Consider the following 72,089-nt stretch of genomic DNA (forward strand, 5'->3'; position numbering starts at 1 on the left):
TGCTACATCTGCACCATCAGCATTATGTTATAAGATTACAAGGCTACTTGCTTACGTAGCTTCAAGTCTACGATGCTCTAATGCATCATGACTACGAAGCTTCCAGAACGCATGGTTACGAGACTGTGAGGTTACAATTCAACGAGGTCCCAAGACATCTTGTTTATGCGACTACGAGCCATGATGTTACGAGACTACGTGACTACGATTATTTTAGTTTACGAGACTGCGATGCTACAGAGCTACGAAGTCTCTAGAAAACGAGTTTACATGACTGCGAGGATAGAGGTCTACAAGTCTGAATGAGTACTTGACTACGGAGCTACTCGTCTACAAGGCTCCAATTGGCGAATCTGTCTTCGTCGGAATTTACTCTTTTAATCCAACTGCACCACCAGCATTATGTTATAAGAATACAAGGTTGCTTGCTTACGTAGCTTCAAGTCTACGAGGCTCCAATGCATCATGACTACGAAGCTTCCAGAACGCATGGTTACGAGACTGCGAGATTACAATTCAACGAGGTCCCAAGACATATTGTCTATGCGACTACGAGCCATGAGGTTAAGAGACTACATGGCTAAAAGGCCGCATGGCTACGAAACTACATGACTCTAACTGACTACAATAGCACCATTCAGTGGTGAGAGTTATTTATCTCAAGCAAAATAACCTGTTTAAATTAGTGACGATTATTGTCATCAGATGACACCACGTGTTGCTTACAGGTAAATATTATTTATTTATTTTGTGCAGGATGAGGGATGCTCACTAACGATCTCAATAGAACGATATATTCGCTAGACTCCAAAGAAAAGTATGTTTGTTCTTCCAGTCAGTGTTTCACAGATTTCTCAAAGCATATTATTAATTTGACTGAGTAATGATATTTTTTTAAATTCCACCTGATAAAAATATTGCAAGTTTTGATTTAGTAGCAGAAAATATCAAATTAAATGTAACTTCAAATAAAATGTCATGTCTCATTAGACAAAAAAAAATCCATGCAGAGAGCGGTTACTCAGAATAGTCAGACGCATTTGAAGAAACCACAGGATTGATAGCAAGAACACGGGGAAAACAATCAAAATATTGACAAGAATAATCAGGAGCTCACGGAGAAAACCATCATAATATTGGCAAGAATAATCAGGAGCTCACGGAGAAAACCACCATATTATTGACCAGATTAATCAGAAGCACTCGGAGAAATCCGCCACACGTTTTCATTGATATCATAAAATGTAAAAAAAAATTTAAAAAAAAATTAATAAAAAATTTAATACCAAAAAAAATTTACAAAAAATACATAAAATTCTGGGTTGTGCTAAAACTCTATCTTTGCCTTACAATGATAAGTTTACAAGCTAGCAGAATCTATTTATTTATTTTTCTTAATTTTTTTTTAGTTTTAAATTTTTTATTATTTTTTTTAAATTTTTTTTTTTGTTTATGGTATCAAAGAAAACGTGTGGCGGATTTCTCCGAGTGCTTCTGATTAATCTGGTCAATATTATGGTGGTTTTCTCCGTGAGCTCCTGATTATTCTTGCCAATATTATGATGGTTTTCTCCGTGAGCTCCTGATTATTCTTGTCAATATTTTGATTGTTTTTCCCGTGTTCTTGCTATCAATCCTGTGGTTTCTTCAAGTGCGTCTGACTATTCTGAGTAACCGCTCTCTGCATGGATTTTTTTTGTCTAATGAGACATGACATTTTATTTGAAGTTACATTTAATTTGATATTTTCTGCTACTAAATCAAAACTTGCAATATTTTTATCAGGTGGAATTTAAAAAAATATCATTACTCAGTCAAATTAATAATATGCTTTGAGAAATCTGTGAAACACTGACTGGAAGAACAAACATACTTTTCTTTGGAGTCTAGCGAAGACATCGTTCTATTGAGATCGTTAGTGAGCATCCCTCATCCTGCACAAAATAAATAAATAATATTTACCTGTAAGCAACACGTGGTGTCATCTGATGACAATAATCGTCACTAATTTAAACAGGTTATTTTGCTTTAGATAAATTAACTCTCACCACTGAATGGTGCTATTGTAGTCAGTTAGAGTCATGTAGTTTCGTAGCCATGCGGCCTTTTAGCCATGTAGTCTCGTAACCTCATGGCTCGTAGTCGCATAGACAATATGTCTTGGGACCTCGTTGAATTGTAACCTCGCAGTCTCGTAACCATGCGTTCTGGAAGCTTTGTAGTCATAATGCTATGGAGCCTCTTAGACTTGAAGCTACGTAAGCAAGCAACCTTGTAATCTTATAATATAATGCTGGTGGTGCAGTTGGATTAAAAGAGAAAATTCCGATGAAGACAGATTCGCCATTTGGAGCCTTGTAGACGAGTAGCTCCGTAGTCAAGTACTCATTCAGACTTGTAGACCTCTATCCTCGTAGTCATGTAAACTCGTTTTCTAGAGACTTCGTAGCTCTGTAGCATCGAAGTCTCGTAAACTTGAAGAATCGTAGTCACGTAGTCTCGTAACCTCATGGCTCGTAGTCGCATAAACAAGATGTCTTGGGACCTCGTTGAATTGTATCCTCGCAGTCTCGTAACCATGCGTTCTGGAAACTTCGTAGTCATTATGCATTGGAGCCTCGTAGACTTGAAGCTACGTTAGCAAGTAGCCTTGTAATCTTATAACATAATGCTGATGGTGCAGATGTAGCAAAAGAGAAAATTCCGTTGAAGACAGATGTGACAATTAGCCTTGTTGCCGAGTAGCTTCGTTGTCAAGAACTCATGCATACTTGTATTCCTGTATCTACAAAGTCTCGTAAACTTGTGTACTAGAAACTTCAGAGCTCTGTAGCCTTGAAAGGCATGTATAACTCGTAACCAGCTAGATCATTTTAGACTCGTAGCCATGTGGTCTCGAAGTCTCTTCGACTCGAAGAATTCTAGCCAAATATATTTGGAGCCAAAAGACTTTTGGAACCAAAAGACTGTTGGTTTCAATGACTGATGGAGCCAATGAATATTGGAGCCAATGAATATTGGAGCCAATGAATATTGGAGCCAATGAATATTGGTTCCAATGAATATTGGAGCCAATGAATATTGGAGCCAATGAATATTGGAGCCAATGCATATTGTAGCCTTGACTAATGGAGCCAATGACTATAGGAGTCAAAAGTGTGTTGGAGCCAAAAGACTGATGGAGCCTTTTGGAGCATTTGGAGCCATTTTGAGCATATGGAGCATTTGGAGCCTTTTGGAGCCTTTTGGAACATTTGTATCAATTTGGAGCATTTGAAAAATTTTGGAGTAATTTGAGCCGTTGGAGCGTTTTGGAGCATTGGAGCCATTTAGAGCATTTGGAGCCTTTTGTAGCATTTGGAGCCTTTTGGAGCATTTGGAGCCTTTTGGAGTATTTGGAGCCTTTTAGATCATTTGGATCATTTTGTAGCAATTGGAGCCTTTGTGCCTTTTGGAGCATTGGAGCCATTTGGAGCATTTGGAGCCTTCTGGAGCAATGGAGCCATTTGGAGCATTTGTAGCCTTTTGTAGCCTTTGAAACCTTTTGGGACCTTTTGGAGCCAATGAGTATTGGCGCTAATGAATATTGGAGCCAATGAATATTGGAGCCAAAAGACTGATGGAGCCTTTTGGAGCAATTGGAACCAATTGATATTGGCGCCCATTAATATAGGAGCCGATGAATATTGGAGCCAATGAATATTGGAGCCAATGATTATTGGAGTCAATGACAAATGTGTTGCCTTTTCGTTGATGGTGCTGCCTTTTCGTTGTCGGTGCTTCCAAATGTGCCACTCTTTCGATGTCGGTGCTTCCTTTTTGTTGATTGCGCATAGTACAAAATGTAGTAACTGAATATTTACTAGTTTAAACATCTTGGTGTTACTAAAATATTTTTCAAGGTCACTTGGTCCTTTAGTATGTATAAAAAATGTCACGATGGATTAATTGAAAATAATTAGCTAACGACGAAGATCATGCGGTCCTGAAATGACTAGCCTATAGACGTCTGATAATGACATGACTCGGTCTCATGGACTGAAGACAATTGATCTATATGTGTAGCTTTGTACATGAACGGCTTATAGGTTATTCAGATTATTGAAAAATTAGACTTTCATAATATGCTAATCGGCACTGTATTAATTCGATGGTCAGGTACATTGACATGAGTTGTTTTTCGTAGAGTGAATGATTAATAAACTCCGCGATAGGTAATGGAAAACAGAATCTAAAATTTATTTAATTATTAGTTACAACTGTCACTGGTCAAGAATCGAACCGTGTCAGGGATCCATCGATTCAATTTGCAAATTAATAATTGATTTTTTTGGAGACCATTGGAATTTTTCCCGCATTTCTAGCTAAATAATTACATGATTTCAAGATTGCGGCCTAATTTCAAGATGGTAGGCACTTCAGTAATAATAAATGATTACTACACTGTAGCATGTTAGAATAGAACTAGCATGATGGTAAGACAAGTACACACAATATGGTGTCCTCCAGCAGACGAAAACATGATGGTGGCAATGACCACTAGCAGGCGGTAGCTCCTGGTAGCATGTACTGAACAAAAAATGACGGATCCATGATGGACATCAAGGTCGAAGTCAAAGATCAAGGTCAAGGTCAAAGTCAAATTTCAAGGTCAAGGTCAAATTTCAAGGTCAAGGTCATGGTTCAAGGTCAAGGTCATGGTTCAAGGCCAAGGTCAAAGTCCAAGGTCAAGGTCAAAATCCAAGGTCAAGGTCAAAATCCATGGTCAAGGTAAAAGTTCAAGGTCAAGGTAAAGTTTAATGCCTACAGTAGAGGTTAAAGGTATGGTGAACAGAAAATTATACTTACATGTCGCTAGCACACTCTAGCAGACGAAAACCAGATGACGATCTCCAGCGGACGAAGACAAGATGGCGGTCATGACGTCATACCAGCTTACGATATATACCTTGATATTGGTGGTAGGTCAGTCTGTAGGTGGCTTCTGTGGAGGAAGGATCTGATGTTTTTATTTTTTTATTTTTTGCCCTCACCGGTTTCGAACCAAGAACAGGAATCGATATAATCAATCAGAATTCTATTAAGTTTATTTTTTGATGAATTTTGGAATTTTTACCGATTTTGTAACATAAAAAATACGGATTTCCAAGATGGCGACTAAATTTAAAGATGGCGACCATAACGATAATTGCAACATTAATAGGAACCAATATGGTGGTCGTAACGTAAAGTGTAAGAATGACATGGTACTCAACCAAGATGGCGGGTGTAACGAAATATGCAACATTTATATAATCCAAGATGGCAACCGTAACGATAAATGCAACAGTGGTTTTTAAGATTTTTATTTAATTCGATCAAATAATTTTTTTAATGATTTTTAAAAATTTTCCCGATTTTCTAACTTAAAAATTGCGGATATTCAAGATGGCGGGCGTAACGAAAATTGCAACGGTGACGTCATAATCCTAAAAGAGGCTTATTTGAGGTTGTAGACATGGATGATTAAGCCTATATCAGGAGTTTCGTGGTTTTTATGGCAAAACGACTTTTGTGGTTTTTCGAAATCCTAATTTTCCCTCGAAACGGTAATTTTTTCCTCGAAAACGGGAAATTTTCCTTCGAAAACGGGAAATTATGAGTCATTTTGAGTCAATTTTGAGGAATTTTGAGTCAAAAATTGCCGCCGTGACGTCACAATCCAAGATGGCGGACCGACAATCTCAATCCACTGTATCCTGTTTCAGGACCGGCTATTATATACTATTGTATGACATGCACTTTTAGCGTTAATGAAAAACTGAAGGCACTAACCTGACCGAGCCAGTTTCCACATTACCTTAGAAATCTACCACGGGATTGTTAACGTCAGGAGGCACGGTACTCGATGTCTTACTTTTGTTTAGATAGATTTCAAAGAAATAATACCTATTGTAGCCGTTACCATGCTGCGACTTCCGGAAAATTGTTATATAGTTTTTCGTTTCATGGTCCATAGGCCCCAAAACCATCGTAAACTCAAAAGCTTGGATGTATAAATATACATAAATAAATATATTTATCACAATTTTGTGGACACAATAACTGTCGACATTTTTTACAAATCACTTCCAAACTAAGACATAAAATCTAGTAGTGAGAAATCTCGGTTGAGTTCATTAATGGGAAATATCCGACCAAAGGAGTAGAAAATATCACATCCGCATTAACGAATTATAACACGTAGGAGTAATGCGAAAATCTATTGTCTGAATAAGTTTTTGATACGACCAACGGTAACTGCAAGGAGTTAAAAAAACAAAGTTTGGAGGACAAAAATAAAACTCTTAACTCCCTTCGTAGGCAACAACATCGAATTCGTACTAATTGCGTGTTATCTTATAATTTTTATATAAATCTTTTGTGTGAAACCATTTTTGATTATATGAACCATAGCTATAACGGGTTAAAAAAATAAAGCGATAGAATTTTAAAAGAAAAATCATAACTTCTGTACCAAGTACACTATTTAATCCGTTCTTCTTTTACTGTTAAAAATATATTTTTTTTCTAAAATAGTTTCAAATATTTGGTTCTCTATAAAGTCGGTTTACTGACGATAATTTAACGTGACAACGCCATAACAAAACATTGCTGAAATGATTGCATACTCTATGAATAAAATTTTAATCATTTTTATTTTAATAATAAATGAATAAATACTTGAAATTAAACTGGTAATCATAATTTTAAAATGTAAGTATAATTAACCTTTATTGCCGAAATTGTTGTAATAAGCAATGGAAACCACATTAACTTTTCACTTCACTTTATAAACAGTCGAGTGGAAGAGAGATAGATGCGGCGCAAGCGTACAATGATCGTAACGGGACACAGCGTAACGGAACAATGTGCGTAACGGGACTCCTTTTCGTGCGTGCAGCCGGCGTTCATCATTTTATTAGACGTTTTCACGACAAAAAAAAAAGTTATTTTCGTAATCACGAGGCTTCTGCCTGCGGTAATCTCCTCACATTCGATGTTCACCTTGCCTTGCATCGCAAAATGTGAGTTCGTAATCAGCCCGCTGAGTTCGCAGAGACGTGAGCACGAGACGGCATCGTCTGTTCGTTGAGATACGGCCTAGGCAAGAAAGTGTTACAGAGGCGCGCGTCTGTGCGCCGAGGCACGGCCTAGGCAAGTGTTGCAGAGGCGCGGGTCTGTGCGCCGAGGCACGGCCTAGGTAAGTGTTGCAGAGGCGCGCGTCTGTGCACGGAGGTACGACCTGGGCAAGTGTTGCAGAGGCGCGCGTCTGTGCGCCGAGGCACGGCCTAGGCAAGTGTTGCAGAGGCGCGCGTCTGTGCGCCGAGGCACGACCTCGGCAAGTGTTGCAGAGGCGCGCGTCTGTGCGCCGAGGCACGGCCTGGGCAAGTGTTGCAGAGGCGCACGTCTGTGCGCCGAGGCACGGCCTAGGCAAGTGTTGCAGAGGCGCGCGTCTGTGCGCCGAGGCACGGCCTAGGCAAGTGTTGCAGAGGCGCGCGTCTGTGCGCCGAGGCACGGCCTAGGCAAGTGTTGCAGAGGCGCGCGTCTGTGCGCCGAGGCACGGCCTAGGCAAGTGTTGCAGAGGCGCGCGTATGTGCGCCGAGGCACGGCCTAGGCAAGTGTTGCAGAGGCGCGCGTCTGTGCGCCGAGGCACGGCATAGGCAAGTGTTGCAGAGGCGCGCGTCTGTGCGCCGAGGCACGACCTAGGCAAGTGTTGCAGAGGCGCGCGTCTGTGCGCCGAGGCACGACCTAGGCAAGTGTTGCAGAGGCGCGCGTCTGTGCGCCGAGGTACGACCTGGGCAAGTGTTGCAGAGGCGCGCGTCTGTGCGCCGAGGCACGGCCTAGGCAAGTGTTGCAGAGGCGCGCGCGGTTGCAGGCAGTAAGGCCACTCCGAGATGAGCTGCACACTTTTCCTGGAAGCGGGCGGCTGGGATCCGTGACCAAAGAAGCCGGCTGTAGTAATTGTGAAACGAGTGCAGGGAAGTGAAATCTCATTGCTGAGTTGCTAAAGGGAAGAGAGGCAGGAGGTTGCGCAAGCCATTGTCCGAGGAATGAAATTCACGTGCGAGGGATTTTGGTTTCCTCCTTCGTTAAATGGGCCGTTTAATTGCCGAGTGCTGTTCCGATTACCATAGTTTTGCATACAACTTCTCGCGGGATTTCGGAACCCGCTTATTACTAGCATTGCTTACAAAAAACGTGGTCTCGCAATCAGTGCGGAAAATAAAATAAACATTTTATAGACGCGTTCGTGGTTCCACGAACAAAATGGTTAACGTAACATAAACACAGAATTGGGTCAAGACCCGCTGTTTTATATTTACATTCTTTATTGCTCTACGTTCAGTTTCAAGTTTCCTAACACAACTTCAGGCATTACAGGAGAAAAAAATCTTTAAAAAATGTTATATTTTGCTAGCCTGCATTATTACTAAAAAAATTGTCTAGAACAGATGGGAGAAAATAACAGATATTTTACATGTTCATCTTCAACTATCATAAATTCAGCACCATTCCAAGAATGCGGTCATCAATATATGTCCAAAATCTATGCCAAGAAATAAAAGGTATTGCAAGCTATTACTTAATATTTGAACAACATAGATGATGGATAATAATTCTCATTTACCATGCAGTAGCCTATGAAACCTGTGTTTTTTTTTTTAAGATGAGCAATTTGAGTACCACCAACGTTTTCATTTTTTAAAGAATCATGGTGGGAGTTTTCAACGAGTAAGGCGAATCTAGCAAAAAGTGAGAGTAAGACATTCTAACGTGACATCATCCCGGACCAAGGAACAGTCTATTGCTAAACGTCAGAGTGGCCCGTTGACTCATTCGCAACAGCGTGACGATCAATTCACAGTTCCGCAGAGCTTTTACCTTAAACTTTCACTTGCGCGTCACGTTGTGCGGACAGAAAAACGGACATAGTCTATCCCACGAACTAGGGCACTTCTGTGACCTAACGTTTTCAACTTTTTTTTTTTTTAGCATCAGAGCTGAAACCTTTTTTCCTGAGGGGGGTGGGGGGGGGGGTGGGGGGTGGGAAGTAAATGGACAGCTACCGTAGTTGTTTTTCAAACCAATTGGAGAGTTCATTTAATTGAACAATGACAGCCTTATGCCTCTCGTGAATAGGTTAAAAAAACTTTAAGTAGCATGGTGATATAAAGATGTATCTCTTTTGGTATAAATAAATACTCTGCGCTTTTGTGACATAACATGAATGCCTCAGGATACTTGTGATACTGCAAAGGTTAATTATTAGTCTTGTAATTTATTTATTTTTAACACTTGAAACCTCAATTCAATGAGAGTTTTAAAAATATTCAAGTTTCGCCCTTAGGGTGATTCTAGAGCGTCTTTCACTCCTAATTAAACATTAATTTACCGTACATATAAGAAAAACACGTACTGAATGTTTGACAAGTACCTACTCTAATGACGAATATTTGTCACAGTGAATATGATTGAGAGTTTTTTTCTTGAAACAAGATTTCCAGGCAGATAAAAAGCATAGTTTCCAGTAGTTAAATTAATGTCCACTTTCAACTGTGTTAAGATTTAAATTTAGGATCATTGATAAAAAAAGGTTTCAATTAGTGTTATTAATATAACCTGTGTATAATTAAAAATCTAGAATAGAAGTGAAGATAATCAACGACATAGAAGATAATAAAGGAGTTGGCCATGCCCTATGATAAATGGCAGTCCAAACATGGGAAAATCGGCTTCCGAATAATCGGACCGGGATTTGATCTCGAGCTCTCTCGATTGTGTCTAAGGTGTCTAAACACTGCGCCACGTCTGTACATTATTCAAATAAAACTTCGGGTTGGTTTTACTGAAGTGGGAACAGTTCAATAGTGTCGTTCACATAATGATTTATGCTGGCAAATATTCAAGTCGATGACGGAGCACAGAGTCATGTGAAGAAGATGAAAATCTATTTCTATGATCATTGTTAACTTTACACTTATTAAAAGCACCACGAATGGTCTGCGTATCTTTAATTTTTTTTTCCTTCAGTGTTTTGTTTTCTGCCAAGAACGTTCGTAAACTAACATTCATGTGTTTCTTTGCAATGCAGGCTTTTACCTCCGGTAACAGTAGCTACCCCTTGGCTAGGGCGACCAAAGGGATGTAAGCCATGGTCTCAGTTGCTGCCCTGGCTGGCCAGAAACCTCTTGTAGGCACGCGATGCACGCGAGCTTTCACGCATGATTTCATCCCAGCACGATAAGCTACGTAGGCCTTTAAGGACACGCTTAGGTCCTCACGTAACCTGAACCCTTCCCGAATAACTTAGGACAGGAAAACAATTTTCCTAAACTTTAATGTTAAATTGCAAATAAATTGCGTTCTACAATGAAGCAAATTCGAACGCCACGCACTTAACCACTCAGCTAAACGAATACTACATTATTGTGCTTTAAATATTGAATTATCACCATTGTAATCCCGTGATTATAAAGTATTTTAAGACTTTGTATATTTTTTTTTTCGTGACTCTTAAAGTTACTAAAAAGTATTTCTATGTAGAATAATTTTCTGTCGGAAAGACACCGGTGCACTTGGTACTTTCCCCGGATGTACAGGTTAATGACGGCACACGCGCTCGGCTATCTGGACGACTTGGCCGGGTTAAAATTCCGTCCATGGTGTGCGCGTCATGTCCACTGCATGCTCGTTTCATGCTAAAATTTCACCCACAAAAGTATAACTTTCGAAAAAATGAATCGCGAGTGGCAGTTGGGTGATGGGGCTCTGCTGGTACAGCTCGCGAGGACTGTGGAAACTCGGGACGAGTCGCGCGACGCGGACTCTCTCTCCCCGTCAGCGCCGTCGCGTCGCAGCGAGAGGGTCGCGTTCCGAAAAAGCGGCGCACCTCGCGAGCCCCGACGCCCACGTGGCGGGTCCCGAAGGAGGCGGAGCGGGTCATTACCATACCCGCACGCACCGCGCGCCGCGTCGACATGGCGAGGGGGACAGCGATGCGTGCATCCGGGACGGCGGCAACCTCCCATCCCTTCTCTTATAACACCTGCCTCGTCCACAATGTCACGTGTACCTCCACGCATCTTCCGCGGAGACACCTACAGCCCCGCTGTGTGCCGCCTCTGTTGGTCTCCTGTCCCAACTTAGAAACACACGAGATAGAATTTGCCAAGTGACGACAGTTCCACATAAGTTATTACTAGAGACCGGAAAAAATTCACGAGTTCATTTCGCGATGGGCTAAAATACAAATAGTTATACCTCAGTGCTGCCTCTGCTATTGGCTCACAACTCACCTGGACGACTCTGCGCCAATGAGAAACAACTAAAACACAGCTTTATCGATGCACCGGCTGCTACGTTCGGACGTCTCACAAGACAGCAACCGATGAGCGGGTGACATTTGACCGAGTGTACGTAGAACTATTTAGTTCATCATACAGGTCATTGAACCCGCGAATTTTTCCGGTCCCTAGTTATTACTTTCTAAGTTGTGTGTATTCCTAGTTCATTAAGGTGCTAAAATGTCATCAAAATCAAAGTAGCATTTATTATATTTTAAATAATTGTAATTATGTGATTCAATAGTCAGAAGATTTAACCTGGAAAACATGAGCCGTGCCATGGGCTTGAATCGAACACACACGAGCCTCACATAGCGGCCACCATCGAAGTCATTCCGAACTAGTTTAGTTTTATATTTAATTTACATTCCCCCCTCACCGCAAGCACTTTGTGTAACACTCTAACTTATTTCAATTTGTTTTTGTAATAGATCAGAAGTGGTCTAAACATTACATAATACTCATGTATCCAAAAAAAAAAAAAAAACCCTAAGCCAACGTGCGAGTGGTTGAAAATTTAAACTGTAATGATAATAATACAATTTTTAGGATCCTTGTCTGTGTAAATTACATTCCATTCGTGAATCCGCCAGACATGATGACCCAGTGGTGGGAAAACGGTCCCGAATTCGATACCTGGACATTTCTGGGTACTTTCAACTTGTCGTAAATTCCAATTTTAGGGTTCAGGATTGGCTCTGTGTGTGTGTGTGTCGTTGTTGTTGTTGTCACACCTCCGTCCTGCGGAAGACAGCGGTGGACCACCGCGGAATCACCTCAGCCTTTTTGATCTTCGCCCGCGCGACGCCGGCTCGGGATCCAGGCCAGCTCCACTCCGCAAGTTCTCCTCGAAGTCGTCGTCGTAGTCGTCGTCGTCGTCGTGTGAAACCAGACGCATAGTGAAGTGGTCGTCTCCCGCGCCGGTATGCGGGTCCCCACTTGACCTTGAAACGAGCTGCCTTTTTCCTCGACCGCCGCTGTGCTGTCCTCGGCCGGATACGGGCTCGGCTCCGAGGAAAGCTTTCCACGACAGCCGACATCTCACGAGTCCTCAACGAACTGCACACAGAAAAAAAAAAAAACATTTTCAGTACTTTTACAAAACATTCCTTTGTAAAGAAATAGTTTGTAACTCTGCGATAAATATTTTGTACCTTTGTACAACACATGGCTATGGTTATTATTTTTTCATATATTTAATACGTTCATCGAGATAATACTTTATATTTCTTACGAAAATTGGCGCATAAACCATGGAAAAGATGATCGAATATTCAAATATTGGACTTTATTCTGTTTCGTTCTTTAAATGATTCATACAATGTGGAATTTTGATTTAATGCAGTTCTTTTTGGGACTTACGCCATTCCAATTTTGCACTGTTTGTCATGGTAAATTTCCGAAAATCAATAAAAAAAAAATAAATATTCACAGAATACAAGACTGGCTCAGCTGATGTCGGACAAACGGAACCAAAGATGAAACTAAACAAGTATTATGGACAACACAACGACGACAACCTCTAAATGTCAGACAGCACAAGAATTCCCTTGAAGGAACTTGGTCATGAAAAACAATATAACAACACAGACGAACACAGTGGGCTAACATCGACGAGACAGCATCATGCCTAAGTTCCTTCAAAGGAATTCTTGTGCTGTCTGATATTTAGATGTTGAACATTTTTTTTATCCTTGCTGTCGTCGTTGTGCTGTCCTCAATATTTTTTTTAGTTTTAATGTAGGTTGCGTTTGTCCAAAATCAGCTGAGCCAGTCTCGTTTTCTGTGAATATTTATCTTCATATTTTTATTTATATTATAATTTTTTTTTATTTTCGAAAATTTTCCATGACAAACAGTGCAAAACTGCAATGGCGTATGTAAAAAAACTGCATTATATTATTTTGTATTATTGTTGTTATTAATGTACGTAGTTAATACAGAAAATCTATTCAGCGAAAATTTTACAATAATAACTTTAAATACTTGAGGTACTGGGACAGCACAAAGAATAAATTCCTGGGTAAGAACCCGAACCCAGTAATTTTGCAAACACTATTTTGTATTGATACAATTTTTTTATTAAAATGTATAAATTTACAGATGTATGTAATTTTACATTAATAAATAAAGTTTATTTAAAATATTTCAAAGCAGTAATGAGGACTGCCGACAGAAGTGAAAACTTAAAACTTAAAACTATATATCTATATGAGAATATTAATATATTTTATACTCACTTTTTACTGCACACACACATTCGATTCACATATGTTGGTACAGGGACTGAAGACGCGTATTAATAAGATATGTATTGATATATGTCGTGTGCATTACTTGTCGACCTGTGTTATGAGTACTGGCTGCGCGCGCACCACTGAGTGTATGTATGTATATATATATATATATATATATATATATATATATATATATATATATATACATATATACATACACATACATACACACACATACATTCACAGCTGACGTTACGTGACCATGTCGATGAAGACTTACATGAATTTACTCCATATAGAAACCTTCCTATAGAAGTTTTCACTTCGAAAAACGACAGCGTACATGTAGTTCGCGCTGATTCTTTGAGCGCACTCGCGCGGGCCAGCCAAATCTGCGCAGTCGCGTCTAGCTGCTGCGTCGGAGCTGATTGTGCAGACGCGGGTGTGGCATTTCATTGGCTCACGTGACCTATGACGTCAGATGCTGATGGTACAGTCGCGTGGAGCGGATCTGTCAGACCCCCGAAGTCAGGCAGGTCAGTCAGTCGGCACCATCAGAATCTGACGTCACGAACTATATTCGACAATGAGAAGCATGATGAGCGTGAACAAACTGTAAATTTGAGTGAAAATAATTATTTCTAAACAAACGTATGGTTATATAATTTCGTGTTGGGGACCATTTGGCTGGTTTTAGGTTAATTTACTTTGAGAAGGGAAAACGAAGTACCCGAAAAATTAAACGTTTGTAAGCATGAAAATAATCGGATTTGGTCCAAATATATAATAAACTCTTAGTTAAATTTAAAAAAAAGTATTAATCTTATTTCCATAAAGCTCTCGAGTAACGCCAAGATAATAAATATCTACAGCAATGCACCGTGTTTCCCTCTGAATGATCACGTGAACCAGATACATCATACAAGTGAATATGGCACGTTGCTACAGGGAGTGTATCAGACAGCTCGGCCGAACACGGCCAGACGCGACTGGGGCCTCTGAGATGCAGTTTCAGCGTCCTCCGTTCGAAGTACACCCGCGGGTCTGCACTGGAAGACCCTAAGAGCCGCGACACAACAGCAGCGCCGAGGGAACAGGCAGTATACGCACCCAGGATGGACTGTGTTGGAGGCGGAATCGTGGCGGCAGTGTTCGGCTCCAACGCTCCGAGCAGGCCCGACATGGGATCGTGATGAGCGGCGACACAGCTCGGGTGCTAGCTCTTAGCAGGGGTGGGACAGCCCATCTTCCCCCCCCCCCCACCAACGTCCCAGGGAAATGCGGAGGTGGCACGAGCGAAAAGTCTTTCCGGCAAGGAGCTCAGTGTCAGAAGCAGTGCATGGGTGGGAAAAACTGCCCACAGACTTGAGGCCAAGGAAACTATCTTCAGCAAACTGCATGCCTAGGACAAGACTCACCCCGGTAAGGGGATGGCCAAGAGGGACACTAGGTTACCTATGACCGAAAAAAAAATACTAAAAGTAAAATACTAATAAAATTTGAGAGTGGGAGTTTCCTTCCCTGATGTTGCGTTACGTCTCCAGCAATTGCCAAAGGCGCGAACAGGCCTGACACACCGACACGAATCTGCGGTGGTTCACATTTGCCTTCCGAAGCTTTGAGGTAAAGGGACAAGAAAGACTACATACTAGATTTTCCGCGGGTGGAATTAGGCCTTTCACCGGCCAGTAGTTTAACCAGGGACGCGTAGCTCACTGGCTCTCTGAATCATCGAACGTGTTCAGTTTTCGGTTTACTTCATCATCAGCAAGCAGGAACACACACGATATTTTTGTGAACTCAAAAATGTGAGCGGGTCTTTTAGTATTCGCTAGTGATGTGTAAACTAACATCTAACCTCGGTAACGAGCCAACTCATGTGTTCTCTTGTTATTCATGTTGCAAATAAACGTATAATACCATTGAATATATATATATATATATATTCAATGATATACATATTCAATGATAATACGAAACTCTAAAAAGATAAATAAAGTAGCTGCTTTACAAATACTCAAATTTCTGGATAAGATTCACACACACATACTTTGTGCACCAGCCGCTAGATGAGCTGCCTGAATCGTAGACGTTACTTGCCACCACAAAACGTAGATGGCAGCACGAAACAACCAGAAATTTTAAACGATTATAACAGGCTCCGATAAAACCCTAGTTTTGGACATGATTTTCGACAGGGAATTAAAAAACAATACTGCCCATGTTGTTAAAATTCACTAAACAGTTAATGCTATAAGGTGTTCACTCACATTAGAAGTTATACTTATATGTCATTACTAAAATATTAACCTGAAACATTTAAACAATATATTAAAATACTGAGTTTATGTAATATAATTATTATTATTATTAAAACGACTGCAATCACTCTGTAAATATTTCCTACAAACAAACTTTATCCTTATTGAGCTGATTCAACATTATTATTAAAATATTTTATAATGCCTCTTGCGAATTTTGGAGAATATGTTCTATAATCATTATAATGTCCATTTTATTAATTTTTTTTATAAAACGTGTGATTACTTTTTATTATGACTATAGTTTACCAAATATATTCCAGGGTAGTTCCTCTATCATAAAATTACATTTGGCACACCAATACGTTTCGTATGTCCCCAAATGTTTACGAAAGTGACTATATACAGGTTTACGTTTCTACACGTGGGTCCACCAACTTTGTAACACATTTTCGTTCCATTTTAATGAAATTACTCCTGCAAAATGCCGTGAGATAATGTGTGTTTGAAACTTTTCTTCTTGCACACGGTTGGTTGGGCTGACGCACACTAATCAGAGCCAACGGCGTACCACCGAGTCGTAGGGAATGTCCGTGTTCCTATGTACACTCGCGTGCTGCCGAGAATCAACAATCGGGCAAACAATAGAGGCTACCTGCCAAGTCTCTTGGCTCGGACATTAACTGTCTCCTTCACCTTCCTCCGTCCGCGTTGCTTGCATGCATAATGGATGGATTGCTAGAAAAAATTAAATAAAAACGTCTATTTTTTCATCGAAAATCATTCAAAATGCAGGAAATAAAATTATAATAAATTAATATTTCAAAATACTAAAAAAACACGCTTTAATTGATGTATAAATTAAGAAGTAAAAAACTTTAAAATTTATGTAATTTGTTCAACAGCGACTGAATGAACTGCAACTCTGTAAAACTAAAATTTTATATAAGCTTAAAATAAGAATCAAGTAATAAACAAATCAAATAATTTTAATGAAAAAAAAGCGTGGGACGCTATCTTTTTTTTTTTCATGATGTGACACTGTCCAAACTAGAGACTAGTTTCCGTGAACGAACTCACTTCTTTTTTTGCTTAGCCGCACCAGCGCGACGTCGTTAATCGCGTCACGTAATCCGTCCTGAAGCTGGCGCAGAACTTTTCGCGCGTGCGTGTCAGCCTGTGCTCTGCTCTGACCAGTTTCGGTACTCGGACAAACGTCCCGGTAGGGTACGCCCACAGTCGTACCGTCACCACAGCAATGTCGTGGCCCGACTGCCGGATCCGAGCACCGAACCACAGGGCCCGCTGAGATTTCCCGGCAACCACGCGGATTTGAAAAACTGCTCAAGATATCATGGTGCGGTCCGTTTAGGAAAATCATTTAAGAGTATACGGTGAGGTGGCATGAATAGGTCCGTGCACAGATTTCGTTTTTAAATTGTACAAGTTTCAGTAACCGGCGTTGCCCGGGCTGAACACAGGATGATATACTGTACGCGAGTTAAAAAAATAAAATAAGATGGATAGTGCTATATGACAGCGTGGTGGAGATAGAGAAATTACAAATATTTGCTGTTTGTATGTATAGGACCTATGATTTTATGTTTACCCATGACGATCGGTTGAACGGTTTAGAAGTTGATACGCTGCAGCGCCATCAAGCGGCGAATTACAAAATAAAATGGATGGCATAAAAACCTTCGTGAAAATAAACACTTCGATGTACCAACTTTCGTGGAGATCGGTCAACGTCATACATACTTACCAACGACGTATTATATAGATAGATTATTAGAAGATTGAAAAGAGCTACAAGTAACTCAACCAACTTGCATTACACCCTTATCTTCGTTTCTCCGCCATATAATGTTATGGTTGCCGCTCAAATTTCACAGTTGCCCTATGCACGACGAGAAGTCTGCGCGCCAGTGCAGAGCCTCGCGCTTAGAGGCGACACCGCGGTAGAAGCACCAGCGAGCGCAGGCACTTATCATTCCGCCTCACTTTCACAGATGCACCTCGGACTGCTACTGCTACTGCTACTGCGTGCTGAACTGAACAAATGGGCGGGCTCGAACCCGCGCTGTGTTGAGTGAAATTCTAAAAACCCTCGTGGGGAGAGAAAATAAACGTGTTCCGAAGCAGTTGCAGCTGCACTACCTGGTCGGCGCTCTTCATGTCATTATTTTGTAAACATGAATTGCCGATCCATGTTCGCTGTGGAGATAGATCGTTGTGTGGTTGTAGCTTGTGTAATGAGTTGGAAGAGAGAGGGAGGTATGTTCCGAGCTCAGTCACCAGGTGAAGTTATTCCCTTGGACTCCGGCGAGCATCTGGCCCGGTCCGCCCGTCGCCGCGCCAGTGTTACGTTTTCACTTTCCTGCGGGAGTCTGGTCGACGGGCGAGCGAGGTCGTGACCCCTCCCGACACCTCGCCCGCCGCGCGCCAGGAGGAAGGAAGGTGAGCGTGCTGGCAGCTGCCGCCCGAGAGAACAGGGCGAGGGGGGGCGAAGGCGGTAGAGAGTGAGAGGAGGGGGGGACGAAGAAAGGAGGACCGCCGCGTAGCCTACTTTCACCTGAACGAAGTACCCCCGTCGGTGTTGTACCCCGAGCCGAGCTCCGGAATTTTTACCGCCTCCTACCCCCCTTCCCCCGGCAGAGCCGGTTCTCCCGTGCGGGTTGGTAGGAAGCCTCCTGGTCTGGAGGGTCTTCTCTCGTCGGCGGAGGAGGGGGGGTCATCCTTTACATCGGCTCCTGCGGCACCCTCGTCTTTACTCTGGTGTCGGGCGCCTGCTAGGACGTGTCGTGCTCTTGGGGAGGTGGTGGTGTACGCCTCGTGTCCTGCCGCTCCTGTACGATGATCGTCCGGTACGGAACCCGGGGCAACGGGGTGCGACGAGTGCGCGAGTGTTGACCCACGCCGAGGTGTCGCCGGCGGACGAGAGACTCGTTTGCGTCCTTGGGGGTTGGTGCCGGTCCGAAACTTGACATTCGTGTGACTGTGGACAGTGCCGCGGAGAGAGACACACCCCCCCGGCTGTTTGTTTCGGAAGACACGCTCGGATACGCTCCCGCGACCATGAGGAAAAACAAGGTGAGTTTTGTTTATGGCGTGCTCGTCTCGACTGTTAAAACGTGTTCCGTCACCGTGAAACACGAACACCTGTGCGCACGAACTGTCATTACATGCATTTTAATTGGCTAAAACTTCCTAATTGCAGCTACTGTCAGGGGCAAGCTCTGTGAGCGACCGATTATTCTTTTAACTATTATATGTTTACGTGTAGTCCATTATGTGTCGCGAGATTTTTCTTTGAGATTCCTAAGGCAAACACCATTTAATCAGTTGTCGTATATACCTTCCCCGCTGTGTTATTAAACACTAATATGAAGCTTTTATCATCCACTTAAGTTATTTCAGTTTAAGCCATTCTACAGAATGGTAGCCTAATTGCAATCTGTTTAAGATAAGGTGTAGATACTTTATTTTTGTGTTTCAGAAATCACTCGGATTTTGACAGCTATATATTATAACGTAATAACAAAAAAAACGCACAGATTCGTGAGCATCAGAATAGCTAATCGTGTATCAAAAATTATTTTATTAAATTTATAAGAAAATTCAGCTGTCAAAATCTGAATGCTCGCTTGAGCGAATGTCAAAAAAAGAACACCTTATCTTGAATAGAGAGTATAATTATGTGTACAAATAAAGCTACTCATTTCAAGCTAGTGGGAGGATTTAGTAATGGCCATTAGTAAGAAAATACTTTAAAAATTTCCGTATGTTATTCTGGAAGAGATAATTGAAAACCGGAATCAGAATGGACCGACTGGGATTCGAATCCAGGTCCTTGAAGTTTTATTTATCCTACGGCACCAAATCCTACAGAATTTATTTGAAAGTAATTTAATTCAGAGGGTGAACGCGATTACTTCGAGCGTAAACGATGCATAACTGGATACCGTTCATTAACATTGTTTTTTTTTTTTTTTTTTTTTGGAAAGTTGAAGCAAACTATTTTTTGTCGGGACTTAGTTTTGCCCTCTTGTGTTCGTTAGTGACAAAGTTTTATGTGAAACACATTTTCCGGTGGTAAGCACGCCAGTCCAATATCAGCACATCGTAACTACGAAGTATATTTTTGAGAAATGCGTGCGAATAAAAGACTTCTCAGGGATCGTTCGGCGTTAAGCACAGCGTTTACGCAGCGAATCGGCAAAGAAACGTTATGAATGATTTTACGTGGACGATCGAGACGAAACAGACCGGTATTTCTTCACTCGTCACCCGGTACACGAATCGTCGGAGTTGCTCGAGTAAGTGCCACTCGTGTTGGAAATACACGCATGCGAGCTACGAGCAGCCAAGCCCTGTGCGAGCACAGGGGTGATCTCGACTGCTGATCGCCGTAACGCTTGTGGATGATCGCCGGCCCTTGGTGCGAGGGGTCCGGGTTCGACTCCCGGGTAGGGTGTCCGTGTGGATTTCTGTAATCTAAATTCGAGACAAAAATGTCATATCAGTGAAACTGATGAAACGAACTTTCAAACTGTCCATACCTAATCAATAAAAGGGAATGCTCTTCGGTGGAGAAAACAGCAACGAGCAAAGAGTTATATAAAAAAAATGCATGACTTATCTACGCCCGTTAGAAGTTGAACTTACATGGCATAATAAAAAACCAATTTAAATTCTGCTTGGAAATAATCAACAGAAATAAAATATTAAAAGGACTGGGGTGATATCATAAATAAGTTTGGTAAAGTATACATTCAATCAAATTAAAAAATTAAACAAATACTCAGTATACAATAATAATATAAACACGTGTACACAATTAATTCTTTAATTGAGTTAAATAATCTAGACATTATTAATAAATAATAAAACTAAATATGCTAATTTTTTATTCTAATTAATAAATTTTAATTATTTATTCAATAATGGCGTAATAATTTATAATTCAAATAAATTATACATATGGAAACTTAACCTCTCAAACGGCCAGGAGACTACTAAACCTTCCACAGACACTACTTGCCAGCAACAATGGAAGCTTACGTGCAACCTGACTTCGTTATACATACAGGAACATTACCTCTTTTATATACATACAGTTGAAATAGTTTATAAACACAGTTTATATAACTAATATTCACAATAAATAAATGTTTTTATTTATATACGCTGGTATTAAATGTCAATCACTGAAGTATAATATTTAAAAGCAATTGTATAATTTTTATTTGAATGAAAACTTTTTTTCATCCTGTTTAAATGTCGATGCATGGTGTGCAAGTATCGTAAAAATTCACTTTGATCATATTTATAACACGCCTAAAAAAGTATAACTTCAAAAATTAAAACTTAAAAAAATGTGTGATGGTCAGACCACTCACGTCACACCAAGACAATCCTGGTTCGATTCAGCCTAATCTACATTTTACGAATAACCACACGAAAAGTTATACAGTATCGATTATTCGCATGTTTACTAATGGTGTCCCGGGTAGTTGCAACAAAGATGTATGCAGTATTGTGCAAACTTTTATAATTGTGAACTAACAGGAAAAAGGAAAAGATCAATGCGAAAGTGGTGGATTCTCTCGACGATTAATCGTTATTTGGTCAGCGTCTAGAAAACTTACAATTCTCTAGCCTACACACCTCGTAGTTGTGTGATAAAGCACACCGGAATTTTTTGACGTGACAACGTCTAATAAATCGATGAACGCCGGCTGCACGCACGAAAAAGGATGACTCATTGTCCCGTTACACACATTGTCCCGTTACGCTCATTGTACGCTTGCGCCACATCTATCTCTCTTCCACTCGATTGGAACAACCATCGATTTGACTTTTTCGAGGCACATTAAACTTGAAACACTCCCATTTGTTTCCTACTTTTCCTTTCATCGTCCTATCCTTAACAGAATAACACAGATTAGAAGAAGTTATATAGCAAACATATATAAAAGTTATAGTTAAAATAATCTGTTCGTTAAAGTAATAAACATATTGGAATTAATGAGTGCAAATAAAAGTATTAAATTGTAGATTTCATTTCACTCCTTTGTATCTATACAAAATAGTGATAAATTAATAAAAATGATTCAATTTTATTCATAAATGTATGCAATCATTTCATCAATGTTTTGTTATGACGTTGTCACGTTAAACTATCGTCCGTAAACCGACTTTACAGACAACCAATTTTTTTTTCTCACCACGACGATCTGCGTCCGAGTCACGAGATGGAAAGGACATGGAATCACGAGGACTAGGAAGGCGTTCCCGTAATCACGTCCCGGCAAGGGCTGGCTCTCCCAGTCGCAACACGTTGTCCGAGCTGACGCGAATGCTGACTTGTAACTTAACCTGCAGCATTCCAGTCGACCTGGAGTGCTCGCGATCCTACGCCATGCATCACAAACACACAATTTGCACACCTGCAGTAACTTTACTTTGCGAGTAGATGCATTTCGCTAGTTAACCAAAAAATATATATATTGCGTGTTGTAAAACGGAACCAGGTGGCGCAGTGGTTAATACACTGAACGCTCTTTCCGGAAGACCCGGATTCCAGACATGATTAGAGTTTTCCCGAAATTACTCCAGGTGAATCCTGGGATGATTCCTCAGTTGGCCTACTCATTTCCCAATTCAGGGTGTCCACACAAGGTCTACGAATTTTTTGCCTGACTTTTCCCTGATTTAAATGGCGTGAGTTACGGATTTACCTGACTTTTTTTATTGAATAACATACCTATTTCAAAATTTTCTAAATGAAATAAAGAAAATCAAGCCTCCGCCATCCCTATAGATGGCCTAGTTCAAACAGAACTTTCCATTCGCTATTTTATAGCGGATATGTCTATGCTTTCTGTCTGGGGATGGCAGACTGAAGCATGACATATGCTCTGCAAATTATTGTCATTAGAAAGTTTTCCTGAATTTTCCAGGACATCCTGCAATCATCCCTGGTCTGGTGAAGCTGAGTTTATCGTTTCTCATGATTTAGCTGGAGGCGGGAAGTTAAACACAAATAAAGTAAGTCTGCTACAAAGGATGTTCTTAAAGACGAAAAAGTGATAATTTTTTTCCAACTATAAATATACTTGTGGTTAATATTCCTCAGTGGATGTACACGCAAGTTTGTTAAAAGAGGGGTCACGAAGCAGGAAGCTCCACTCCCACCTGGTTTGTGGAAAATCCTCCACGAATTTTAGTCGCTGAGTGGATTTCATTGGAAAACCACGTTCATCCCAGCTTTGCTTGAGCAAGTGTAATTGCCGTCGGTTAACCGCGGGACGTGATTGGCGGAGCGCCCGCGGCGTGCACTGTCGCCGGCGCTTGTGACCTTGGCGGTCCGGGCGCCTCGCGCGCCTTGCCGGTACGATGGTCAGTGGCTCGTCTGAGCCGGGGCTCGCTCGTCACCACGGTCGTTCCTGCAAACACTCTTCTCCGCTGGCACAAGATGCATCACAAGTAGCTTGGCTACTTGGCTTCTGGGTTGTAGCCGTGTCCTTTGCCCAGGACACGGCTACAACCCAGAAGCCAAGCTACTTCAGACAATGGCCGTGAAAGCAGCGGGGGAAGGGAATATGTAACCTTGAACCCTCTTAGCATTGGCCCTCGGGGTTATAAGCGTGCTTTTCCTTCAGGTTAACATTTTCTATACTTAGGTTAACTTTCTTAAAAAAAAAAAAGGCAGGAGCTATAGTTTCATACTCCGGGGCCCCCATGGGCGTGGATATGGTTATGCCGTATACGCAATCGGGAAACCCGTTAGAGCTCCGGCTATGACCAGAGGCTGAGGCTAACCATCCCAGATTGGTAACCACTCAGCTAACCAGACAGTTTGCTGCGTCCTCACATAGCCCTTTAACGTTATCAGCAGTAGGCGGGAAAGGAAGAAATTTCCAGTCGTTTAAGGGACCCGCCTAGTTCAGAGTTGTGTCTGTGATTAATGAGGCGGGATGATAGATGCGACGCACGCTGGTGCTTCTTGCACGGTGTCGTCTCTAAGTGCACGGCTCTGAACTGACGCTCATTATTCTCGTCGTGCATGGAGCAACAGTAATTATTAAACTACCTTAAAAAAATTGCATGCAGCTATTTCAGATTCACAGTATTTGAGTCAATATTGCAATTTTGGAATTCAAAGCTTAATTATCGTATGGACGCTACTCATTCATATTTTTTTTTGGTGTGTGTGGGGGGGGGGGGGGGGGGGGGGGGGGGAGGTAAAGCAGGCAGCTACACTTGCACGGGTTTGTTGATAAATTTTTCAAAACTTATGTTGAACCTTTTTTAACCAACTTAATATTTTTTTGTACTGTTTTAACTTTGTTGGTCAGTAAAAAAATTAATTAAGCGCGAACTTCGAAACATAAAATCACTTGACCTCTCTGTGCTTTATTGAAATGAGCACGAGCTTGGAGCAGAAATGTCAATGGCTACCTTTACCACGTTATGTCAGTACGAAAGATCTGCGCTCGCTCGTTAATAATTAATAATTAATTTGTAATCAGACTCTAGCAATGTAAACAAAAATAACTTTTGTAACTTTTTGTAGTTTACGTTATGTCATGTCATCTCAAATCGTGGACAAAAATAATACAATAAAAAGCAACAGGGATAATTTAAACGATTTTTATAAGAGGCAGGATTAAATTCCTTTAACTTAACTTTAAATAACCACGCAACTTTAAGGCTAGTAAGCGAAAGTCACGAACAATAAAACTCGTATGAACCGTGTAATTTTATGGACAGGACTAATAATTATTAGTCTAGTTTAAGTTTGAAATCGTAATCTAACCTTATTGTGCAATCAAATCTAAGCATAATGTTCTATTAAAAATAGGTACTACTATAACTAGGGGTTATAACTGTATGGAACAATCTTATTTTTTTAAATAGGTGAAACGACTTTTTTTTTTTAGCCTACATCGGTCATCTCAGTCGAGATTCTCGTACGCCGTGAGAACTGAAACATTACCGTCATGTGACACATACTTAAAAATGGTGTCTAAAATTATGGACTTTTTTTTTTACCGCTGGTGAGTTGTGGGCTGTAGGCGTGGAAAACCGCCGAACAGGAAATCGGTTGCACACATCAGCCGTTACTCGCGGCATACAAAAAAAATTAATCCTACGTTAATTCAAAACGACTCTTCTCTCCCCTTCCTCATCGTTGATAACTTTTGTTTTTCAGTGCCATGGTTCCTCAACTGGCCGATAAAATACCGTCCCATCACAATTTCGGCCACGGAATTAATGTTTTCCATTTATAGCTACGATAATTGTGCGTTTGTTATCAATTCATGGGCCTCGTGTAAAAAAAAAACAGAGAGGAGAGGGAATTTGCAGGCAGGTTTTGCGCTGCAAGAGAAAGGGGAAAGGTACAGAAAAAAAAAGTTTTCGGTTTATTAGGGGGTGGGGGGAGGGAGGTTGTGCAACGAAAGGTACGCACGGGAGGATTGGTCAGAATATTAATTTGCGGTCGGTGTGTGCTTTGTCGCAGGATCAATAGAGCATCGGAAGGAACGCGCTTTGATCGCAAAACCATCTCCCCTCCCCGCGCAACACCCCCCGGGTCATGTCACATATCATCTTGCTCGCACATGCAAACGCCGCTCGCTGCCGCTGTTTGGTGGCTGGTCTAGTTACGTTAGCGGGGTCGTGTCCTGGCGGCACATTCAGAAACTACATTAACCCCTCCTACCCTCCACCCACCCCCAGCCAACCCTTTTGGACCTTATCAACCACGGTGCCAACCCCCCCCCCCCCCCCCCTCCCCAGGCCGTACGTATGCACGCCGCACCCAGCTGTTTGCGGAGAGGAAAAGAACACACACGGGAAAACAACTGTTCACTGACCCCAAGTCAGACGCCAGTACAATTCGCGTTCTTGCATATTCGGGTGTGTATATAAATACATTTTTAAAAAATTTTTATAGGTCGTGGCGGTACAGAATTAAGTGTTCAATTTCTTCCCATTTGTTTGGCAATTTTTGATTTGTAACGTCTTAGTTCTCGGTATGCAGCATTTTATGGAAGTAATTTCGTGAATGCGACGGAAGTGAAAGGACGGAAATGTGTGACAGGAAGTAGGAAAAAGCGCGCGCCATTCAAATATAACAGTTTTAATAGGGGAAAAATTTTTTTTCTCAGTTTTACCCTAAAACGAATACTTTAGAAGATAAGAAGAGCATTTAAATATTTTGGTGGTGTTCGGGATATCTTCGAGTTATATATAGGTACAGTTATAGTGTAATATAAATATTGATGGTTATATATAAAACAAGTATATATACATATACATATATATATTTATCAACTTGACGATTTAATACCCCAAAATAAAGATCATTTATATAGCCTGTGCCTTGCTTATTTATAGTAGTGTTAGTGTTTTTTTATATGTAACATCTCAGCTCTCGGTTATGCGGCATTTTGCGGGAGAAATTTTGTGAATGCGACGGAAATGTGTAACAGGAAGTAGGGAGAAGCGCGCCCCATTCATTTTTTTGGTGCAGTTGGCGCTTGTGCTGTAACGTGTAAGCGAACGCAAACATTTCCATGGCGTTTGAGTAGTCTTCAACAGTGTGACGCACTGCCATGTGGCTTTTCTAATACGTTATAAATACGCCAAGAAATACTATTGTACAATATATAACTTAAAATCAATATTTGTTTAAGTTTTGTACTAAAATACGTGCTGTGTTAATACATAGTTTGACATAGGGCAGGTTTTATGTTACTTATTACTGGCGATTACTAAAAGACTCGCTTACTTTTTGTTTTGTTTTAATGAAATCAAACACTAATTTCTTGGTGATATTTTGAACAATACTCACTTCATTATGGCGTTTTTACAATACTTCCCAGTGACTATTTCTGAAGTTATTTTTAAAAAAATCCTAGCATAAGCCTTTGAACAGCTAAGGTTTTTTCCCCGCCATCCACTTGTTAAAAAGTTGAATTTAAATTTCTTAAACACATTCACAAATTTTTTTTTATTTTCTTCTGGAAGTTATGTTTCCGGAAGTCTATCTTACCGTAAATATCTTAAATGAAAAGTTGATTACTGTTGAGTAATACTCTAAAATTGTGAAAAATTATTAAATATTTCGAAATGATGATTTTTGTTGTTCCCCTACTGCGAAGTTTCACGAGGGAGCGGTGAAATTCGCATCGGGGGTCAGTGAAACGGAATGACTACGGAGAGGAAAAGCTCACACACGCACGCACACACACACACACACACACATACAGTCACATGTTTATCCCCATAAACTCACCTCTTTCCCCTGCGCATTTGTGCGCATGCGTCAACAAGGGGTGGGGGGGACACCCCCATCCCACCATTCCCACCCATTTCCACCTCTCCTCTTCGCCAACCCTGTTGGGTAATTGGGTCGCCGGCGAGGGCCGACTGAAGAGGCGCTAGTGAAAACACCGCCGCCTAGCGCGGCCACCACGCGGCTCGTGTTTACGTCTGCCGACTGGCAAAACAACACTCATACGCACGACGAACAAGTTTTCAACTATCGTTATTTGCTATTAAAAGCACTTATCTTCTTTTTTTTTCTTCTTCTCCTTGCGCAAGAGCAGGGAGCAAATATGGTTATGTGCAGAGAAGATCTGAAGGTCTGTTTCATTTTCTTCCGTGCGGGCTTGAAGTGTGAAGCTGCGTATCAAATGAATAGTTGGCTCCAAAGAGCAAAAACCCATATCTATTCCTTAGCAAATGAATGATGGTTTAACAGGCCCAATTAGTGCAACTGTACTCTTAGTCATGTTTGGACGATAAATTATTGTACTGGAATTGCAATATATATATATATATATATATATATATATATATATATATATATATATGTGTGTGTGTGTGTATATACCTACATATATAATAAAAATGTAAGTTCAGGCGAGTCACCTTTTAACTAATTATTAATTATTTAGTTACGTTAAGACTGTTAAACTTGTATATTTTTCGAATGGTTTAACTTTATCAAATATATATATATATATATATATAAACACACATTGTACGTTATGCATAGTAACCAGTTTTTTTAAACATTTTTGGGATATATAAATAAGAATAAATATATAAATAGATTACAGAAGTGTCATAACGGTAAAAAAAGGGGGAAATGTTCCATCATGCGCTAGAGCGCTACCGACTGGACTTAACATACAATAGACCAATAAAATGTTAACCGTTCCAGTGTGCCCCACCAAAAATGAAGGCCTTTCAGGAAATTATACAAAAGTTGGAGGAAGAGGATATTATCGTTAAAAACGAACTCATTGTTGGCTGCGCTGGCGTTCTTAGTGAAAAATAAGAAACCAGGCAATTCAGATTATTTTCTGATTATCATCTTTTAAATGAGCCAATTGAGCTGGAACTCTTCCCTCTGCCCAAAATTGAGGTGATTTTGCAATATTTAGGGGAAGCTAAATAATTTACCATACTTGACTTCAATTCAGCTTTTCATCAAAATGTTTTGGATGCTAAAAGTCATACGTACACAGACTCTTTAACACCCGGGGGCCAGTATTATTGGCGACGTGTCCCATTTGGGAACCCAACTCCTTTTGCTGATCCTGAGACACATTTTACAAGATTTTAAATTTAAGTTAACGAACACTTTTCTGGACGACATCTGCATATGTATTCCAATACATTTCAAGAACATATAGAGCAGAGTGGCGCAGGTTTTCCTCAAGGCCCTGACGTCTCAAATCGAGGTCAAAGCTGACAAACCTCCCACATACCCATTGACGAGAGATCCAAAAATCTAAACATTTCAAAAAAATCCTTGAATCACTTAAACTGCCCAAAAAATTTCGCTCATAAATACCCTCCTTCAACGGCATCTGTAGGTATTCAAAATAGTTGTTACAAAGAGCAGAATCTTTTTATCAAAAATTAATAAGAGATGCAAACGGGGTCGGGTAAAAGGTAGAAATTATCATAATAGCAAAAATACTTTTCTGTCAAAAAGTTAATACGATTTATTTAGGCTGATATCTAAAGCCCGCATTATTATGACTGCATTGACACAAAAGAACGTTTACCTTTAAATAATAACGTATACATAATTTATGGTTCATGACGCCAACGTAAGGTGTATTATGTAAACACTTTTTAAGTACTGATAGCCAACAGGCGCAAATGGTTATATTAAAGTATCTATCGCAAACCCATTACAAAAATAATCTGCAAGCTAATATTAAAATACACAAGTTACTCAAATTGCAAATTAAATTATTAAAAGAATATAAAAAGGCATATACGTAAAAAATATACATTACATATAAATCATTCAAACAAAATGAGGATCGTTTAAACAAAATTTATCAGGTCTGTATTTACTCTTCGCTTGCAAACATGCTAGGTCCAAATCAAATAACTTTCAGACACAAAGAGAAACTTGACAGGAGTCCTAGATACTACATAATTTAAATCTTCGAGCTCAAGTTTTTTTTCCCACTAAAAGCTATATCGGTGTGGTTGAGTGCTACTTCCAAATTGACTCCACTGACGTAATGGGCGTGGCAAGTCCACCAAAATGTTCATTTTCAAAATAATGCGTGAAATAGATTTACACCAGTAAAAATAAAAGAATGCGTGAAATAGATTAACACCAGTAAAAATAAAAGAATGCGTGAAATAGATTTTTACCAGTAAAAATGTTACTCTATACCCAGTAGTTGAAACAGTTGCGTAAGCCCTTTATGAAATTTACGTAACGTAACCAAAAACTGGATGTTTTCACTTGACACTAGTCCATGCTCGGGAATGCAAAACGTCGGTTTTTAACTTCAAAAACGCCGGACTTGTAAACAGACTTGCTCCCCCACACTTAAGGGGTTCACCTTTAATGCTAAGTTCGACTTTTTTGAAGCGACAAGGTCTAATAAATCGATGAACGCCAGCTGCACGCACGAAAAAGTGTCCCGTTACGCACATTGTCCAGTACGCTGGGTCCCATTACGCTCACTGTACGCTTGCGCCGCATCTATCTCCCTTCCACTCGATTGGAATAACCATCGATTTGACTTTTTCGAGGCACATTAAACTTGAAACACTCCCATTCGTTTCCTACTTTTCCTATCATCGTCCTATCCTTAACAGAATAACACAGATTGGAAGATGTTAAATAGCAAACATGTATAAAAGTTATAGTTAAAATAATCTCTTCGTTAAAGTAATAAACATATTTAAATCAATGAGTGCAAATAAAAGTAAAATTGTCAATTCAATTGTAGATTTCATGTCACTCCTTCTTTGTATCCATACAAAATAGTGATAATTCAATAAAAATTATTCAATTTTATTCATAAAAGTATGCAATCATTTCATGAATGTTTTGTTATGACGTTGTCACGTTAAACTATCGTCCGTAAACCGACTTCACAGACAACCAATTTTTTTTTAACCTGTTATGACGGCGTGGACGTCCTTCCGACGCAAGCGGGCACCCGGCCCAACTCGGTCCTCCCGTCAGCGACCTTGCGTGGCGGGCCGCGGCTCGAGTGACTTCGCACGGCTCGGTTCACTTGCTCCGTCGCGTCCAGCTTCGGCCTCCTTCGGCTCACGACCGAGAACATCCGAAGACCGGCCGTCAGCATGTGTTGCAGCCAGCCGAGGTTAATCCTCAAAGTTTACTGAGATTTTTACAACAAAAAAAAGGCTTTCAACAGAACAAACAAATATTAAAAATGAAAAAAAAAATCATCATTATTAAACATATACATTTGTGAAATCTTCAACAAGAAAAATGCGACAATAATAATATTAATAAAACTTAATTACGTGAAATAAACAAAAGTGCAAACTTCGGGAAAATGTTACCAGCGACTGGTAACACTTTTATTTTTATGCTTAAAGGCAATGCTTCGAGCTACTTTCTTGAAGCACATTGATATTTTTTTTTAATAACAGATTATTGTTTTTTTTACTTAGATGTCAAAATCCGAACAATTTTTTAACGAGTTTTGAAAGTGGAAACATTGCTACACAGGAAAGTCCTCACGAGCAAGTGAACGAGTTTAACTCCTGTGTGATCGGCACTCGCTGAGCTAGAGACGAACCGTCACACGCGCACGATGAGTAGCTATTAAAAAAAATATGCCCCAACGTAATTGACACGTAAGCAAACAAAAAGGAAGCATCTAATATGTATAATTATTTTTCGTTTGCTTTTAGCGACAAACATAATTAGGCCTAAATTACAGATTTCGGAAGTGGAAAAAAAAAGCTACGTTGAGTAACAAATTGCTTCGGTGAAAGGCACGGCCTCAAGAAAACAACACGATTGACGTCGGCTGTAACGAGACGTGCCTAACGAGGGATAAAAGAGGGGAAAGGAAGGAATGAAGAAGTCGCGCCCACGCACCCAGAGGCTTGGGACGCGCACGCTCTGGCGGCAGGTGAGGCAACTTCAGTTGGTGGATGGCGAACAGAACAACGACGAAAACGCCCCGTTGTTACCCTCCCGCGGTGCAGATCGCGAAGGGAAGCCTACGGATCCACAAACCGATTTCTTTTTCCCTAATCTAACTGAAAACTAAGGGCGGTATTCTAAGACGTTCGGGTAAGCACTACCTCCTTGGGATACGACCGTAACCTAACTCGCGGGTCGTATTCCAGAACGTGTCCAAACCGAATCCCTGTAAGGGAACAGATCGGCAACCGTTTTAATAAACGGCGCCCTGCGCGAGGCTAAAAACTGGTTTCAACGCATTCTAGCGGACGTTTCGCAACCATCGATACAATTGTTACGGAAAAAATACTAGAAATGAGCTGCACGACTGCACAAAAATAGTAACGCCTTTCTTTTTTTAAGGTGTAATTTTTTCTTGTTATGACCATTAAAGTGGACAAAATGTAGTCCAGGATAGTTTCGCTATCGTAAAGTTTAATTTGGCACACCTTCGCGATTGGTACGTTCTCCGATGATCACAAAAATGACTATATACGAGTTGATGGCGCCGTCTGGACGAAATAAACAAATAAATTGAGCTCTGCACATGCGCAAAATTTGAGCAACAGAAGGGCAATGACAAAAAATCCGTTCCCCTAAAAATAGGGACTGGCCTTGTCCTGTCGTGCGCTAGGAATACGGTTAAGATACGTGTGTAACATATTCGCAACTTAAACCAAATTAAATTTTTGTGTCTTGGAATACAGGCCTAAGTGTATTTGTAGAAGGGGTCCGGGTTATGGAGGGACCTAAGTGCTTCTCAGGCCGAGTCATGCTGGGTTTTGGCAATGCAGGAAGGGTAGCATGCGTCGTGTGCTTTGTTCGGGGGTTGGCCATCCATGGCAGCTATTGATGCCGAAACTAAATACCCTATCTTAAAACTAGCTTAAAACTATTCAGAGTTGGGTCCATGAGGTAAAACATGCATGACACAGGGAAAACCCTAGGTACAGACATGCTGGACGCAAGGGAATGCATTAATAGCTTATGAGTAGACAGGATACAGAGGACGGTATGGATGAGGAGTTAGACAGAGTAGAAAAGAGTCTATCTTGCGGGTAGGGGGAACTTGGACGCATAGTCCGCTTTGATATTTTGTACCCATTGTTGGTTAGTGGCTGCACTGGCCACTCATTTCGCTACTAGTCAGTACCTAGAACTAGAGAAAAAAATGAGACAAACTTACATACTTCCACAAACCCCCGAATTAGTCTCCCCGAACATATCCGAAGTTAATCGCTTGCTCGCGTGACTTTGCTGTCGCAGTAATAAAACACGTGTTATTTTTGCAAGCTTTCATACATTGTCACGATTTTTAAGTTTTTTAAATATCGCAAACTGTTCCTATCCAGTCTTCTATTTTAGTTACGTTTATCGAGATGAGCCAAAAAGTACCCTCTCTGAAAAAAAAAAAAACTTTTCCGGGAGTATTAATACTTCAACAACGATTTGACTTATTATTTACGTAATTTACCGAACACAACCAACAAAGTTTCACAATATTTTTGGAAACCTACCCTAAAAAAATTCCGAGGATTTTATTTCTGTAACACACTCTTAACCTAACATCATCCTACTTTTACAGCAGACAAAATAAATCCGCAAAATCACGAACGCTGGCGTCTGACAAGGGCTAAACGAATATGTAAAGGGTTTATTTCCCGTCACGAAGGCAAACAGAGCAGTTGCAATCCTGGAACCTTCCGAGGTTGCCAAATCACCGGGCTGTTCCCTTTCTCAACTCGTTGCCGTGGCACACGCTCCATCGGTAGCCTCTTTCGGGATTCGAACTCAAAACTCTTGCAACGAAATACCAACTGCGCTACGGAGGCCGGCTAATTGCTGCTTCAGGAGACACTTCGAGTGCTCAAGTTGAGGTGTGCGTGTGTTGTTGAGTTGTTACTGGGAATAATATCTGCGCAGGGAAGCAATCTGATTGCTAGGGAGAGATTTATTTTTCGCCAAATAATCGGACAGATCATTTGACAGCAATAACAAATGCCCGAGCTAGCGATTTTTTTTTCTCCTGTGATTGGCGGCCGTCTGAAGCTTAGGGATCTTGCAGTCCTTCGTATTAATTTAACTGTCATACAACTGGTAAACAGGCACCCCGAACAGGCAGCTCAGTTGAAAGTGATAACATGAAAATTCGAACCCACACTCACGAAATCTCATTCTTTTATTTCCCGCCCCTTTTCCGGACTACTTACAGTGATGTATTCGCAGCATACGTACCAAATTAAGCTGAAATCAGGTAATAATATCTCCTAAACAATAACGCGTCTTTCGCTTCGCGTACGTCGCGCTATTGCTTTTCCAGCAATTTAACAGGTTCTATATCATCCATGGTCTGTGGATGATCCAGGCCTTCGCGTAAAATGTCCGACCTGGGGCCCAATTTCTCAAAGGTAAAAGTATTTAAATAACAATTGTAAGAAACAAGCAATGTAGCCACAAGTTGTTAGAAGAAGGCATTTCACATAAATTCCCTAAATATTGTCCCCAACATGTAAAAGCTTTCGTTGTGTGTGCAAATATGGCAGTTTGTACACTTGTAGCTAACAAGATATGGCAACATAACCTTATTTAATTAATACATTTTTAAGGTTAGCAATTTTCTTTTAGCAGTAGCGTTATTTTTTTTAATGATTTTAGTTAATCTGTAATTTTTTTTAACATCGTAGTATTATAAATGCGAAAGTGTGTTTGTCTGCTTATCATTTTTTAACGCAGCAACGGATCAATGGATTGACATGTAGTTTGGCATAGAAATAGTTTATGGGACGGAGAATGACATAGACTTTATATAATTATAAAATTACATCTCTAAAGGAGTGAAAAAAGGATAAATTCAGTTTTATGATACAAAATCATAGGAGGCAGTTCATAGACACACAAACAGGGAGTTTGTGTCATTTCTGTGTGTCTGCCACACGGCCATATAGTCTGGCAACTTCCTATCCTTATCTATGGCAAAACCCATCCACTAGTGAAGCTCACGGCTGCTAGCGAACTAAAGGCGCTAATAACAGTTTGGTTTAGAACTTCGTCAATAGATGGCGTTGCCTTGAAATTTGTAACGCGCTATCGTTTGGTGCGTCCGTCACGTCTTGCCTAGGGGTTACCTGTCTTCGCACAAAACGAACCTGAAGATTGGCGTCCCGGCTTTGCTGATGCGTAGCCTTGATGAACCGAGATTGTGCAATCAATTGGACTCTAAAAATCAAAATTTCCGTTTTAATTGTATGTTCTAAAGACTTGAAACTCGGTAGTGATGTAATATTATATATATTCAGATGGTATTTAAAATAAATTGCAGAATGTTACTTGCGAGTTACAAATTTTTACTTTAGTGAAATGGGCTCCAGATGTCAGTCACGCATATCATGGAAAGAGAATTGGGTCGGTATTAGCCCCGAGTGTTCGCAGGTCCGGACGCCATTCAAATTTTCCTCCCGGCAGCCGTTGAGTACGAACATGTGGCAAGCGGGCGCGCCTGCGTTGTTTGATTTCTCTGGCTGATGGCCCCATCTTTGTCCTCTCGCCCCTTCTCTCTCTCTTCCTCTCTCTCTCCCTCGCAACTTTTCACCGTGCTGACCTCGATCCCGACATGACATGGAAACACCTTTCCTCCCTGAGGATTGGCGAGGGGTGGGGAGGGGTAGGTGAGCGGCAGGCCTCTCACCACTGGGTCCACGTTGCGAAGTTCTCCCACTACGCCGGACTGTACAATAGCCGAGATCTCTTCCATATATGAGAAGAATAGAAAAAAAAATCCAGTCCCTAATTAAGTCTGTCGAAACAGTTGCTTTCACGCGTGTTGGTCAACACAGTGGTGAGAAACGTACACGCCTGTACATGGAGGTGGTGTTAGTATTATGGAATCGGGTGTATGTTCTGAAGTAGAAGACACTTTGGTTAGAAATACAGTTAGCACAACAAAAACCGCAGCTGTACAAACGCTAACACTGGAAGCGTGTTAAATAGGTAGAGAGCAACTAGCTTGGAAGAATCGTAAAAAATACACCGTGAAATTAGTATTGTTAAACGAAGATTGATTTCAACAACACATCAGCAAGGACTTCAATCATTAACATGACAAAGATTTTAACACGCAAATTTCATAAATTCTTACCTACCCGTATGTACCATATGCCCCATAACGAGATATAGGTACTCGTTGATTTTGCATACCAATAGATTCTTGGTTATGTGATTGAAAAATGTAATTTTGAAATCATACATGTTTTTATACATATTGTTTGATGGCTAGAAAATCATAACATTGTGAAGTATTGGTCAGGTTATGTCAGCTACGTTCGAAATCCAGTAAACTCGTCATGCATCCCAGAAAGAAAATATCTCAAGTTGCACAAACGAAGAACTTTGGGCTGTTAACTGATGATATGTGAATATAAGTCTTCCATAACTCCAAAACTCTTGTTGCGTAGCAAAGGACGATGATTTAGTTAATATAAGTAGACATGTATATGTCAATAATAATTAGGGATCTTTTTGTCAGTGCTATATTTATAGTAACTGTTTCAAGACAAAAGGAATAAGTGGTGTACAAAGAAGTTTGAGGCAAAATGCCCAAAAAGAAATATATTATGTTCAATAACTCAAGTTTCTGTCATTGCCAGCAAGACATATGATCTGTTTTTTTTTTTTTTTTAAATACAAGGAAACGCTAGTCAGATGTAGATCATAATTCGTTGCATTTACACTTTTTCACCTTGGATTAAAATAATTCAATTTTATACTTTTTTGTTCACTCGTATTATGTTTGGCCGGAATTCTTTAGTGTATATTCACCAAAAGAAACAGCATTTATCTCCCAATCATTTTAGCTATTGAGGTTAGAAAAAAAACCTCCCGAAATAAATGATTTAAAACTTTGAAAACTCTTGATTGATTAAGTCAAGGAAATAGATAATATTGCTCTCGTGTCTTCATCTATCGGGCCAACGAACCATATGCAGAGTTTCAAAAAAAAAAACACAGGCAAAGAAAAAAAAAATTCTTTCTAATTGACATCTGTTAAAAAAAACATTCACAGTTATTCTGAGTTAAAAATGAGTTTAGTTTATTTTATTTTTGTGTTTCGTGTCCAAATAATTTTTTTTTTCCGGATAGTTGGAAATAGCTAAAAGAGCAGACGAGGTCTTCTATCAATATATCTTCATCATTACGTCCTTGCCTTGAACAAACCCACAGTAGCTCCCGACAAGACTGTATGTACTATGTAAACACGTGACGGAAAACATTAACCTTTACCCAGCCTCTCCCGCGCTAGGGCCAAGGTCACTCCGAGCCAATCACGTTCCTTTCCTGTTGACGCGCGAGCTGCGTGGTCGAGGTCACAGGTGTCCATCCTGGCTTTGGTTGGTTCGCTTTGAAGTGCACAGTTCTGATAGCTATGCCCAAAATAACTCGTGTGTCCCACCACCGCTTATCAGAATGTAGGGGTATGTAGTTTCTCGCGCAAAAAAAAAATATCTTTCTCCCATAAGACTGTAATGAGGTATGCCTGCGCTAGCAATTTGTTCCTTGTAATTGGCGGCCAAATGAAAGAATAGCTATTGCCTTTCTTGGCCGGGCAATTCAGGACGCGTATGATTCCTCACTAGATGGCTAATATCGGTGTGCTTCCAGTAGATATTTACGTGAAATAAATCTAGCAATCTACAAAGTTTTAACACACAGCTGGTCTGGAAATCTTTTCTCGAACAATACATGACACTAATAATAGGGGCGGACATTTTTCGTGAAAAAATCTGAACGATGCCACACTTTTTAAAATCTCGGCTAGTCTCCAAATAGTTTCACAAAAAATACGTACCCCTACATATCCACAATACCATTGACATGGACTTAAAACAAGTATATTTAAAACAAATGCCCACTTTTGTACTGGGATTTCATGGAAGTTAGTTTTTTTTTGAGTAAAAACACAGCAATATTTTTATTCATATATTGATTTAAGACTTTTACAGATTATAGAAAATAATTTTTTAGCAATTAAGTGCCAATTTAGAGGTTTAAGGGGCCTTGGGACATAACTAAAACTAAAAAAAAAATATATAAGTAATATTTTATTTTTTCTGATAAGACGCTAACTTTAATTTTGCATGCAAAAATTAATATAACTTAATTAATTATAAAGGATTGCTGTACTATTATAAATATGTTATAATCAGTATAAATTGTAATAAATAATTAAAATCAATAAATATAATAAATGTTTATTCTAATTTATTTATTTAATTATTTATAAATTTATAAAGTAATCATGTAATAATTTATAATGCAAATATATCACAAATACGTGAACATAACCTCACTTATAATAAAAAAACTTGTAAAAAGTCATAAATCCAATTTATATCAATAATATTCTCCATAAATAATTTTTTTTAATTAAATGGGCTAGTATTCAATATCAATCACTAAAGTTTATGATGTTAAATACATATATATTATATTTATTTGTATGTAGCCTTTTTTTTAATCCGATCGATTTTTGTTGCATGCTGCGTGCGCATCGTACAAATTCACTTATTTATGCGCGTTATGAAAAAATAAGTATAAATATAACCTAAAAAAGAAGAGCGCGTGTAACTCAGTACACGTGATACAAGTGAAACTTCTTTGGCAATTCAAACCTCGACTCGTAAGTGCTCTATTTATATCTCTTGGTGCCAGAAACGTTTCAAAACAAAGTTTCACTAGTTGGGCGGCGTCAGGCGCCGCGACCCGTCTATCCCTGCAGCATGAGGCCCGACAAGTTCTCTGCACCGTCCGCAACTGATTTTTCCGCTCTTTTACCATTAGACAACAATGTTCCATGAAAACGCTGCATTAAAATTCGGTCTTGAAATTTTACTCCCATTGCACCCAAAGAAGTTTCACTAGAAAAAAAAAGTCTAGTGCTTGCGCTGTTAAAATTTTTCATGTTAAATTTACTAATAACAGTGGTTACAAACTATTCAGATGTATTCGTACGTTACGGATATCTTCGTAAACTAACAAGTTCTGAGGTTTCTTACATGAACGAACAAAAATCATTTTGAAATATCAACCAAACCTTCAAAATCTTGTAAAGTCAACAGCAAAACACTCTCGCACCTTCCACGTGGATGTTCTGGCATAGTTTATACGACGATCCAGCTACGTGGAACCAATGGCGGACACAGCACTGAATTATGGGGAGGGCGGGTAACCAAAGTGTGTTGGGTGGTATGGACTACCTACCAGTTAAATGGATAATCCGAAATTAAAAAAAAAGTAAGTGAGTCTTTGAGAATTTGCCAGTGATGTGTAACATCTTACCTCGACAACGAGCAAAAAAAAAAAAAAAAAAAAAAAGTTATTTCATGTTGAAAATACGCTTATAATACGAAAATCGGACACGAAATTTAATGTAGAATATTTCAAAATGATGCCTAACCTGATTGTGTATGTGTACATATACACACACATGCGCGCGCGCGTGCAAACTGTTTTTAGCTACATTTCTTGACGCGAATCACACGCAGTTTTCGCACTCGTCGCTGGAATGCGCTGCCGGAGCAGCAACGTAGAATATCGAATCATTCGATTTGCAAAGCGAAATTCTACACTATACATTGAAACGGCTTCGATTAAAGCGAAAAAAAAAAAAAACCTCGAAAAAATACAAAACCCTGGCTTTGGTTCTGATTTTCGACAGGGAATTGTATTAAAATACTGTCCCTGTTGTAAAATTCATTAAAACAATAATACTTAAAGTTTCCCTTTGTCTCTATGAACTTTAGTTCGTACGATCCGCCACAGATGGCAGAACCGTAGTTACACATTTCCGTTCCATGCGACTTCCGTTCCATTCACGCAATTTATCCTACCAAATCTTTATACCGAGAGCTAAGTTGTTACACATAAAAAAAAATACCACTATTAAGGGCTATTTTAACGCATTCCGGGTCTCTGGCAGTAACTGTGGAAACAATAATTACATCTAATTTTAAGGGTACTAAGATTTAGAAAATTGCTTGACGAGAGTGCAGTCCCAGTATGTGTTGGTGCAACGTTTAGAGGAAAAATCCAAATATTATTCTTGGGCTAAAATAAGTTGATCGCCAATTGAAGAGCAGATTGTGCAAATGGCCTTCAGACGAATTATGTATATTTGTGTAAGGTAACATAACTTTAACTCCAAACGACTAGACGTACTTACAAAAATAAACTTATTGTAATTCCAACTTGAAAGCTCCACTAATGTAAGTTCACCTATTGATAAGTCATCTATTTTCAAAAGAAAACCAAAATTATGTTAATTATAAACATCGTTGGCATTACTTTATGTATACTTTTCACGTGCTTGTTTACTATATAAGGTATTTTAGATTATGTTAATGTTTTATTTTCTTGTTATGTAATGTTTATGGTTTGTAAAACAACTACTAACACAGGAGATGACACAAGTAGATGAAAAAGCCTTGAAGCCTGAAGTGGCAAACGTGAGCATACAGCTAGTGATTATAGCTCATAAACCTCGAGGTCGACCTCCCGGAAGATAATAATTTTCTAGCCTCGTCATATTGTAAGTTATTCCTGTATTTATCTTTATACCCGATGAACTTTGTAAGCCAGAGGTTAAAAAAAATAATAACCTTTTCATAAAATACCATTAAGGTATGACTAAATCATCGTCTTGGAGATTCCGTGGTCGTAAGACAAGGTCGTTTTTTTTGCAACGACTTCATCAAAATTGGATACCGTTAGAGCGAGGATTCTTATGATTGAAAACTGGCTACTTTAAAATCCTGAAAGAAGAAAATGTATTTAGAAGAATCCTGGTAACGCTTAAGTAAGGGTATACTAATTTCAAACTGTAATCCTAGAAACGTAAAAAAATTAACAAACATGTAAGCAAAGCGAGGGTGTCGATTCCACACCAACTACGAGTACACGCGCAATTTAAAAATCGCTCGAGATTTATTTATGTGTCAACCTTTAAGTTGTATATTTTTTATTATGAAAGTGGCTAAAACAGGCACGCCTCTTTACATCATTCAAATGACCTATTCACCGCCTGAATTCTCGTACAGTAAAGTCCACGATTAAAGACTGCAGACCAGTTCAGGGCTTTGCGCGCAGAGACTAGGAGGCAGTTGACGAGCTTTTAAGAGTCACCCAAGCGTTTTTTTTTTAAATTTCCGATTGCGACACGCAAAAGACCATGGGTTTAAAATTCTCTTATCATAAAATCGAGACGGGAGTATCACGAAAGATGGGATTTAAAATAAACTAAAGCGTTATTTTTACATGAGGTTTTCACCCACAGGAACAGTAAAAAAAGAAGAGAATTTAAATACAGTTTTACTTGCCATCCCGTACGCACCAAATATACGAAACACATCAATGCTTAAAATTTTTTTAAAACCGATATGTTTAAGAGAAATATTTTCCGTTAGAAATTTAACAATCATTCGGAAAAATTACTGTACTTTCAAAATTTCACTGATAAGTTTAATATATCAAACCTTTGAAATATAAACGATTAATAGTAGTACATATTATCAATTCATCAGGACAACCACCTTACGAAAAAAAAAAAACGTTTATTTCAGTAACGTCACACGAGCGACGCGATGGAAAAAATTTCTAATCTGAAAGTCTGTCGCGCCCGCGAATTTTATCGCGCTGCAGTCACAGGTGGTTCAAACGTAATGCGTTCGAACAATACCTATGTTTTATTCGCGTCGCTTCAACCGCGATATTGTGGTTTCCAGAGTTAGAAACGTTCCTTGTGCATGACGGTGCGAAATAAAGTCATAACTTTCTCTTAGACAGTCCACTGTCTAAACAACTCAGCCAAGACAAGGCCAAAGTTAAGAGATGTTCTCCTTGGAAAAGAATGTAATGGTTTGGAGAAGGTTCAAGATCAACTTGTGGTAGAGGAAATGACGTAGGATTGTTTGAAGTTGCCACAACAGCATGATAATTACTTCTAGTTGGAGCTGGCTCCCAGGTTCATCCTTCATTAAGTTTTTCAAGTACGGATTCGAGGATCGTGCCTTCTTTTGACAACCATGTGGTTACAAGCTATAAAATAGTTGTTTATTGTTAGTTTCACACTCCTGCGTAATGTACTCCTCTCTCAACCATTTGGTTGAAGTTAATAATCGGTCTTAATGGAGCAAGGGAGGCATGGATGACACAATCACTAGATTTTGCTGTTGACTTCAGTTCGTTGGTTAAATCTGTCGAGCGTTATTTCATTTTGAACGCCTACTCTTGACGTAGAACACGGATCTGTGAACCGCCAACCAGTTAACTGTGGTTGAACAGGAACACAAGAGGAATCTCAAATGTATTTGTGAGATTGTTCTCTTACTGGTTTTGTTGGGCAATCCAGGAAAACCACGGTGTTTCTTCACGCGTATAACTAACTGTTATCTGTTTCACACGGCTTGTACGCTGGGAAGTCGAGTTGAGGCAGCGACATAAATAAACGAGATAAACGCACACTGTTATATAACATAGAAAGTTTCTTGCTTTATAAGGAAAAAAAAAAATATAAGAGAGTCTTTCATTAGGTGCTCGCAATGTTCTCATTTTGCAAATAAACTTTTAATGCGAAACTCGGACACGTAATTTAAATTAAAATTCTTTAAAACAATGCCAAGCATTGATAAACATACGAAAGTTGTGTTTTCAACTACATTTCTTGACGCGAATCACACGTAGTTTCCGCATCCGCTGCTATTATTCTCTGCCGGAGCAGCTACGTTGACTATCGAATCATTCGATTTGCAGAGCGAAATGTTAACTTATATAATAAAACGGCTCCGATAAAACTACTGAACCACGGCTTTGGACCTGATTTTCGACAAGGAATTTTATTAAAATACTGCCAATGTTGTAAAATTAATTTAAAAGTTAATACTAAAGTTTCCCTTTGTCTGTTTGAACTTTGGTTCGCGCTCTCCGCCACAGAGGGCAGAACTGTGCCCACACATTTCAGTTACATGCGACCTCCGTTCTACTCACCGAATTACTTCTACAAAAATCCGTACACTGAGAGCTAAGATTTTCACACATCAATAACCTAGCCCAACACAAGAAACATTTTTTTTATTATCTGGAACTAAAATACAGTAATTTCCCGAAAGTACGCCAATACGTAATGATGAAAACTTTATAGATCACTCAATCATCAAAGTCCGAAAACTTTTGCACTTTTCCCATATTGTTTTATAGTTACAATTTTTTTTATTTCTGTGAAATAAAAATGGTAATAATAAACAAAAAAGTAGCACACGATTAAAATCGCATAAACCAATTCGTACCTATTACCTACTTTAAAGGTTAAATGTATTAGTAATAACAGACATATAAGTTATAAATTTACGAAATAATTACTTGAACTCTACGTAATATATATAATTATAAAAATATAAGTTTATGTTTGCAACAGGAATTTTTCTTCGTCGAACACTTGTTTTTTGTGTGTGACAAATTTGTTTTCCTAATCGTGTCTCACGAGCGCGCGGGACGACGCGCCAACGACCCAGGAGGCCGCTGTCTCTCCGTTCGACACAGTGAGCTCCTTGCGGACCCCTCCCCCCTCCCCTCCTGCCCCCGGCGACCTGGAGCAACCTGCCAGACGAACAATCATCGCGACCTCTGCAAACACACACACAAACACACATCGCAGTGGCCTGGAAACCAGATCGTCTCTCCTGGGAAAGACCCCGCCCGCGGAGGTCGTCGAGAGGGGAAGGGAAATTTCCGCAGGCGTTGACCTTCGCCGAGTCCACGCCCGCCGTGCTCGCGGATGATGAGGGAGGAAGGGAGGGGCTGTCTGTCGGCCAAGGTCCCCCCGAGCGCCGGCTCATCATGCGGGGGTTCTGATAAAAATGGGTGGGGGGGGAGGGGGGGCGGAGGAGGCAAGAACTCTCCCCGAGCCGAGTTATATTCATTTTGAGGGCACGTTGATGCTCACTTAAATACTTAAACTAACGTGCCAAACCTTTCTTCCATCAAAAGTTGTGTGCGACTATAAAAGTTCAGATTTTATACGATTTATCGGACATACGCCATTGCAGTTTTTCACTGTTCGTCATGGGAAAAATTCACGAATGCCAAATAAGATTTAAAATTTTTTTTTTAATGAAAACATAAACCCACAGAGTTTGAAACACCTGATGTCAAACAGATGAACCCGGCGATGACCCTAAACAAGTGTTTATGGACCGAAAAACGACGACAGCTCAGACGAGCACATTCAATCTTAAGTATCAGACAGCATAATAATTCCGTGGTGCTGTCTGATATTTAAGTTAGAATGTGTTCGTCTGTGCTGTCATTGTTATGTTGTCCATAATACCTGTTTAGGTCCATAGTTAGGTTACTATGCATGACAACAGCTGATATAGGCTTGTTCAATGGCAGTTTATATTTTCCTTTTTTAATTATAAATTTTTTTCCCATTACAAACAGTGCAAAAATTCAATATTTTCAAGAAATTGTATTAAATAAAAAATTCTGGATTGCACGTATAAATAAAAGTTTAGTATTTGAGACCATATTTTTGTAAATATTTCAAGGCCAATCTATTTGTTCGACAGGCCCTCGCGAAAGGTCACGCAGGGTGTCACATTCATGTGGCGAAGCCTGAACGGAGATTATATAGTCTGCGTCACGTAACTTGTCTCAAATCTCTCACTTCTAAAAAGTAGGCAGTAGGCTACCAATAGTTAGGTACAGGAATTTTTCGCCGGAAAATAAAACCAGAACGCTCATCAGACTGCAGAAAGGTGGTTTCTTCCTTGTTTTTAGTGGCCGTCTGCAAGAGAAGCCAGTGCCTTCTTTGGTCAGGCCATTGAGAACGCATTTGCATCCTCACAACATTAATGTGATTGGTGAAACTACAGCAGACATGCGCCTGAAAGAAACTCAACCTATAAAGAAATACAGATGATGCTACCACAAAATATATTCAACAGATATTCACTTAGTGAAATATCATGGTTGTAGAAAGGCGCGCAACAGATGATGATTACGAGGACTTGCGCGCCTTTTGTACACCCATGATTTTACACTACCATGGGGAGGGCACAACTTGGGAAATTCACTTCGGAGTGAGACTCTGGGCATTTGTAGTATACTTTTAGGGTGTTCATCCCTTAAAATAATAATTTGCAAGGAAAAAAACTCTTTGAAAAGTTACGCAGAGTTTACTTACTAGTTAAGTTTCACCCAGGTCAACGGCGCACCGTCATACGTGATAACGATAACGTACATACTTGCGTGCCGCCCAACGCCCGGATTTCTGTTCTTGCTGACAGTCACTTTTTTATTTATTTAAATTTTTTTTATAAATCTACTGTTAAAATCTTAATTTAAATATAAATTATTCTACTTATTTAAACATATTTATTAGATATACTTGATATTTCTTCCACTATTGCGATACATTTCCTACTTGTACAATTATAATATGTGCTCCTCTTGCTTAATCTATCGACATTTACTTTTATATAAAAGTTTAAAAAAAATCTAATAAAGCGTTTACAGAATTCTGCTTAATCAATCGAACAAAATCGAGGGATAAATTCCCATGAAGACTGTATCAAAATACAATCAATAGTTCATCATTAGTTGCCATCGCCAATTTTTAATAAAATGATATTATTTGCTTGACATGCTTCTAAACTTCCAGAAGATAGAAAACACTTTTTGAATGTTGATGAAGTATGTTTTCCAACATATCTACTTCAAAATAGTTGTTCGTGTTTAATATATTGTGCAAGATGCCAAAAAAAAATTTTTTTGCTTCCAATATTTATATAATAATCATAATCCAGGTACTTTTTTTTTGGAAAACAAAACATGTGAATCAATTTTATTAATAGAAAATATAACTTTTTAAAAATCACAAGCACTATTTATAGCTATTATTATACCCATTAATATTTTATATTTGATGGATTGAATTATTACTGTAATTAAAATACCAAGTAATATCTACTAAATATTTTTTAAATAAAATATTTTTTGTTTTAATTGAACTATTAGTAAGAAGCAGATTTATCAAACATTAAGTATAAAAATGCGATCATAGCGATAATTGAAACCCGAGTTTCTGCGGGACAGGCAAGTAGTTTCTATCCAGGCCGGTGTGCCATTGGCCATAGTGAAACTTAACCAGTATAAGCTCTGCTTTAATTTCTAAAGCATTTTTTTTTCGTATTATTTAAAGGGGTGAACACCATAAATTTATACTACCTACTAATAAACTTATTGTCTTCCCAAAGTGAATTTTCCAAGATCGTAAGTAAATGTGTGTTAAAAATATTTGTGGCAAATTAAAAAATGTAAAGGATTTATCGAGTTAATAATTTAGAAATATCATTTAAATGACCAAAAAAACGAAAAAAAAAAATCAAATTGTGTGTGAGACCGAGTCTTAAGTAATAATAAGTAAGGTGAAGCCGTTACAAAAAAAATTCAATACATATTTGAAATGTTTCGGGATACGAAACGTTAGCCATCCGTCATATTTATTTATTTTTGTTTCCCTGATTTGTGTTGTTTATGGCATGTGTATCCGTCTAGAAAGACCGAGTCGCCGACGACACATGAAAACCAAACAAATGGAACGACATCGGTGCAGTCTCCCGCACAACTTACCAAACAGTGCAACCAAGCTATTTGCAACCACGCTTTGACAGAAATGTTGGGCCAGGGTAGGTTCAAGGCCAAACAACTCGTACAGAAAAACAGCATTGTTCCGGTCGCGCTCTCTTTCGCGGCACATTCGACGACCTGAAAACATACAATGACGGGAAGATTGAGTTGTAAACAAACAACGTAGAGTAAAGTGTGTCTCTACGTGCATTGCATTAAAACACTTTCCTACCCGCGAATATAGCTATACAGCTCCTACCTAGTGCAGCACCGCAAGTATAAAGGCAGCTTAGAAAAAAATTATAAATATTATAGGTTACTGCCCTAAATAGGAAAAATAAATTTTTTACAGCCGTTAGGGAAAGTCAAAGCATTGACTACACATATCGTAACGTAAAATGCAACGCTCTTCCCTCGATGATTTAATAACTAATAAAGTAGAAATTCAGATAACTTTAAGACACTTTGCAAGTGTTTCGTCACCATATCAACCTCCAGAAACTCCATTGGGCACTTCATTGTTATATTTTATCTTTTAAGTGCAATTTTAAGTTAAATAAGTATTTGGTTGTATCGTTAAAGAGGATTATTTAAGTGTGACGTTTCACTCCTAACTCACGTGGAGGCTACGCACCGATGTTATTATTATCTTTGCATAATACATACTTCAAATAACAAAAATGAAGATGTCTTATTAAACTCAATTTGTAATCTGTGTTAAATACTTAAGTGCAGACTTGACAATCTAGTTACGTTCTGATTGCAGATTGCACACTTATGGATTCCCGTGGCCTTCCTATTGGCCGCAGCCGCAGCGTCGCCCGACGCCCAGCGCCGGGACGCTAGTCTCAAGGGGGGCGGCAACAACTACCACGGCAGAGGCAGCGGCGGCGACTCCGGGGACCTGGTGCCGCCACCCGGCCCCGGAGGCGGCTCAGGAGCACCGCGAGGCAGCTTCGGCCCGCCGCTGGTCGAGGACTCGTACGCTCCGCCGCCCTCGTACGGCCCTCCCAAGCCCAAACCGGTGTACGGGCCTCCCCCCGTCGGAGGTCCCAGCGGCTCGTATGGGCCGCCGAACGCCGTGTACGCGCCGCCGCCGCCAGACCCACCACCACCGCCGCCAGGCCTGTTCGGGGGCCGACCTTCGGCCTCGTATGGCCCACCGCTGAAGCCTCCGAAGTCCCTGTATGGAGCCCCTCCGAGACCCGTCTTCGGGCCTCCGCTGAAGAGGCCTCGCCCCGTGTACGGCGCTCCGTTTGGTGGCGCAGGATCCTGCTGCGGTGGAGGTGGCGGCGGAGGGCCTCCGAGAAGCCCGCGGCCTGTCTATGGACCACCGAAACAACTTTACGGCCCACCGAAGCCGGTTTATAGGCCTCCGAAACCTGTTTATGGCCCACCCAGACCGAGTTCGGCGTATGGACCTCCTCCTGGCGTTGGAGCACCTCCAACACCTCCAGACATAACGTACGATGGTTGGCAACCAATACCAGGGCTCTCGAGGCCTCAGACATCATATGGACCACCACCGAGTGGACAAGGAGGAAGTGGTGGTAGCTTGAATTATAATGGGCCACCACCACCAAGTGAAACTTACGGCGGACCACCCCCACCTTTGCCTTCTACCACTTTGATCATTTCCCCTCCAAGCAAAGATTACGGAGTTCCAGCTTTGCCCAGTAACGAATATGGTGCTCCACCTCCAAGCAACCAGTATGGAGCACCACCTCCAAGTAATCAGTATGGCGCACCACCTCCAAGTCAGGATTATGGTGCTCCTCCACCCAGTAAAGAATATGGGGCTCCACTTTCTCCACCAAGTAAAGACTATGGGGCTCCTCCACCCAGTAAAGATTATGGTCCTCCCCCACCTAGTCAAGATTATGGTGCCCCTCTTTCCCCGCCCAGTAAAGACTATGGAGTTCCTCTGCCGAGTCAAGATTATGGTGCTCCTCCTCCACCCAGTAAAGATTATGGCACACCACTTTCTCCACCCAGTCAAAACTATGGTGCTCCATTACTGACACCGCCGAGTCAAGATTACGGTACTCCCAACCCTCCAAGTAATCAGTATGGTGCACCAGTTCTTACAGGTCCAGGTAGTGGAGCAATTGGAACTTTAAGTTTTCAATATGGAGCTCCTACAGGTGGCGGCGGAAATTCTGGTGGCAGTAACATTATAGCACCAGGCATCGAATATGGGACACCACTCTCAAGTGGAGCTGGGTTAAACTTTGGAAACAGCTTTTTATCGAGTGGGGCATCATCATTTTCAGGAAGCACTGGTGGAATAACTGGTGTGACATTCCTTTCTACCCAGTATGAAGTACCATCAGCTCCTGCTATCATTCCACCAAGTCCGAGTCCAGAGTATGGCACTCCAGTAACTGGTCCTGGGGATATATCAATTATTAAGAGTTTAGGAATTGATTTACAGCCACCAGGTGTACCACATCAACATAAGTTTAAAGAACCAGTTAAATTTAGAGAGCCTGTGCCACCTGGGCTGCTAACATCTATTGCAGATAATGTAGTAAAAGGCCAAAGTGGAATAGTAAATTATAATAAAGGAGCAACTTACTTGCCTCCACCTGTAAAAGAGCCATTCGATTCTACTAACAATGCAGGATTTCCTGCTGTTGTGTTTGGATCTCCTACAAGACCACCAATAACTTCCTCACAGTCGCAATCAAGTTCATCATCATTTTCATTTTCGGGTGATTTTGGTAATAATGGATTAAGATCTACATATGAGGTGCCTCAAAATTCCCTGTCCAACAGCTATGGCATTCCCATTGCTTCTTCAGCTGCTGGAAGTTCATTCAGCTCCAGTTTTGCTGGAGAACATTCTCAAACACTACAATCTTCTGGGTTTGGTAGTGGTATAAGTGATAGCTATGGTGCTCCAACTGCCCAATTTGGTTCTCAACACAATTGTGGAGCAACCAATTTCGTGCCTTCACATGGGTTAGGGGATCATTCATCTTCCTTGTCTAGTCATTCACATGCATCATCTATTCAGTCATCTCATGGAAGTGAATCTGTAGCTCACAATTATAATGGACCTCCACCTCCACCCCCACAGCAGACTAATAACTTTTTAGCACCACCATCTGCACCATCGTTGAATTATGGTACTCCAATTGGTTCACCTGACATTAATATTGGTCTCTCTTCATTTCAAACTAATAATGTGGCTATACCATTTTCTTCTTCTGGGCCATCAGTTTCCATCAGTTATGGGGTACCAGATCAATTACAGTTACAGACTTCTTCAGGCCCTGGACAGAGTGTAGTAGACTCGTCCGCGAATATTAATCAAACTCCTATTGGACAATCCGCATCATCTCATATCACAGCTGAGGGTAATTCCATAGCTAATAATCTTGCAGGTTACGAAGTATCAGAAGCATTAGGTGATATTCTTCGACAAACTGAACATAACTCAGCCTCCTCATCAGCAACAGCAAGTGCTCAGATCTATGGAAATGGAATTCAGGATCCAAGAAATGCAAATACAGGTGCTGTAAATATTCCAGTCCAGGGATCGCAAGGAAGTTACACCCTTCAAATACAGTCCGCCAACGGAATTGATGGTTCAAGTTCGTCAGATTCTGTCCACCATGAATCTGTGCTATCCAGTGGACTGTTGAAGGATATACTGGCAGCTATAGAAGAACCTGATAACAATGCAAGACAAGCTCTTGAGCAGAAATATGGGGTCCCAGTGGATCTGCAGCAATCTGCTTCAAACTCCCAGAATCATTACATTGTTTCTGAAGATCATGAACCCCAACAATCTGTTAAGAAAGAAGTGGTCCTCGAACCAACAGCTCAGGCCAACGTATCATTGGCACATTTATTACAACTAAATATTTCAGCAGACAACCATGAACTTGAAGGGTCTTTTCCATTTTCTCTGAGAGAAAATGGTATAGCTTTGTACATCAAAGGTAAGCCCAAGAATGCTGTACTTTCAGGTGATTTCAATTCCTCATCTGAAAGCTACGATGCACAAAACCACATACCAGTTTCTGCTCCCGAAGGAGACCAGAATCATAGTTCACAAATTTACAATGGCCATGGAATCTACACCCAAGATGAACTGGAAAAGATTGACAAAGAAATATCAAGTCATGTCAGAAATATAAATTCTGATATAAGTTCCACCACACCAGGCACCACAGCTACATCACACCATTGATCAATTGTGTAGTTTGCTACAAAAAGTACGATATGTATTCTTTCTCTAAAAGAACCTATCACTTAGAGGAAGTGAAAGACAATTTGTGGATGTGGGTTGATGTTTTGTATTTTGGAAATAAGGTTTCCATGCGGTATTGGCCGACTATTTCTGAAATGAAATTAAAGCAGTTGTCAGTTTTAGCATATTAACTGGTGCTAATAACTAAAAAAATCTCTTTTAAGACAACTGCTAAACAACTGTGTTTCTATGATATTATATTTACAAAAAATGACTTATTTTCTAAGCTACAAGTGATTCTTGTAAAAAAAGAGTGATATAAAAGTAAACTGTTATTTTGAACATTCGGAAATTTCTTGCTGTTACTAAGCTGTCAATAACGTTAATATAGATAAAAAAAACCTATATTTATTTTTTTTATTTAAAATTAATACTGAAAAAAAGTTTTATTTGGGATTGTCTGAATTTATTGATATTGTGAATTTTTTTTATAGATACTAATAGAGAGTAAGAATATTTTTGTTTTGCAACCATTCGCCAAATATCAGTCCAATGACTACACATTTTAACAAATCATTACGGACTCCTTCTGTAAACTTGGAAACTGCTCGACAGAAACGAATTTATTTATTACTAAAACATTTCTGTTGGGATCTACAACCGGAGGTTAATAAGTGTGTCACTATCTGTTTTTGTTTTATCGCATATTAGTTATCTATCGATAGTGTTCATCACAGCACGAAGAAAATGCTAACGATTCATGCAATCACTTAAGTGAACATTGTCTCCCAAGCTTTTTTTTCCTTGTTGGGCAGGTTGCAGCATGCTCAAAGAAATCGATGTTTCAACTATCGCGGCACGCTGATGAATCGAACGATACTTACTACGACATTTCTCAATTTATATTGTATTAATGGACAAAATATTATACATCATGACTATCATAATATATCAATCAAGTCAACTAAAGTACCCTGTCAGTTCAATTTGCATTTATTTAACGTATTTAATTTCAACTGATAGGACTTTCTGGCTAACCGTAAGTGATGTAGGCCTAATGTAACTCAACTGTTGAGTGCGTTCACTCGCACATCACTCCTGTGCCAACTGTACTTACTTACAAAAAAAATGTTGTTTTTTTAAAACAAAAATAATTTATGTCTAATATAGAATATGCAAAGTGTTGTGCTGTGTTGTGTGTAAATGTATATGAAATACATTTTTGTTGTATTTTTTTACAGAAGTTGTTTGATTTCCTTTTATACCTTGATCATGTACGAAATGTTTTAGAAACTAATACGAGTTTATAGCACATTTAATTAGAAACTATTAAGTAATTAATATGTGTATGATCTCACGTGTCCATGGGATATGTATTATTATTACGATACGAAAGAATGAAAGCAAAAAAGTTTAACAGTGGTATAGAGATTATCTAGAGATGTCTCGCAAGAAATAACACATAGTTTATGGTGTCTGGATCAAATATTTCCAAAGACACTATAACTCTTTTAATTACTGATAAATACGTATTGATAATTATTAATTTATTCACACAACTGAAAAACAAAATTGTCTACAGTAGATAAACTTAATTTAGCCGCATCTACAGCAAAATGTGTGTACGTAATAAAAAAATGTTATCGGTACAAAAAAGTTCATTTGACTATGCAATATACTATTATTAGGTTCAAACAATTTAATCTGATTCACACACATTGCAAAATTTTCGGTACTTTGAAAGGGTACTCTAAATTTGGCCCTTTGAATTTTAGACACGTAGGTATATTGTGCTGCAAGAAATCTATATCTACAATGAATAAAATCGTTCACGATAGTATATATATATTGAAGAAATGGCTATTTTAGTTATTTTGAACCCAAATACTTTACTTTTAGTATATCTGTTTTTCCAGTATCAGTAAAACACTACTTAAAGGATTCCAAAGCAATTTATTTTAGTGAAGTCTTTGGTTAAATTTATACGTACATCATTACGAAATTCCTTCCACGAGGTGATAAAAAGGTGGTGAATATGGCTTAATATTATCCAATATTATACAATGGAATTTGATTAAGTGGAAGTTAAAATATTAGGTGTGAATAATAAACATACAAAAACTGCCAACTCGTGTTTAAATATATATTTTTAAATTACACCAGGAAGGGGTGTAATAGGGGTAATTTTTGTTTCATGACAAAAAATTAATTTCTTTGTATCAATTTAAGTATATAAAATAAATTTTACATGATTATACATAAAAAATTGTTAGGCATTTTTTTTAAATTTTTATAAGTGTCACAGAGCATGATAGAGTTTATATCGACCCGCGGTGGAGTTATCACCGAGCTACACAAAGATAATAACTCTTAATAATTTTCATTACTTCGCAATTTACCGAGAACTAACTAAAAATTAAATAACCCAGATGTATTTTTAGTTCTCTTAAATATATTCTTTTAGCATGTTTTATTTACACCTATGTACGTTTTATTTTTAATATGATTTTAAACATACGTTTCCAATAGGAAAGCCACACAAGATATATATATATATATATATATATATATATATATATATATATACAATACACAACATTACACAATAACAATACACATTAATAATCAAATATATCCACACAACTTATCGTAATAATATCTGATCATATTTCATGTAATGAATGTAAAAAAAACCTCAAGAATATCACGAGGTAGTTTTAGGATAGGTACAAATTCAGTGAAATCTTCTGTTAACTTCAATATGAATTAGTTAAAGGAGCACCAAAATCTTGTGTATTTTTTATCCTTATTAATCTCTCAGGGTATTCATAATATTTTTAATCTGTTAATTTTCTCCACAAACAACTAAATTTCTGTCGATAGAGGTACGAGAATCTTTCGCCCTCACTGAGACATAAAACATCTACCTTTTATACTTTAAGGAAAAAAAAGAGATTATTAAGGATTATGAAAAATTTAACAATATTCACAAATAAGTTCATTTAAATATGTATAGAGACCAGAAAAATTCGTGATTTCAAATCCCTAAAGGATAGACTCCATGATCCTCTATGCACTCGTGCAAATTACATCTGCTGATTGGTTACCGACTCGTAACACCTGTTGACTGGAATGATCGTGATTCGCTAATTCTTCTGTAAAGATTTTTCATTGGCCCAGAGTCCTTAAGATAAACTGTGGCCCAATCACTGAAGCAAAATCATGCCAAAAGTATTTGGACTCTATCCTATCGCGAAATGAATCCGCGAATTCTACAGGTCTCTAATTATGTAGCGATGACGAGAGGACAGTCACTAATATTCTGTTACAAACTCACCATATGTCGAACATGGCTTACCAGAAATGAAATGGAAATCTTGAACACAGAATTTAAAACTTATACAACAATTTCCTACGTGTAGTTAGACACGATCTAATTATCACAAAATATTAGAGACTAGTTCATGAAATTCCTCTTGTAGGAAACTAGCTAGATATTCAACATATAAGTATATTAGAGTGCTTGATCACATCTAACTTATTCACAATATGAAATTAAATTAAAAACTAACTTATTACAATCAATCCTGGCTTTAATATTTACTATACAAATTTTCTTTACGGTGTGAGTATTTAAAAACAGTGAGTAATTAATCAATATTGATTGATCAATAATTATTGATATCATGAGCAGTTATGTTGAAGTGAGTAATAATTTTGTTAAGTCATGTTTATTTAGAAAATTGGCTTCTTTCTCTCTTATTTTTTCCCTCTCTCTCTGATGTTTTGCTCCTTACGATATACTTCAAGTTGAGGTTTGAATTGCCAAAGAAGTTTCATTTCTGTCACATGTACTGAGATACGCGCGCTCCTTATATAAAAAAAAACTGTTTTTGAGAATCATGACAGAAACCTAAGTAAAGTAAAATAAGCTTATTAGAGAGAAATAAGTCACTAAACAATGTTTAACAAAAAAAAGTGTAGTAACAAAATGAAGTTTCAGAACAGCTGCTGGTTTCAGAATTAATGAAGAGAGATTTTAAAACTGAATCCTGGAAAGTAAATTGTGTGAACTACCAAACTACCATGACTCAATTAATAACATTGAAAGTTTTAATTTTGAATACACACATTAATCTTTACACAAAGAATATAATTAATGGAATACATCTTACGAAAATACATTTTAAACGATTTATTTTTTATTTGTTAAATAAGTTTTCAAATGTTACGCAAGGACCATACATAGTGCATGACAGCCAAACTGAACTTTTTGTGCTTTCTCTTACACTCAAGTAGGCGTTTAAATATGAAGCTATTTGTCCTAATATGTCGTCAGCTCTAACGGTCATAGTGCAGGTTATGTTTTATTTTATTTTTTCAATTACTTCTATGAAAAATTATTTGAAGTCGATACCAAAAATATGAATATCAGATGGAGGTTAACTTCCTTTTGGATCTGCAGCTGGACAAAGAAGTTACAATTAAACAATTAAATATATATATATGTATATATATTTCTTAATGAATTATATAATTCGCAAAAAAAACAAACAACTGGAATCTAGTATGACGGATGAAGTCGAGCGTCAAAAAGAGGGACCTCTACCAGCAAAAAAGAGCGTGTTTGGAAAACCCTGCTAAAGGGGCGTGACCCAACGACCTTCCGCATGAATAACGTGGAAGAAGAGATCACAAATCTTCCCACCGAGAAATAACCCCCGACAGCCCGTGCTGAAGGGTTTGGAAAAGGCAAGGGGGGGTGTTGGGTGGGAGGGAGGGAGGGTGGGGATCGTGGGGGGGTTGAAGGGCGGGCGGAGTTGTGCGATGGGTGACACAACCTTCTTCATTTGTTCGTTAACAGATCACGTAGCGAGAAGCTTCCCAGCGTTCTAACGCCCATCCTTGTCTCGCCCCCACTCCCCCTCTTTCACAACTCTTCTTCACCTCACCCGTCCAACAACCGTCCCCCACTCCAATGGTTCCTTCACAGACCACCGGGAGGACTCGAAGCACGCTCAGACCTCACCCTTTACTGCAACGCTAGCCGTATTTTCTGCTTTATTATTTACCGCACGACGAGCAGAGTCGAGAGAAAAAAAAAAGATTTTTTTTTTTAACTCCCCGCGGACAGAAAAAAAAGAAGAAAGAACTCACTGAATAATTCCTGGTTCGCCGCCCCGGAAAAGGAAATCTCCTACTGTGTTGCGTGGAAAACAGTTTGTAAGTTCCTCCTCGCCCCTCCCTTCCTACTTTGTTTTCCCGCCTACACTCCTCCCCCCCTTCCACAAGCAGATGGCCGATACTCTTTGACTCGCGCGTGACAGTGGCAGTTGAGGTTCTCGTCTTTTGTCGAGACTTCCCCAAAATTTGAAGTCCCTGTCATGTGACTTGTTTCGAACTGGACAGTTCTTGCAAGTGGTGCCGCTACTGTTGTTCCGTCAACCGTGCTTGTAAACAACTTTATGCGGTTGTCAATGTTCGTGAACAAGCATCATGAGATGCTTTGCGAGTGACAGTTGGGAAATGGGTACCACTAGTACTACTTTTGTACTTAAAGTACTGTCAAATTCTAGACACGTTACATGACCCAGACTATACCACTTGCCTGTGCTTAGTAGCTTCCTCATATTTCCGTCTCTTTTGTAAGAACGTGTCTATTTATAGTGTACTGCTTGATTGTAATAATAACCACAGTTTGAACGAATACGTAACCAGCCAATTTAGAATTTACTCACAATTTATTTACTTCCAAATAAAATTGGCTGATTTTTTTTTAAATTCCGCTTGACAGCACTAATTTGGGTCTCAAGATGTTTAACATCTTGAATCAATTGTTATTTTATTTTTTTAAATGAGATATCGATGTACATCATATATTTTTGTTTAAAATGATGTTCAAAACGTGTAACTGGGGTAAAAACACATGGCAGGCGATGACAGAGCTTTTTGTCAGCCACGTCTTCCTAGGGCAGACAATCGCAAAAGAGTGCTTCCTATTGGAATCGCTGTCAGGTAATCACGACATATCTAGGTATGTTATTGTTCCCATGTCAGTGAATAACATATTGTTAAAAAAACAGCAAAATTCTCGTCAATTTCTGATACCGGGCTGGACTCCGCGATTTTATTCGTAATGAAGTCAGTGTCATTTGTTCGGGTAGGTGCCTTTCGGCCATAGAAAATATGCTTTCGGCCCACTGTCTTTCGGTCTTGTGCTTGTTACCAGAGCTAAGACATATTTCCAGCGAGATAATAAATTTTCAAGTTTTTGGTCTTGTGCCTTTTGGCCTAGTCCATTACGGTTTAGTGCCTTTCGGCCTAGTGCTTTTAGACTAAATTATTTTATTTGATCATGGGTTTGTTGAGCGTTCGTTATCAACTATTTTTCTCCAGGAAGATGAGTCCAAGCTGGCCATGTCTCGTTAATATTGCTAGGGTCGCTGGTTCGATCCCAACATCCCGGCATGACCCACATCACGAGCGCTGAGAGGGTTCGTAGCCCACTGTAATCTTGGAGGTTTCATTGTCTCAAGCATCTGCGCATAAACGTGTGACGTCCGACCCCTGCCAAACAAAACTGAATGTCACACAATCCGTTATCCAACAATTACTGTCGTTCAAATGCACGATATCTTGCAGTTCAAGCTCCTCCTACTCGGACTTATTCTGATCTGAAAATAATTGTGTTAAATTTGTTAAGATTAGAAGAATATGTTACATGTAATTTGGCTAGGTTATGTTCTGTTATGTTTGATTGTTTTCGAATGGTAGAATAATTAATGGAGGTCATTTTTACTTAGGCTGAGTAAGGTTAGGTTGGATGTATATGTTGGTTATGATAGAATTTGTTTAGGCATAATAAGGTTAAGTGTTCTATGTAAGTTTATGTTGAGTTGTTGTGGGTAAAGTTTTGTTTAAGCAATTTGAATGATTTAATCAACTCATTTTTGAATCTCTAAAATACACACAATGCTAACATTATCGCAAGACATAAACACGGATTTAATTATTAACGACATAGGATAGACTAAAATATTTTAATCAAAAAATTTGTAGGGCCATTTTTAGACGTTTTGGTTTTACATGCTGGCAGGCTAAAATGTAGATCTTACATAGGTTCTAATTCCGAGCATGAATAAAATATGTTAAATAAAATCTCACGCTGGGAGTTGAGCTTATGCTTATCTTTTAGTTACGGTTTTGAGCGTTGACTTACTGAATTTAGAGTCCTTATGTAACAATTTACTAGTAATTAAAACAATATTCAAGATGACCCGTAAAAACAATTTTGCAAAAAAATATGCATTCAGATTTTACTGAATCAAAGAGGAAGAAATTGACTTAAAACGTTTAGATTATTTCTATATATATATTTCAATTTTCTACACTGAATAGTATCGTTCACAGAAAAAAAACAAAGCATTATTTCTGTTAGAAAACAAAAAAAAATTCGTTTGTGTTTTTCGAAGAGAAGTTTCATCGCTCGGTAACGGACGGGAAAGGAGAGTTAAAAAAAAAAAAAAAAAAAAGGAGACGAGCTGGAAGAAAGAAGGTGTTTGGAGTGCGGAGAAAAAAACTGAAGAGTGCGTGCATTTTTTAAAACTCGCGCCACTACCCTTGCGCTCCCTTGGGTGACCTCATGTATGAAAGGGGGGGTAGCAGGAGAGAGACGGAATCCAAACGGAATGTGACGGGAAAGCGCGGGAACTCGGGAAGGAAAGTCTCGCGCAGGAAGTCCCGCGGTCGTAAAACAAACAACGAGTTGGTGCCGTGCCGTTTTTTTGGGTTTGGGGGGAGGGGTCTGGGGGAAGGGAAGGGTTTGATGCTGGGTGGTCCGGAATGTTCACCCAAGACAAGATCGCGTCTCCCGCGTTTCACTTATTTACAGCGACAAGGTTATGGCAGGGCCCTGCTCCCGGTACCCCTCCCCCTGCTCAAAACCTTCAAAACCAACACACCACAAACTACATATCCTGACAAACTCGCACATCCTTTACTTTCGCCTCTTTCCCGAATATATCTCCGGAGCATCTGCATTTATTTATTTATTTATTTGACGGGAGACCTGAGCCAGCGCGTGCGGGAGGAGCACACAGGGAAATACTTCACCGCAGTCTGCTTCAGAACCTCCGGGGACCCCCGCTCGCCTGGACACACAAACAACTCGCAAAGCTTCACGAGTACCCACGCGATAAAAAAAAAAAAAAATACTCAAATACCTCCGAGTGGTGTCTCTTCACGAAAAAGCTTCAAAGAACATTTTTTTTAAAAGTCAAATTAATAGTTCTGTTTATAACTGTCGTTTTTAAAACTGTGTTTTTCAGAGAGAGAAATTTTCTCAAATCAGGTGCTTCAAGATTTCTTTTTTTTCGTTATGAGATTCCTTGTTAACATTCTTAAAATCACCATAGGTGTGTACGGTGGAGTTCCATCTTCAATGTTAGGGTACACCATCGAAGTCTCGTTGCGTCTGTCCTATCAGCAAATCTTGTAACTCCACTTTTTGTCTATTTTCACCTATTTGCATCACGTTTCTATGAATTATGTCTGGATGCCTTCTCCAAGTTCCATACCTGAGAAAATTTTTTTTTTATAGATTACATTTTACACTTTTGGAAACCTCTGCTTCAAAGATTTAAGTTCATAACTCCCAAATTACTAATCTTTGTTTTTAGTTTTATTAGGATAATTAATTTAAACTATTCACTTAGTTATTATTTTACAGTAGGAGCCATAAGTGTCTGTTTATAGGGTAGGTGACCCAAATATGAGACCCGGCCTTAATATGAGACCCTTGGTTATCTTGACAAGTAAGAGTTGCTACCTATCAACCGCTCTTGGAACTACCAGCAGCCTCCATTTCCCGACCACGGATAGAGTGAGACTTTTATCTGACGCGCCCGAGATACAGAATAACAGTTTATACGATTTTCTTCATTTTGAGTTTTTCGTGAGTGGCATCTTGCAGCTTTATTATCTACATAGAGGTACGTTTATATTAATTATCCATTCATACTCTCTTATGAACAGTGAAGTAAGCTTTCATGTGTATAAATAAGGAACTATGGCAGTTTAAATTTTCAGCCTTGTTGATGTGTTTTGTAGCGGCCATTATAAGGTGCCTAATATGAGACCACTTACGTGTCCGAATTTGAGATAGGGTCTCATATTAGGAGTAAGGGTCTCATATTAGGTGATTTAGATTTAAAATAATACTGTCGCTGTAAGAACAGTAACTAATAAGTTTAGCCATTTGTAGAGAAGACCAGAGCCACCCAAGAGAAACTTCGATGCAGACAGATCAGCCATGTTGCAGCAGTGCAGTTAGGCCCTTTATCAGACCTGTGGATATTTCACCACTACCAAATTTTCCTTCAAAAGAAACATCCAGTAGATGTGGCAGTGCTAATGTTATCACATCATCGCCATACAAAACAAGCTTGGATGAAAATGTCGCAAGAAAGAAAAAGGCTGAAGCTCGTAAGAAATTGGTTCTTGGGAAACAGAAAGGAAACGAAGCTAGACCTACACAAACCAGATCTCGCAACACGGACAAATTAAGGATAACTACCAAATCATTCATCGCTGTAGATTCTGAGGACTCCAGTGACGAAAATATTTCGCTGCATGACAGTTTAAATGAAAGTGATGGATCTGAAAGTGATGATGATGCAGAGTATTTGTTATGCGGCTGCCTTTTCTCAGAGGACAATCATGGCGAGAAATGGCGGCAGTGCCTCAAGTGCTATGGGTGGGCTCATGAAGATTGCGGAGCTGATCCATGTTTTGTGTGTCCTATGTGTAACAAACAAAAGTTCAAAAAGTGACTAAATTATATCAAATATGGAATTTGGAACATAATAAAGGGGATGTCTCATATTAGGAACACATTTTTGTTTTCATAAAATTTCGCATTTTTTTTATTTCTTAGTTTAATTACTTTCTGTTTTAATACAAGTGCTCAATCCTTTTTTAAAGTAAAAGTGCATTACATAATATATAATCTAAGATAAATAAATCTACCAATAGTGGTTTTAATAACAAAATATTAATATTTTTAAAAAGGGGTCTCATATTCGGTACACTTGCCCTATATCATTATTATCATTGATAGGTATAAATAAAAATCAAACCTAAGGCTTTAAAAAAGTAGGCTATGGACATTGTTAGAACCAGCATTAAGATCCCAGGGAGCTAAGAGGTGTGTTAATTAAACTCGCGACAGTTGCCTTGCGGAGCACGAGAAGACTGCGCGTCGGTTCAGAACCCAGCGCAGCCGGCCGCCAAAACGGGACGCTGGTCCGCGAGGTGGCGCAGGCTGAATCTCGGCGAGTTCCTGCGAGCCGCACAACTGGGTGGATCCGCGCAGGTCAGAGCGCAGTTTCCGCTCGGGGCGACCCTGCAGACCGCAGTCTCTTGAACGCAGATCCCTGCGAAGTGTCATAGATAGAGACCGGCAAAATTCGCGGATTCATTCGGCGATAGGCTAGAATTCAAACACATATGCCTCTTAGATAATTTTGCTATTGGCTGACTGTTCATCTGGACGAATCTCAACCAGTAATAAACCCTCAACCAAAGAAAGATCGAATCACAGACAGACCAGCTGAGACGACTTACAACTTGCGTTATTTGCCCGAGTGTACAGGGGTATGTGCAGTCCATCCTGAAGGCCATCGAAACCGCGAATTTTGCAGGTCTCTAGTCATACAGTTTGGTTGTTTCATGTATTCCGTAGTCCGAAACGGAAGAAAAACTGATTGAGGCCGTGTGAGCTCGCAAGTTATCTACGATACACACCACGAAGATCATTTGAAAACGAAGTTTAAAGCAGAGAATCGGGAGAAGTTTTGCAAAAGAAACGGTCAGTGTATCATCAGAGCGATGTAACATACCGTTTCGAACACAAAACTCGCTTTCGGAATCCGATTCTGAAATTAAATATATTAACCTATAGCAAAAATATTCGCCATCTTTGCTGGAAGAAGCAACTGCCTAGTGGAACTGCGATTCAACTAGCAATGATCGTCACCGTGACTCACTCTGCTGTGAAAAATTCGACGTCAGTAACCTTGCGCCACCTCACGGATTTGCGCCTCAATTTGCGACCGGTCTCGTTTAAGAGGATGTGATTGTAGGGTCTTTTGTTTAGGAAAATTTACAGCTTACCACAACAGATAAAACCCATCATGTTTTCTTGAGCTGATAAGGTAAGTATGAATGAACCTGTCTTAAAATTTTATAATTCATTTTAACGTTCGTAAAATAGGTAAAAAAAAAAAAAAAACTCCAAAATGAATGGGTTAACTCAGCTGTTTTATGGCTCGTGTGTAATTCATAAGAAAAAAATAGATTTCAACACAGCTATAGTATAAAATGTTGATTAATATGGTACATAGGTAACTGCTGAAAAACTCCCAGAATTTTCTTACGACGAAACACATTTCTGCACATTTATTCTGTCAGGAAGTGTCTCCCTCGACCAGCCCTATAGTTCAGCTGGCCAGGAGCCAGGAGTGTAGAGATGCGCCTGTGGGGGCAGCGTAGGGGAAGTTCGTCTGCCCCCCTCGGTGTCTTTGGCGCGAGGGTGTTGAGCGTGATAAGCATCTGCGTTCGACGAGATTGGCTCCAGCGGAGGCAGGCAAATAGTTATTCCTATTCTTATGCCCACACCTCTGGCGAGGCGAGCAGGCTCAGTACGACGCACTCGGAGGCAAGTGGAGGTCTCTTTGGTAGTCTGACTTGTTGCAAGGCATTGTATTCCTATCAGTAGAGACTGGAAAAATTCGCACTTTGGATGACCTCCAGGATAGACTCCACCATCCCCTACATACTCGGGCAAATGCCACCTGCTCATTGGCTACTGACTCGTGTCACCTGTCAACTGGGACGCTTGCGATTCGATACTTTTTTGGCTGAAGGTTTTTCATTGGCTCAAAGTCCTTCAGCTAAACTGTGAGCCAATCAGAGAAGCAATTTAAAGGTACAGTTGTTTGGATTCTATCATATTGTGAAATGAATCTGCGACTTTTTCCGGTCGCTACCTATCATAGACAAATGCCACCATTTGCCTGAGGCAATCCGCCTTGGAGGAGCCGAACCGCGAACCCGGGTCCTACAAGTCACAAGTCAGACGCTCTACCACAGAGCAAGAAGGTAAAGCGGCTACCTGCAGTCTTCTTAATATTGACAAAATGTTATTCCACGAGTTTACTGTAGTTTGGTTTGTCATAAACACGTGCTTACTTCTAGCAGTGTATTAGAAAAATGTTTGAAACGGTTTGGGTACTCGCCAGGGATATATAATATCTAACCTCAGTAACGACAGAATTCATGTGTTATCATGTTGCAAATACAGTTATAACATAAAAATGGTACACGGAATTTAACGTAGTATTCTTGAAAATAATGCCGAGCTTGATAAATATACGAAAATTTCGTTTTCAACTAAATTTCTTGACTTGAATCACACGTAGTTTCGACACCTGCCGCTAGAATTCGTTTCGCCGTAGTTTTTTATTTGCAGACCGAAATGTGCTAAACCCCTGCTATGAACCTGATTTTCGAAAAGGAATTCTGTTAAAATACTAATATTGATAAAATTCGTTTAACAGTTAATTCCATAAAGTTTCCCTAGCTATTCGTCACAGATGGCAGCACCGTGGTTGCACATTTCCGTTCCATTAAAAAAAATTCAAGTAAAAAATTCCGTATGACGAGATCTAAGATGTAAGATGTTGCAAATAAAAAAAAAGCTAGCGAAACTTTCAGTAATCGCCAGTGATATGTGAACATCGAACCTCTGTAACGAGAAAACTCATTTGTTCTCATATTGATCATGTTGCAATAATTTTATAATACGAAACTCGGGAACAACATTTAACATAGAATTATTAAAAAAAAAATTGGTTGTCTATAAAGTCAGTTTACGGACGATAGTTTAAGGTGACAACACCATAACAAAACATTGATGAAATGATTGCATACTTTTATGAATAAAATTGAATCAATTTTATTGAATTATCACTATTTTGTATGGATACAAAGGAGTGAAATGAACTCTACAATTTAACTGATAAATATACTTTTATTTGTACTCATTAATTAAAATATGTTTATTACTTTAACGAAGAGATATTTTAACTATAACTTTTATACATGTTGGCTAATTAACTTCTTCCAATCTGTGTCATTCTGTTTAGGATAGGACGATTATAGGAAAAGAGGAAACGAATGGGAGTGATTCAAGTTTAATGTGCCTCGAAAAAGTCTAATCGATGGTTGTTCCAATTGAGTGGAAGAGAGATATATGCGGCGCAAGTGTACAATGAGCGTAACGGGACACAGCGTAACGGGAAAATGTGCATTACGGGACACTTTTACGTGCGTGCAGCCGGCGTTCATCGATTTATTAGACGTTGTCACGTCAAAAATAATTCCGGGCGTGATAAAACTGTAGTCGCTCTTTAAATACCAAAATTTCTAGATGCGAATCACATACATACTTTCTGCGCTCGCCACTATAATTAGCTACCTGAATTCTAAAAGTTACTTACCACCATTGAACTCAGATAGCAATCAGCAGCACGAAACAACCGGAAATTTTAAACTATTAGAAACAGCTGCGATAAAACTCCGGCTTTGGACCTGATTTTCTACATTTTATTAAAATACTGCCCATATTGTTAAAATTCACTAAACAGATAATACGATAAAGTTTCTGAACACGTTAGTAGTCATACTCGTATGGGATTAATAAACTATTAATACAAATAATTTAAAAACACATTATAATACTAAGCATATTTTTGTATATCAGTATGTAAATACTTTCTACAAACAAACATAAACTTTAATGAGCTGATTCAAAATTATTATTATATTTTTAAAACACAAAAAATTATAATTTTTTTCTAGTGACGAGATTCGAAACATGCCCCATTAAGTTAACAAGTGCAAGCTATACCACTTTGCTACTTTTTTTTCATGCATCGCTCTAGCCATTTGAGCTTCTTTTTTTTCCCATTCTATTAGGAACAAACAAAATTAATTTATACTACACATACATTGGGATCATGACAATTCAATTATTGGTCCTATCTATAAAGTACTCCAGTGCAATGCTACCGCTAACAAACCATGCTCAAAACCCAAATAAGATGTGTCCATAACTTTGTTTGAGGGGTCCTGTATTTAATTAGTTCCCATCGCTCTAGTCTGAGATGAAGCAAGAAGTCCTGTGTGTCCGGCGGCGCTGTCGCAGATAACGTGTACTGCAGGGCTCGAGTGAGAAGCCGCATAACTCCGCGCTGGTACTAACCCTCTTCGGAATTCATAATGAGAATATTTATTATAATCATTGTAATGCCGGTTTTCTTAGGTATTTTAAAACTTGTGACTACTTTTTACTATGGCTACTATAGTTTACCAAATATATTCCAGGGTAGTTTCACTGTCATAGATAATCATTTTGGCATGCCAAATACGTTTGATATGTCCCCTAATATTTACGAAGTGACTATATGCGGGTTTATGTTGCTACACGTGGGTCCGCCATCTTTGTGACACATTTCCGTTCATCGACTTCCGTTACAATTTTAAGAAATTACTCCTATCAAATGCCGTATACCAAGAGCTAAGATGTTCACACATAAAAATAAAACCTTCCAGCCAATAGTTATGTCTGGTGTGAACATCTAGGCCGGGTGTTGAACTCGGTAACATGGAGCGCTTCCGCGGAGAGAATTGTGGGGGAAGGGGGTGCTGGACAGTTATGCGCTCAACATAACGCCAAGTACTGACTGTGCGTCGAAGGTAACGCGACACTGGGAGACTCGAGGACACAGAGATAGAGGGTGCGGAACACCGCTATGCCGGCGGGGCGGAAGGAACTCCCCCCACTGCGCCTCCCAGTCGAGGTGACGCACGGCTAGGATAACCAATCCACGTCTCCGATCCTCCAGCTAGTCCCGCCCACCTCCCATGGAAGTGTACGCGTTGAACATGCTCGCGGAGTTGTTCCTTGTCTGTACAGGCCTCTTAAGATTGATATTTTCTAAAGGGGTGATGGATAAGTCTAATTTATTTAGTGTTGATTAAGGGGGATTAGGCCCCGCTATCTTGGATTTTTCCATCTTTTTTTTCTATAATTATAATTATGAACTATTTATCCCAATTTTGGGTATGGTCAAGGATTAAATTCATTACTCCAAACATAAGGTAGCTATTTTCTTATGCTAAATCGTCATTGTCTCATGCATATACGTATAAATAAATTATTAAATTCAGAAACAATTTTAGTTGTCAATAGTATATTTAGTGTAAATGAAATCCAATTACATTTAAAAAAAAGTCCGTCATCGTATCGTGATAAAATACACACCATTATTTACTTTAATCGTAAACTTTCAAACACAATGAATTCATAAAAATCGGTCCGGTCCGAAAATAGAATTTATACAGATATTTTCTTTAAATGGTTTTCTTGAAGGTGATTACTCTGTCACTTAGAGCAGGTCTCACAAAGCCGATATGATTATTTCCTGTCTCAACTATTAATTAAAGAATTTTTCAAAAAAAATTCTTTATTTCAATGTTATGGTTCGTCTGAAATTCATAACAATGAACATGGGATAAATTTTAAAGCTGTTCATTAATATTTAATTAATATATTTTTAGAAAATTTTAGACGAAACATGTGATGCAAGATAGTTACAGTCATATATGTATAGGAATAACACTCAAATAATGGTAATGCCAATGAAATAAAATAACTAACATGAAGTGTGAGGCCCTGCCTTAATATCCCCCTCATTATTCTTACAATGAATATTACTGATGCGGTTTACAAAACTTTTTAATCTTTGTTTAAGCTTGAGAATGGACTGACTTCTTAATAAATTGCAGTTCAAAAAAAAGTAATATAAAGAGATGGTTTCCACTCATTTTCAGAGTATGGAATGAGAAGATTATGGAAGGCAAATAATGATGAAGTAGAATTCCCAAATACATAAACACATTGTAGAGCAAGATCAAAAGAACTTTAATTTGACTGCGCTGGGAGAAAGATTTAATTTGGAATGCAAACATGTCGAAACGAAAACCCGAATTCTCTCCTACTGTTCCCTTTAATTCCGGGGGAAGAAAAGCCGAGGTTACAGGAGCTCATAAATTTATTAATAAGAAAATATCAGATGAGACGGAACTGGCATAGCTCGTCCGTTACCATCATAATGGAATTTTCACCCCTTCCCGCTCCTGTTTTCCTCCTTTCGCCCTCTGCGCTCACTTCCACCACTCATTATTTTTCGTTCCAATAGCGCAATGAATATGTTTCAGGGGAAATTATTTAAATGAAATTCATAAATTTTGAGCGGCGCGAGATGGCGAAGAGATACAATATAATTACCAAGTCTTGGAAGTAAAACTTTTCACGGAAACTTTGCAGTGTGACTGACAGGAAAATGAGGGCTTCAGGCGTAGGGGTTGGGAAGGGTAGGGGGGGGGGGGCGGCCCAGGGGATGAAAAGGGGGGAGCAGCAGTGGAGATACTAAACAAATCCAAACAGAAATCTAAATTAAAACTTACGCCGAGTTCCCCCAACACTTTCGTGCCCATTAAAACTATGGCGAAGTTGAAATATTTATGCTTTTGGGACCGGGACAGCTCCGAAACAGACTTTGGGGCCTTTTTTTTTTTTAAATAGCTATTGTGGTTAAAGGGATGGAGTTTAGATAGTTTGTCGTTACAAAAAGTACGCGTCACTTATTAAACTGCCACAAAGCATTGCGTTCTATAGGAAATATTTTTGATGAATTAAAGCTGAAAAATTTGGTATTTAAATATAAAAGTTTGCGCTACTCTGAGCAAATCTGAGAGTTGTTATATACCTTAATTTTTATCTTATGCAAATTGATTATTTCTAATTCTTTGCCTATTACTTATTTTAACTGCGTTATACGTGAGGTTTATTACTCTGCAAAATACTGTCACGTTTTTAAATAGTAAACAAAATTAACACTATTTAAAATAAAATAAATCAATCGAACAGATGGAATCTATAAATATTTGTCTTTAAAATTTATAGGGGTAAAACTAAAGCTCTAGGTATACTCGCTATGTGTAAATACGAAAGAGGTAGTATCCTTTTAATTTACATTCCGGGACTAGGATATGCATCCTTTACGGGATGTCTAGTGAGAGTGTACTTAGATAAATGCAGTTACTTAAAAATGAACTTAACACTAATTCAAAACCAACGTACATTTATTATCAAAATTCTAATGTTTAAAATCAGTCTTTAGAAACAGGTAGTCTTTACAGATTATAAGAAAACTTATGAGTCTGAATTACACAAATTATCTTCAAGTAACAACTTAAGTAATTATAATTACATTAAGACGATCAATTATACAGAACTTCAAAAACTTTACCCGAATCCCTTCCGATGCTTTATTTTAAGTACATCTAAAATAATGATTTATTATTACAACTAAGATTAGATTGTTTTGAAATCACGTTTCAATGGGAACAAAACATTTCCCGATCCAAAACTTTAAAATTTACATTCGGGCCTCTTTCTCTCTCCTGCCCTTGAAACCAGAACGAACTAACCAATCCAGCTTCCTTCCGAGTGATCCCAAACGGAATCTCCCAGCAACACATTACCTCGGAGGAGAAGCATAGCCTGCCCTCGCGTGAGCCCAACACGTTACATATACTCGTTACCAGCCCGGCCAGCGAGCCCCGTCCAACCGGAAAGTTTCAGCCCCGCCCCGCCCGAACTTCGTTCCCCGGGCACGGGCCAGCTGAGTTGGTGCTCCTGTCGCCAGGCAGCGCTAGCGTAACCCGCGCTACTTACGCCGCGAAGCGACCCGAAGACATCGCCGTAGCTACGCCGGCGGGCGCACCGCCACTGTGGTGACACAGCACGAGGGGATGTGGCGTGCTACACAGCCGCGTCGCCGCTACCGAGTTGCATCACTGTGGCCACCCAGCAATCCCTGGGGAAAAAAAAGTGTAATGCTGAAAAGAGCCAATCTTCTTAAAATTAAATGAAACAAACTAAATTTTAACAAAAAAAAAGTTGAAACCAAGATGGCGTCTTTCAATTACATTTAGCCTACTTAGAACTAAAAAAAAGGAAATTATCAGATAATACTCTTTTTATGAAATACACCTGGAAAATCTATTTCCACAATTATATTTCCAATTTTTACCTTACAAAATATGTGTATAATTTTTCCGAAACATTAAAAACATTTTCACTACATTTAAAAGTAGTGTCTGAAACTTTTGCGCTCTATGGCGTGCATATGGCAACCGAGAACACCTAAACAAGGACAGGGCTAATTGCAGGAGTTGTGCATTGGAAAGAGAGTATAAATGCCCGTTTAAATATGCATGCAACTTGCTATCTAAGGATGAGATGCGCTATAGGAACATTACATACAATGTGAATCAGATGGTTCTGAAAAATTCTGAACCGTGACGTCGCCTTTGTCAAGAGCTAAAAAAAAAAGAAAATGTTTAATTAAAATTAAATTTTGTACCATAGTTATGAATGCTAGGCAAAACATCGAGAAAACGCCACAAAATGACTAAACACTATTAGGATATTTTTGAAAAAATATTTAAATATTTAAATTCCTAGTTTTATACTTTTCTCAAAATCAAAACTTAATACAGAGGAATGATATTTTTTTTGAGTGATGTTAAGCCACCTATAGCATACCATGGGACATTTTTGAGTCCTAGGGAAGGGTAATTCGTCCGACTCGAATGTTACACGGTATAATTCCTACCATTCGATGCAAATATGAACGTTTTACGAATTTTTCATAATTTAAGTAGAGGGATAGCATTTTAAAGTAGTAAATGGGATGATATTACGTACAGCTTAGTGATCAGATTTCATACAAACCCCATAGCAATTACAGATTAGAAAAATATAAATGTTTGGTGTTGTTACGTATGATGTATAGTACCTATAACTTAGGTCACGTAGATGTGGACAGGAAATTTGCCAGACGACAAGATCCTCAAGATCAAAGAGGACCCCAAACCAATTTAATCGTTATTCGCTTCACATGCATTATGCATCACGTTGTTTGATTTAAATAACTACAGGTAAAGTCTCTTTATGTAAGGGTAATAAATAAGTGAAACTACAGTTAAAGCCCTCTTTAATTAATTATAAAAATAATGAAAAATATTAGTCATTTAGGATTAAACCAAATTGGTATTGTTACGATCTATGTGGGGAGAACTAGGTTCGTAAGGGATAGCCCATTTAAGTTTGATTGCGGTTTTATTAATAACTAATATTTACATTACTGATAAATAATCGCTTTTAAAAATGTCCAATCACCAATAACTGGCAGTTAAAGATGTTTATTCGCAAGTCACTCAATGTCTATCAAGTTCCACAGTTCGCACTCCTCACTGGAGCTAGGCTCAGCGGTGGTTCGCCCCTTACCACGCACCTGTCCACACACACAGTCTCGCGCCACTCAGCCGTACTCTCTCGATCCCGTCGCTCCTCGTCGCGCCGCTCTCGAGGGGGTCTCTCAGCCTCTTCTCCGATGTCGCACTTCCCTTCACTCGTGGAACTCTCCGAACTCTCGGGACTCGGAACTGTTGCGGAACTCCCGCGGAGGCCAGCGTCGCTGCTTAAATACCTGTGGCGCCCTTATCGAACCGACGAGAGCGGCAACGGGTCGCGTCATCCCGAGCCGACCCGACGCCCGAAACATCGAGAATTGCGACGCTTATTCACGCCACTCCACGTGGTGGTCTCTGTAAGCCCGGTGTACCCAGGCCGCTAAAGGAGACAATAGCAGAGGCGGGATGATGCGCCGGGAGCGGTGAGGGAGGGGAAACGACGACCCTTGTAATCCGGCCAGGCATGCGTGGCATGCCTTACGTCAGTGGTCGCCAGTCCGCTCCGAACCTGGTGCGCATCGCGGTCTTGTCTCTCGCGTTCGTAACAATATTAAAGTTTTACGCATAAAATTTATTTTAAGAAACTCAAGGAAATTGGACCTCCGATAATATAGCAGTATTCTGATTCTTGAGGATGAAGTTACTATTTGGTAAATTACAATTTGGTAAAAAAAAACTGAAACAAAATTACATGTTCATTTTTTGCAGCTCTTAACATTTTTTAAGATACAATTAGTGGCATATGATTTAAAACGACATATATTCACATGCACATATGCCGTGTTTATAAAAGGCTTTCTTTAAAAAGAAATTTACATAGTTCAATTTACGAAATTTATCATTAATGTGGAAGGAACATGAGAATGAGATATTTTAATAAATAAATAATTAATATTGTTGATTTGAACATATTTGATATTCATATTAATTTGGGATTAGGAAAAAGGCATGGAGCTGTCAATAGTCTCAAGAGCTACATAATATATTTTTTTTCTTAGGTTGCAGGCGGTTGAAAGCGCCTGCCGTTATACTCTACCGTAAAAATTTGATACTTCTATCCGTTCATTCCTCTATTGCAACTCCGTCATATTCCACCACACCTCTTCTCCCGGGAGCCACAGCTGTACTGTTCGAGTTGCAAAAATGTCTAGTTCATTAACTTGGATAATTATCCCAATTAATTATCTCTCTTGCGTTTTCATTGCTTTAATTCACATTCCCCCTCCTTTTCCCTCGTCCACTGGAGATGAAACAGACGTGCCCCGTAACTTCCGGTTCCGCCTGGTTGAACGGCCTGGCAGGAACTCGACAGCCCGCAGTTGTGAATGAGAGACGTCAGAGTTCTTTGGTGGGGGTTCTCGTCGATCTGCTCATTGCTTGGTCGCTCCATGGGATCCGCACATAACTTAGCAACACGTAACTAAGGAACAAACAAGTTAGAACAGTCATAACGTAGAATTATCGAGAAAAAAATCCTCATAACTTAGAACTGTCATGAGTTTGAACTATCATAACGTAATGACACGTAACTTAGAAACACAAAACTTATAAACGTCATAACTTAGAAAATAATATCTTAGAACCATTATAACTTATAAACACACAACGTAGTACTGCAATAACTTAGAAGCACATATCTTAGAAAAGGCATAACTAGCTTGTTTGTTTGTTTCTAAGTGGCGTGTTTCTAAGTTAATACAGCAACCCTTGCTCCGTTTCTGTCCCGTCTGTAAAGCTGGAGTGTACGAGTCCTGGTTGCTTACAACCAGTAAGCAATGAGAGAACCATTTCGACTTTAAAATCAACCCAACTGGTAAGAGAGAGATAGTAACGGAATGACGCCACATTGGTTACAACCTTAGATCACATATCAATAAATTTTCAAGGACCATAACTTAGTGTCTGTTGACAGTCTTATTACATTTATAGTTATTCCCAAAAATTATTTTAAGGAAAAACTAGTTGTAGTAGCCAGTCACTACTGACTCTGACAGTCCGCTAAATTATACACTCTGTTTCAACGAAGCCATATTTTAATAATTGAATTATTGAAAACCGTTATAGCCAAAAAACTGTTGAAAATAAGGTCGTATCTTTCTCATTTAAGTGAAAAAAGAGTCTAGGATAAAACTTAGAGACAGAAATCGGTGGTCTCTGTATGGCGCAGAAGGCGATTACTTCATTACAATTAATTATTTAAAATTAATGTCACCAAAACTTGATTTCATCCACAGTGTTAGGTTATTTAAGAAGTTATTTTGGTGAAGGTGATTTCTACGAATGTTTTACTACATAAACATTTAATATTCCTTCCTGTTAATGTTTTTGCGCCATATATGTTTTACACATTGTTATGTTATTTGTAAAGAGTCAGGAAAATATTCAAAATGCAAATTT

The 72,089-nt window shown here is 39.2% G+C and overlaps 1 protein-coding gene across 1 annotated transcript; it reads left to right on the forward strand.

Moving 5' to 3' along the window:
- The first annotated feature begins 18,534 nt into the window (after positions 1–18,534).
- LOC134530604 (trithorax group protein osa-like) lies at positions 18,535–51,484 on the forward strand. The gene is made up of 2 exons (XM_063365589.1): positions 18,535–18,957; positions 46,812–51,484. The coding sequence occupies exons 1-2, from the start codon at positions 18,943–18,945 to the stop codon at positions 50,244–50,246; spliced, it is 3,450 nt and encodes a 1,149-aa protein (XP_063221659.1). The 5' UTR covers positions 18,535–18,942; the 3' UTR covers positions 50,247–51,484.
- Positions 51,485–72,089: the final 20,605 nt, after the last annotated feature.

The sequence above is a fragment of the Bacillus rossius genome, chromosome 3 (genome assembly GCF_032445375.1).
Source record: "Bacillus rossius redtenbacheri isolate Brsri chromosome 3, Brsri_v3, whole genome shotgun sequence".
In the NCBI taxonomy this organism is placed as follows: Eukaryota; Metazoa; Arthropoda; class Insecta; order Phasmatodea; family Bacillidae; genus Bacillus; species Bacillus rossius.